The following is a 72,089-nucleotide window of genomic DNA, read 5'->3' as shown; positions in this document are numbered from 1 at the left end:
GATTACAATGGTTGGGCCATGTGCACAGAATAAATGATAACCGCACCCCAAAAAAGATCTATTATAACACTCCGGAGGGCAGACGAAGCAGAGGCAGGCCAAAATTAAGATGGCTAGATAATGTGTAAAGTGACATTAGAGCGATTGGCCTGACGAACTGGAAAAGAGCCGCAGGGTGCAGGGACGAATAGAGACAAATTTTGGAGGAGGCCAGGGCCCGCAACGGGCTGTGGCGCCACTGATAATGATGATGATTTGCGAGGCAGTGACAGAAAAACAATGTTTAAATACCTGTTCATCATAATTGTCCTGCACCGCATATCCTCCTGATATAAAACAGGAATGAAGTTGTGGTATCACGGATTATTTTGACACCTTATGGCACGAATGTTTTGTAATTTGATATAAATAAATCCAGTGCTCCGGGGAAATTGTAAATTCAAGAAAGTAATACTTGAAATGAAGGTACGTTGAAATTTTAGAGTCGCCTTCAACGAGGAAGACGGACGAGTTGAGAAAATTTGGATGTTTAAAGATAGGCAGAATGGTGGATTTTGCACAGAACGTAAAGTGGCCACTCAAACCACCTAATGTCGGGTCATAAGTCCCGTAAATGCCCAGACTTTCACACTCCCTACTCAAAAATGTTTTTCCTTTCTATTGCAATAAATTTCTCCAGCCTTGTCTATTGGAAATACTTAAAATATTAGATTATTCCCCGTGGAATTATATGTTTTTTTGGAATAAAAAGAGGCCTGATCGATTGCCGGCCCCCGGACTATCGCTATGCGAAAAATACAACTATTCTTTACTCTATGACGACGCGACGTTGCGTAATTATTCTGTTTTAATATTAATTTATTTTTCCACAAACAATTTTCCCGAGAGGGTGATATTTTTTTCTCTGATGAAAAGTAACATATCTTCTTCGTCATCTCTCCGGCTATTCCTGTTCAAGAAATCGCGTCAATCGGTCGCTTCGTTGCGACGTTACGGAGACACAAACGAACACACAAACACACTTTTGCATTATTGAAAATATTAGTGTTAGTATGGATTTTTACGTTTTAAAAAAAACCAATTTTAAGTGTTCATCGTCATCATTTGCGACACCTAATGGTTCATAGGGCATTGCATTAGTACACCAATCGCAGCTTATCTTGATCATTTTTGCTACATGAAGGTATTATGATCAGTCTTTCGCTGATACAATGAAATACTATAGTGTAAAAACACCTTTCAAAATAAATATTTCACTGCGTATCAATAAAAAATGTCGGCCTCATGGTGTAATGGTCGGCACGTTTGTCTTCCATGCAAGAGGGCTCGGGTTCGATTCCCGACATGGTTGATATGAAATATTTAAAAGGGTTATTACACTAGAACATTTCGTAGTTCCTGGACTGGTACCTGAAGCGTAAGAATGATCATCTTACCTTCACGTAACGAAAATGATCAAGATACGCTGAAATTGGTGTACCAATGCAGTTCCTTATTTATTTATTTTTTTTATTCATATGTTCTCCATTATAAACTATAATTAATAATAACAATAATGTGACCTCACTGGGGTTACCCGCGCCGAGGACACTTAACAATATACTTTTTTTGAAATGTTTTTACATTTGAGAATAAACAAAGAAGACTTAATAAACAGAGATAATTAACAAAATGTTCAGACAGTTTAAACACTACGTATTTATGTTTATAATTCATTTTTGTACATCTATATTATTTATATTACAAAAGCACAATGAAAGAACAAAAACATAACTTAAGCTGAACAATTTGTGAACTAATTTGTGGAGTAGTTGATTCAATATTGGTTTGGACGAATGAGACAATCCATTTTACTTCTACCTAGCTCCACTGTCCGTTTTTTATAGCCTTTTTGAACATTTTATCGTTACTAATCGTTACTAGGTTATAGATTTTAATTGAATAATACTCAAAATCCCTCTGTCCGAAAGTGGTATTAGTATGTATTTACGTAATAACTTATATTTACATATTAGTTATTAATTTTAAAAAATACTTGGTACACTTCCACTAATAAGTGGAAGTGTACGAAGTATTTTTTTAATTAATAACTTATATGTAAATATAAGTTATTACATCATTAGAATGGAATTCCATCAAGAATTGTCAATAAATAATTTAAATGAAAAAATAGTTTGTATATGTTTAAGTTGTCTTTGTGTTGAGGATCTAGTGATCTATGCTCCATTTGGTGCGGAAAGATAGCGATAATATTGAATAAAAATAAAAATAATACCAAATTAAAAAATATATATATAAATCGAGCTGACCACTATACCACGATACTGACATTTGAAGTGTCAGTTGCGATTTATAATTGTTATATTTTTTTATAAATTTGAGAACTCTTTACAACTCCTTGGTGCGAAGTAGACTCGAGAGTGGCTCGATGATTTGGGGGCCACATGAGCTGAAGTACTCTCTTATGATAGAGAAAATCCAAAAGAAGTTTCTGAGATATCTCTACATGAGAGAGTGCGGGTATTATCCTTGGCTCTACCCGACCCTGTTTTTCTAGGGTATGCTTGGCTACAACAGTTTAGAGACTAGAAGGAATGTGTATTTGACTACACATTTTTATCGATTGTTGCGGTATGATCGATAATTCTGAGATTATGATGAGCATTGATTTTTATGTTCTTGATAATTACCTAAGACAGCGTCAGCATAGATTGTTTCATATTTCGATATACAGGACCAACCTGCCGGTGGTTATGCCTGTTGGAAGGGCTACCGCTATGCTGAACAACATCGCTCTGGGTGTTGATCTGTTTCATGTATCTGAAGGGGTTTTCCGAAGCAGGATTCTCTTACTACTTTGACATGAGTCTTTTTCATGTATTTTTTTATTTTTTATGGTATGTACGTGTTGAATATATGTTTGTAATGTATAAGTTATATTTAAATAAATGAAATGAATTGAATTGAATAATGAAGCGATTATGCGCAGCTTACCGTTAGATTTGATTAACCATAATGATGTTTTACGGTAACTTAATTTACAGAAACAAATAAGTAATTACTTTTTCTTATAAATCATTGCCACCATTTGTATTTTTATCCAAATATAAAAAAAATATCAATAAAGCGCGCCCAGCGTCAGCGGTGAGCCAAAAAAAGTAAAAAGACAAAAAATATATAAAGAGACTCTTGTCAAAACAGTAGGAGAATCCTGCTCCGGAAAACCCCTTCAGATACATTTGTACGCATTATATTTTAGTTTGTAATGTATGTATTATTTTAAATAAATGAATTGAATTAAAATGAAATTGAATTGAATTGAAAAATCAAACTTCAAATAATGCCATTTTCGATTCGAAATAAGAACAGATTTCAGCGCGCGAAACAAAAAAACAAAAAAGGTGCGATCTTTTCATGATTTTTTCATTTGGCAACCTAAACAAAATGGCGGGGGTCGATTTTACGTCTCCTCCGAGCTTTGCGGAACGCATTCTGGTTTTACAACCTAGAACCGAAGCTTCGTAAGTGGCGCCTATTCCACCGGCCGATATTAATAATAAATATAATCCGTGGCGTTGAACGCGTCGTTAAAAAATATACCAGTTGTCTCGGGAGCCGTTAAATTCTACGCAATTTGGCTCCGCGCCAGGATCTTCAGCCGATACTGATTTGGGGAGTTGAAAAGTGACATTTAGTGACGTTCAACAGTTTTATTGCTTCCTAAAAGTCTTGCACAAGTGCAAACAATGTTTTTATGCACCGTTAAGGACTCGACTCTATAGGGCTGCCGTACGTCCCGATACACTGTGATCTGCGTTTCAGTGTTCCTATCTTAAGAATCATTTGAACTTTGTACCGGTAAAAAAAATGTTTTCCGATAATAGTACATACAAAATAACTAATATTGATACGCGTCCGCACATTAAACGTGTGTTCTCACTAATTGAAACTCAGTGGACACGTGAGCGCAAGAGGGCAATATATCATTATATTGGTATACATGCCCCAGAAGTATGCTAAAATTTTAAGCTGTATTTATTGATTACTTTTTCTGTGGCAGCCACTATGGTAAGACGTGATTTTATGAGCTCGGCGATTTTCGTTTGTTAAAAAAAACGGATCAAAGAATTCGTATCGAATTTTGTGTAAAAAATTTAACAAAGTGCATGAAATGTTAACAAGGGCCTATGGTGAGTCTGCAATGAGTAAAACAAGAGTTTACGAGTGGTATAAGCGTTTCCAAGATGGCCGTGAAGACCTTGAAGATGACGAACGGCCCGGACGCCCCAGCACATCAACAACCGAAGAAAACGTGGAAAAAGTTAATGAAATGGTTATGAACGATCGCCGAATCACAATCAATGAAGTCGCTGATGTTGGCACATCGATTGGCTCAAGCTATGAATTTTTTTAAATGATTTTTTGTATTGAGGAGCCGTGTTGTAAAACACGGCTCCTCAATACCTTAAGGAACTCTGCGTTCCGGAAGAGCTGGCAGATAAGCGCCTCACTCTCCGCTCAGCCTCCTGTTCTGCTGTGGGGTAAAAATACATTGTAAAATTAATTAGATTAAATTATAATGACTTGTGATGCAATGGAATAACAATCCAGAAAAACAAGGTATAAAGTAATAAATAATAAATAATTCCAAAGAATACAATGTAAAAAAGATAATCAGATATAAATATTAAATTATACAAATTTGTCCACAGGTACTCACATATGAGTGTATTTGTAGAAATAAAAATAGTTATTAACTTTAAAAAAGCTATTATGGTTAATTAAAAAAAGTTTAAACAATATTATGAACATTTTTTGTTATGAGGAAGTTCAGTGTTTTTTTATTTGTTAATAGACTATTAAACTAAACCAAAAAATATTTCTATATATCGTATTATCAGCGCTATGATTTTTTAATGTTTTGTATTTCTGAAATAACTCCACGTGTGACGTCAGAGTTTGTTCTCTGACAGTTCTTCCAATTGGTTCGTTTACGGTGACCGAACCGGATATCCTTCAAAGCTCTCACATCGTTGAATGGTTCATATGAACCAGTGATGTCATTCAAAGTAGTGCGTTTTTATTAAAATGTTTTACAATGTACATTTTTAGGAAACTTTGCCGTACAATTTAATGCTCCAATTTTTACCGTGCGCAAGAAAACACTTATTGTATCCAATTTCCCATAGGGCTGAAGTTCCGCACTGTGGCGCGGTCGGTCATGGCACAGTTACAAGAAAATAAATTATTACTGGTCTAAATGATTTAAAAAAATAAAAATATATAAGTAATTTGTTAATCTTAATGACTCCCTAGGGAATGAAATCCAGTTTTTTGTCTGCAAATATTTGGAAAAACTTAAAATATTGTAATAAATATATGTGATTTTCAGAAAATTTTCATGGAGTCAACGAAAGCCCGTCCCAAGCCAACTATTAAAACATGAAATATTTTTCACTATCAAAGAATTGGTCTTGGGCATTGGATTACAATATTTTTTTACAGAATGAAAATTGTTTATCATTCCCTTTCCGAACCTACTGGTGCATAGGGCACTGCATTGGTGCGAGGGTTTTCACGGTCACTGTAATCAATATGTTTTTTTTTTGGGTGATACCGTGTGTGTTGGATTTATTCCGGCGTTTCGGCTACCAATTGTAGGAGCCATCTTCAGGGTAAACTGAGTTTACCCTGACTCAGTTTACCCTAAAGATGGCTCCTGCAATGGTAGCCAAAACGCCGGAACAAATCCAACACACGGTATCACCCGAAAAAGAATATTGGCACTGCATTGGTTCACCAATCGCAGCGTATACTGTTTTTTTTTTTTGCTAAATGAAGGTAAAATAATCAGTCTTACGCTTCAGGTACCAGTCTAGGGGCTACGAAATATTCTAGTGAATACCGTATTAAATAAATGTTTCATATCAACCATGTCGGGAATCGAAACTGAGCCCTCTTGCATGGTAGATACACGAGTTGACCATTACACTACGAGGCTGACGAAAAAACTGATTTACTCCTTTAAAACTATTCGTGCTGTGACTTCTTAAACCAGTTAGTTTAATCAACAATATTTTAAGTATATCTAAATGTTTGCATACAGGCTGGTTATAAGGATAAATATAAAAATTGAAGAATCATTTTCAGGCGTTATTAGTAGGTGAAGTTGTTAAATCGGATGAATCTCACCCACATGATTAAGGTTTCAGTTCTTTTACTTCACTAAAGTCACCAGAAGGAAGATGTGATGATATGTGGATGTTTAACTAAAATCTCGCTTTATTTTTTTAAAAAATTAAATGAAATCTAATATTCGAGGGACCTGCTTTTATAATCATACAAACTGGATTTAAAAAAATGCGCTTATCGTCCAGCCTGCAGACTTTTGAAAACACGACATTGAGTCTCCTAAAGGGTCGTTTTCACTGCGAAGACCATCAGTCTTCAAGGATTTGATCTGATTTTACCCAAAAATATCATAAATAAAAGTATGTGCAAAGCACGGCTAATATAAATAAATATCGGGTCCCGGCGCGTTTTTTAATGGCAAGGAAACCTTTTTTTTTTTTTTACTTATTTGTCCAAAAATAAAAATTGATCGGAAAGTTCTTAAATAAATTACGCGTTTGTCTCTTGTGAGAATGATTCTAAATTAGCAACATATTGAATTAAATATATTTTTTCATACTAAAAAATATTTTTTAAATCGCAAATTATGTGAAAATTGCAAAAAATTGTACAATTTGTACAATTTGTTAAAAAAAATTGGGCAATTTTATTTTTAAATTTGTGAAAATTAAAAATTTTGTACAATTTGTGATTAAATTTAAAGAACGCTTAAAATGATGCCCGATTCAGGTCCAATAAAAAATAATTTTAATAAAAAAAATTACGGTTGTAATATATTTTTTGAATGTCCTCAAAACTGCAACTAAAATAGAAAATTAAATGTTAAAAAACCAAAAAGTATATGAAATTCAAAGCGAAAGTTAAATAAGGAAAAACTTATTTTTTTAAGTAAACAAACGGAAGATGAAAAAAATATTTCAATTACGATCACACAAAGATCATTCTTCAATATGGAAACTGTTTATCTTCTAACTACTTTCGCATTAAAAACATAATTTTATTTATATCAAGACAATATTATTTTTGGTATGTGTATATATATTTACATATTTATACACACACAATTCTGGGTTTTATCCCAAGGGGGAGTAGGTATATTAACCTCAATATCAAATACATAGATGGCACTCCAAACGCGCTAGCGAAAGCTTTCCTTGTTTCATACATATATACAATAACCAAAAAATGTCTCCGATATGGATATCCGCTAATAAGCGGAATGGGGAATGTTGTAGAATTCTACATAAAAGTGGCCACTTGAACCCAACCTATGACAGGTCATAAGCCCTGTAAACGCTCGAATATCCACAATCTTGAAACAAAAATTCTACCCATCTCTGTAGTGATATAAATAATAATATATCAAGACATGTTTTCAAATAATTTGGCGGCATATGAAATATTAAGGGTGAATGTTTCATTAAAATCAACGTCGATTTATGCGCATATGTTAACATATGTTTATACACGGTTTGTCAGGGCCAGTCATATGTTCGGAATAATGATAAATCACGGGAGTCACATTGAACGAAATGTTCATGAAACAAGATTTTGTGAATGTGCTATTTCCAAAACACCATAACTTTTGAACCAAATGAGATAATTTCAAACTATTAAGAACATTCAATGTCAAACAATGATTTAGTAACAATGGTTTAGAATAACAGCATATAAAAGAATAGAAATTACACCATCAATTGTAATAGAAAGTGAAAAACTTAATGAAGTCACTGAAATTGGATATTTGGGTGTAATGTTGGATTCGGAACTTGCATTTAGCCAAAGCGCTGGGATGGTGATAAGGAAGATTGCAAAAAAAATATCAATTTTGGGAAGGATCAGAAGATTTATTGATAAGGACTCCTGCAAAACTATTTACCAAGTAATTATTGTACCACACGTTAACTACTGTAGTAGCATTTTATTTTTTACAAACAAAGAAAACATAGATAAACTAACTGTATTACAAAATAAAGCCTTTAGAATCATTTTGAAAAAAACCAGATATACGAGGGTAAAGTCGATGGTAATTGAAATGAAATTATTAACATATAAACAAAGAATATTTTACAATACAATGATATTTGTTCATAAAATTATAAACTCTAATAAAAAAACAGAATTTTGGAAAAAAATTGTTTGGAACCAGCATGAACACGATCACAATACTAGAGAAAAGAACAAAATTAGACTTCCATTTAGGAAAAAGGCAAAGTCACAAAATTCAATTTTATTTAAAGCAATTAAAAAGTATTACGAAATGGAAAAAAATATTTATGAAGAAAAAAACATATCAAAATTTAAAATAATGGTCAAGACATATGTGATAAACAATTTATAAATTAAATATATTTGCAATGTTATTATTAGAACACACATAACAATATGTATGAAATGTGTGCCCTACTTTAAGATTTAAATATTAAAAAAAAATTTAAAAATAAAAAAAATAGTTTATCTGGAACTAATGATGTTTTTTGCATTAAAACAAAGTGGATTTGAGATTTTTATTTCAACTTAAAAAAAACATTTTCACGACGAAAGTGGACTTCGATGTTTTATCCTCTAAGGTAAAAATTAATATAATGCAATGTGCGCTGTCCATATTTATTTTTATCTTTGGTACGAATAGTTGTTTTCTAGAAAAATGATTAAAGGTCTAAAGAAAACTGTGACTCTCGAGACGTTCTTTGAAAACACATAACGATTGTGTAAATTTCACATTTTGTTGTAAATCGTTCAATCGTCTTGCGGCCGAAAATAAATCACCCATTTGATGAATAATTATACCTCAAAATTGGCCTCGGGAAGGCGAATATTTTCATTAAGTCGTTTAAGAGATTAAGTTAACCATAGAAGAACTTCGCTGTAACAGGGTATCGAATTAGGCGAGTACTTCGCAGGTAGACCTGGCCACAAAAACGGGTGATTGATGGTCTATTATTGATTTTTCTCTCATGGCAATAGGTAATTAATTAACTCGCCAACGGAGACCAATATTCGAGCATCAATCAATAGAATATATATTTATTTTGGGGTCGGAGATCTAATTGGATATACAGTTCGTTTTAATGGCCACGGATGAGGAAAGGAGTATGTCTTTTCATCGATAAGCTATTAATAAATAAGAATTGTCTAATGAGGTTTGGTAGTATTTTTAATTAAAAAAACAGCTCTAAATTTGTTGCAACAGAGAGTCTAGGTCATAAAATTAAGAATAGTCCAGAAACCGCATACGCACATCATACAGAAGGCGACTCAACTACTCATAAATGAGTAGGTTTACGTTTTGACCCATTAGTTTCTTTACAGACGTCGCTCAGTACGCAACTTCTGATTTGAATTCAACTATGCCGTGTTGTGTCCTTTTAAAGTTTAGAAATATTTATAGGATCTTATAGAAACAGGATGCAATCACATTTCATCTGTAATTTGCAAATGAATGTGTATATAACAAATGCATTACGTAAAAATTGAATTATTTTTCCATCTGTCAGATTGCCGAAGAAACAAAATGGAATTTCGTTAGTGGTTGCCAGGGTAGTAAATTTTTTTACCCTACTTTGCTCATCTAATGAAAGAATGAATGAAAATTAGACTTCAGATTAAACAACTCCGTGGGGGACATTCGAACGACATTATCTTTAAAACAACAAATATTATTTAACATGATATAAAAATATCCGTTTTCAAAGTTCATTAATTCAATTACTCTTATTAAATGACCCTTAACTTTTCTACTCTGTTGTGTCAATCAATGTTTCCGCCTGCACATTAAAATTTTAGAGAAATTGACAGATTACTTTTTTTTTTACCTTACATTTGTGTTATGATTTTTTTTCCCATCAAGCAACATTACCCGGCGACTTCACGAATGCACGCGGCGAAAGTAAGGCGGAGTGGGGGAATTATTGGGCACAGTCCGATGTATTCAAATATGATTCTACGCTCCTTCTGGACTATTCTTAATTCTACGGTTTAGGTATTTACAGAAATTAAGAAACGAATATCGTCGGACAACAGAATATATTTCTCCTTGCTGCCAGTGTTCATAGGGCATTGGTACATTGGTACACCAATCGTAGCGTCTCTTGATCATTTTTGTTACATGAAGGAAAGATGATCAGTCTCACGATTCGGGTACCAGTCCAGCGACTATGAAATATTTTAATGGAAAAACAGCCTTTTAAATAAATATTTCATATCAACCGAGGCTGACAGCAGGCTGAAATTAGGTATAACATATTTTCTTTAGTAGTTAAACCTCTTGCCATAAAGTTCTCTTCGTCATTTTAATAATAACTTTTAACTCAGGAAAAAAAATTGTCTTCTTCGTTCTTCAAATCTTCTTTTTTGCATTAAAAATAGTTGATTGATAAGATCATATAGAATTAAGATTAAATATAACGAAAACATACCTAATATAGAAACTTCACTGGTCCAATAGAATTAATTCTAACTGCATATACGGTAGTATCTTTATATATATAATTCCTCTGTACGTGTGATGTCGCCGTACTCCTCCTAAACGGCTTAACCGATTTACCTGCGGTTTTCAGATAAATATAGATCTTTGCGCTGTGCGTGTTCGTAGATATTAAAATCTTCAATCGAATATGTAAAAAAAAAGTTAAGAGCGTAAATGTTTTATTCGTCGATCTACCAGGGTTGCATTCGAGGAGAATGCATTTGCAAAAAAATGTAAGGATGTTGTTTTTTTCTGTATAAAAAAGTAGGAGAATGCATTTGCAAAAAAATCTAAAGATGTTGTTTTTTTGTGTATAAAAAAAATTGTTTTTTAATTTTTACAAACAGCATTTGTTTTTTGTGGATCTCAATCAGATTCTTGCCTTAAATTCCTCATAATTTCTACCCATTTTTTTCTTTTTATTAGATTTTTGGTAACACTAAAATAAAATTAAATTCAATACATTTTTAAAAATCGTATTCCTACATAAGTACACCACTTTGTTGATGAGACGACCGGAGTTTGACGTTTGCAAAAAGAATGCCATATTTGAAAAAATATTTATTTTATGTTTTGGAATTCAACCATAAACAAGTACCTACTTAAATTCAATATTTTTTTAATTTCAACAATTTTGAGTTTTGGAATTTAATCACAAACAAGTACCTAGATGAAAAGTATTTTTCCAAGATGATAGCAGGCAAGCCAACGTTCGGACAGGACAATGTCTGTCGGGTCCCCTAGTATACTATAAAACTATGTAATTGTACTGTATGTTTCCTAAATACAAGGAAAAAAATCCCTTTCCAATTTAAAAACACGCTATTATTTAAAAAAAATTTCACTTACGCACACACACACACGCACCCTCACACATTCTCTTCCCTCCTTTCAATATCTTTCACAGTCTTTCCGTCGCTCGTAAACATACTTCCCAGATACCGTTCCGTCACACTGATTTTTCATATTTAGTTATATTTTCATCCCTTTCAAAAACCATTACTTCAATTTATCAACATTCATTGGCACGCTTAAACGTCAACTAAACGTAGTTATGCAGAAAGCAGTCAGCCATAGCAAAATGAAACTGAGATAATAGCACCTTTGTGAAATGAGTGAATAAACAAATCTACACAACAGTTGGAATGTTTTTGACTTTAACAAATCATAAACAATGAATATATTAGTTTTTTTATACTACAAACAAGAATCTAATCGTATGTTTGACCAGTTTTAATATTTTTTTTAATTCGATTCGAAGATTTTTCTAGTCCTGTGAGTGTTTTCTGCAAATTGAGAAATGCCGTTTTTAAGATGGACACCATTTTCAAAAAGTGATTAAAACAATTTTTTGTATGAAAGCGGCCAGGCTGTTTTTAGCGCAACATAGATTTTTTTTTTTTAAAAGTTTTATTCATTTTAACAAATAAGTAACATACATAATTGTATTTTTGTTCCCGCAAAGCCGAAGCTTGTCTGCGGGTTACATTACATTTTTTTTTAACATTTATAAGTAAGTACATAATTTAATAATAATTGAAGAATAAAATATATTTATACACTTAAGTTTCACTTGCTGTTTAATAATTTTTTGACTATTTTTTAAAATGAAATTAGGTTTTTTTCTTCACGATTTTTAGCTGGTATTAAATTGTACAGTTTTGGTACTACACTCCCCATTGTTCTGTCACCATAGTAGTTTTTCTGTCGTGGTACCATCAGCTGCTGTGCCGATACTTGTCGGGTCATGATCTGGTGGTTTATTTTGGATTTAAAATTGCAATCGAGGAAATGATCTGTCAATATCTTATACTGACACTGTTTGTTAATTGGCAAAACGTTAACAAAATCAAATAATATTTTGTTGTTGTCTTTTGCCTCATTCTTTATTTTTACAGGTACGATAATTTTTAAAATTTGTACCTGTAAGTTCAAGACTCTATCCGTATAAGATTTGAAACTTAGTCCCCTTACTGCACCCGATAACATCAATATCTCATTTTTTCAAAATTGTGGACTGGCTGCTTTCAGCATAACTACGTTTAAATGATTTGGACATGTAGAGTGAATGAACAGCGAAAGAACGGCTAAAAATATTTACGATGCGAATGTTAATGAATGCAGAAATAGAGGATAACCAAGAAAGACATGGCATGACCAAATCCAACAAATATTTGAAGATGGACATGTCAAAAGTCGGAATAATCGGCGCGCGTGCATGAGAAGATGTATGAATGTAGAGAAAACGAGATCTGTATGCAAAGATAGAGTGATGTGGCGTTCTATCCTCTCTGCCTACCCTTACGGCGTGATGGTTTCTTGTTGTTGTTGTTGTTGCAATGTTTGATCTCACGTGTTCACATTTATTTGACGTTAAATCATCAATATAGCCAGATATAAAGCGAAGTGTAAACACACGCAAAATATCAAAATCCCCAAATTAATCACTCTGTAGGGGGTAGAAAAGATTTAAAATACCATTCTAGGTTTCTGGTTATATTTCACACACACATTCACAAACAGAACCTTTCATCCGCCCGAATACGGATAAATAAAAAAAAACTTTTTTTTTTTGCCGTGGTGCCGATGTTCCTGTGGAACTGTTTTATGAAAACTATTGCCGTGGGGCTAAATTGGGGTTGTGTGAATGAAAGGAAGTCAGTTCTATTTCACACACATAACTGTAGTCTTCATCCGCCCGGACGAAAATAAAATTAGTGATGTCGATAATAAACTAATTTTTAAAGATTTTTTTTAATGTTTGGAATAATTTGTAAAAATTGAAGCAATATAATATTGATGAATTTTATCGTCAGCGGTTCTCTTTGTCAATTCTTTTTCGCCAAAACCGAGGATGCTCTATTTTATCAAGTTTCATTAAAAAAATTGTTATTAGTTTTTCTGTAGTAAAAAACAACAAAAGAGGCGATTTTATAACTAGTCAGTAATTTTCCATAAGAAAATAAAATGAATATTTGTATCAAAAGTGACATCTGTTTAACATTATTAGAAGCTGAAAATCGAGCGTTTAGTTCAGTAAAATCCCAATAGATGCTACTATACACGTATTCCACAAAAATTTCAAATCTGATTTTCACAAAAATGTTTAGGAGAAACAAAAAACTTTGCAGATTTTAGTAGAAATGTCTGGGAAAATAGATTTTTTTAAGGGAATACTTAATTGTAGTCCTTTTATGAAAATTGGTACGTTTACATTTTAATTGTAACAACAAATCATCATGCTGTTTATCCGTAGGGGTACACACCATTATTCCTACTCTTTACATGTCCATCTTCAAGTATTTGCTGGATTTAAAAGTGGCCATGTCTTTTTCGGTCTTCCTCGATTTCTGTATCCATCAACATTCGCATCCTAGATCCTTTAAACCGTTCTTTTGCTGTCCATTCGCTCTACATGCCCGTATAAATCACACAACTCTGCTCCGGAATATCTAAGCGAACTATGCATTCTAGATGAACTAGCTGACAGGCATCTTACGCTTAGATCAGCTACGTAGCTACATCTACGGCGAGAGAAAAAGTTCTCCACAAACAGCACACTAAATTCAGTAAACGCGCATTTGCGGTCGCAGGCCCTATGGCATGGAATGCTCTCCCAGCAGAGGTGCGAGGCTGTGAAAAAGAAGTGATGTTTCGGAAAAAACTGAAAACCCACTTGTTCTCTAAATCATTTGAATAAATCCGTAGCATGTGCTAACAAAATGAGTTGTTTTAATTAAATAACAAATTTATAAGTTCAATTAAATTTATTTATCTATAGAATCACTACGTAAAGCGCCCTTGAGGTATTATATTGCGATAATGGCGCTATATAAGTTATCCATAATAATCATAATAATACCAACGCAGCACCCCTTTCTTGATTCTGTCTACAATGCTTGTCTCGGCCTTACATAATGCACGGATCTCGACATTTGTGCACTTATCATACATCGTTTTACCACATTTAAATATTTTCATTTGACATTTTTTGGCGCTTATTATTCAGTGACATTTAAGCTCTAAGCATAGAACAAAAGCGTTCTAAATTTTTGGGTTGGTTTTTAGTTTAACAACAAACGTGTATTCGACGGTTTCGGTTTGCGCTTGCAATTCTAGACCTGAGTACATACTACATAAGGCCCGTTGTATTGGTGTAAACTGTAGCTAACTTCGTGGTTGATAATCATATAATGGTTTATGTCCGTCTTGGCGACTTTATTAGCCGGTGGCTTATAATTACTCCAAGGTTATTACAATACTTCTGTGCCATAAGACTAGTTCTCAATATGAAATATTTTTGTTTTTTATTTGTTAATAGACTATTAAACTAAGCCAAAAATACATATTCAATTTTTTATGTATCATATTATCAGCCCTATGATTTTTTAAAGTTTCTTATTTCTTAAATTACTCCATGTCTGACGTCTCGAGTTCTCTTCCTCTTCTTCTCAGTCAGTTCTGCCGATTGGTCCGGTGATGGTAAGTTAACCTAAAATCTTCCACGACTCTGAACTAGTGACGTCGGTCAAAGTAGTTCGTTTTTATTAACCCTTCAATGCCCGATTTTTCTAATTCTAACTAAAAACACCCTTTTATATATGTTTTTTGATGCAAATACTGGGAAAAATAATGAAAAAAAAGATGCATTTTTCAGTTTTTATTTCATATTTTAGTTTATGTAGACAATATGCTACATTGGGCATTAAAAGGTTAAAAATTACAAGAATGTAATATGAAAACAAGAAATGACGATTCTCATGAACATCTTTTTATATAATAATGAAAGTTGCGGAAACAATTATGACTTTAAATAAAAACATAGAAAACACCCTTTGAACTTTAGCTAAATTATACTGTTGACAGAATTCGTGCAACTGACTTTTTTTCAAATTTTATCGAAAATTTTTACCCTGGTGGCGACTTTTTAAAATAAATTATAATGGCTAGTGTGTATACAATACAATAAACTAGTCGCCGAGTGATAAACATGTTTGAAATCACTTTTATACACCGATTATCGGTATGTAGCAGAATGTCTACATTGGGCATTGTAGGGTTAATATTCGATTAGGGGTTTGAACTGTCAGTAGGGTCGCAGTGAGTCACATCTTGCTGGAGGATGTGATTCTATAAAATGCTGCACACTCCCAGTTGCATTCCACTGGCAATAATACTACAGACTAGTCCAACTCGTTAGCGTCCACGTCGCGAACCTTGGGCAATAGGATCACACTCATAACGGTGTGATCACAGCAGATAACGAGAGGATGAAAGGAGAGTTTTTGGCGCCTTAAATCCAAAACCAACCAGCTAAGGGAAGGTAACCCCGACAGAAAATCCATCAGAAAAGGCAACGGGAAACCACTCTGATCATTTTTTCCCAGGAATCACTATGCCGAGTACATCAATAAGCAGTAGTCCTGTCTGTGAATGTAAAGTTAGCGCAGGACAGATACAAAAAAGCGACAACACCTTTTAGACCGATCTCCAATTTCAATCACAAGTTGTGATCTTACCCCTAGTTTAAATGTTAAATTACTGGGTGTTCATTTAGGTTCAGATCTTTCTCTTCATTCTCAGGTCAATAAAACGGTAAGGGCTGGTTTCTTCCATCTCCGACAGATCAAATCCGTGCGGAGAAGTATTCCTATAGATGCAACTAAAGCTCTTGTAAATGCTTATGTCATTTCGCGTCTAGATTACTGTAATGGAATATACGCAAATCTCCCAAAATATCAAACTAATAAACTTCAATCTGTTTTCAATGCAGCAGCGAGGCTTATTACGGGAGTAAAAAAATATTCTCACATCTCACAACATCTTCGAGATTTGCACTGGTTAAAAAGCCCAGAGAGAATAAAATACAAGCTTTGCTGGACAGTATTCAAATCCCTTCATAAAATGGCTCCAAAATACCTATCGGACCTTTGTATTAGGGAAAATACATATCAAAGAAAATCTACTCTTAGGTCAGCATTTGATTCAGGAAGAGGAAAACTTGTCAAAATCCGGCGCTCCCCAAACACTAGATTTGGAGATCGTGCTTTTGCCGCCGCCGGCCCCTCTGCCTGAAACCGATTGCCTTCAAACTTACGAATCATCGACAGTCCCAGTCAGTTTAGATCCCAACTAAAATCCCACTTCTTTAGACTATCATACCCTTAACTTTAAATCTGGACATATAATATATCACTTTAGTTAAGTTAGAATGTAAGTTTAGGTATACAATTGTGAAGCGCCCTAGAGGTGATTTTTTTATAAAAATGGCGCTATATAAATCAGCCAAATATTATTATTATATGCTTTCACTGTAGTGATCGCCAACGTCGGGGAAACCCGACAAGGCACTAGAAGAAGAAGAAGGGTTAATATATGTATTTTTTAATCTTTTTTTCATAATTTTTCAAGAAGCTTTGCAGAACAATGCTTTAATTATTACCGAGCGAAAGTTTTTTGTATCCAATTTCCCGTAGGGCTGAAGTTCCTCATTCTGGTGTAAAATATATGTACCACTTTATTTCTAGATGTCCTACGATGGGTTACAAATGTTAACAATGAAACACAATTTTTATTCGAAACATAATTAATTTTATTAAAAATGGAATGATAAAATTAAAAAATCAATTCATTTAGATGTCCACTTCCAGTCAATTACAATACTTAAAGAAAAATAAGTTAAAAATAATCATGCACATTACATACTTATCAAAATAATTTTAATCACCGACGTATAATTAAACAGACAAACCGTTCCCTTAAAAACTAAAGCAAATATTGCGGTGCCCTCGACAATTCAAAAGATATCATGAAAACAGTGTGAGAAAAAGATAAACAAATATTACAAATATCCTTAGCTTTAAATTTTACATAACTTGTTACCATAGATAATATTTATGAGCAGCGCTGGATCCAACAACATGTTATTCTCCCGTTTCTCTCGTTCTTTATGCCAATGAGGAAGTTTAGTGATTTTTTATATTTTAATTGTTCATTCAAACTAAGCCAAATATATATATCTATACATATATATTTATTATATTGTATTATTAGGGTCTGGTTACGCCACATTTGCTTTGTTGGATTTATTTGCTGCATGCTGGGCCCCGGTTAAAATGTTGCGTTTCTTACTGTGGGTAGGTACCACATTTTTGTCTCCGGGCCAACATATTCCATATTCAAATCTCCAAATGTAAAAAAAGAACAATTGTTAATATGGTCGAACTGTCAGGATTTATGTGCTCAGATAACTTTTCTTCTTCTCACCGCGATCGCGAACCAGTTACTTTATCCCCTGTGTCGTGAAATAATTATAATCAAGAAACCATCTCAAGTGCCCCCAGGATCTGATCTGATCCTGACTGCCGCAAGGCAAATTCCAAACAATAAGGTACCAGAACCCCAGTGCAAGGTAGGAATTGCATTCATTAAATAAGGTTTCAGTAGCAAAGCATAAAGATCACATCCCGCGAACCAGATAATTACGAGCGTTCATCTGCCAACACGCAAGTGGCGCGATCAAGGTCTATAGTTATATATATAAAAGCGTTTATTAAAGAAAATCTTGTACAATTCTGTTATTCAAAGTACTGTATATCGGAAGTTACAACATTTCCCCGTCTTTCTGGCAATTTGTGGATGCCATCCCAAAAAACTGGTCATATTTTGAATCTAAGAACGAATTAAGCCAATTTTTGATGCCTCGGACTGAAGTGAAGCGTATTCCGGAAAGTGCATTCTGCATCGACAGAAACAAACGGAAGTCAGAAGGCGCCGAGTCTGGACTGTGTGGCGGGCAGGAGCAGAACTTCCCATCCGCTTTTTTCATTCACAAGCATTGTCACGTTGGAAAATCAATGACTCATTTATGGTCTCCCATTCTGGCCGTTTTTCTTTCAATGCTCTCTTTAAACGAATCTGTTGTTGCCGGTACAGCTCTCCAGTGATGGTTTCACCCGGTTTTAGAAGCTCATAATACAGAACTCCCTTCTGGTCTTCACCCTTAAACTTTTTCAGCTGTCTGGACCGCTCTTTGTCTTTGATATCAAAATCGTCACTTTTAAAGCGTTGAAACCACTCGAAACACTATGATTTCGCAAGAGCATGTTCGCCACACAATTCTACGAACAACCGATGACGTTCGGCTGCAGTTTTCTTTGCAAAAAAGTGACTCAGCAAAACTTACGCAAATGCTGTTTTTTTTGCCAATTTTCGAAATTTCCATGACTGAAAAAAATATGATGATTTTCTATGACTTTCGACGTGGATTAAACCAACAACAATGTGCCGATCAACTTGCTGCGACTTTTGGTGATGAAGCCATCGAGTTGAAGACTCGTCAAGGATTCTGGTTCTATTTCACACACATAACTGTATTCTTCGGTGTAAAATGTTAAAGTCAAATGAATATAACCTAAAGATAAATATATTCGATAAAATCTTGCACATAACAAAAGCAAGGTACAAATAATTTGCAACTACAAAAAAACAAAAAAAAAACTGTATTCTTCATACGTCCGTACAAGCAACACGGTTGACTGATAGCTTATGAATAGAGCTTCAAAATGACATGTGTATCAATGATTTGCTACAGTGCACACACAAGTGTTGACACCTAGTGTCAATTTCCAGTTTTTAAGTTATAGACCTATTATCATTAAATTTAAAAAGATTACCCAGTACCCTCAAAACGCGCCAAAAATGGCTACCAGAAACCGGATATCTATCAAAACACATTGGCTCTTCTAAGCATGTGTTCACCAGAATCTGTGACGTACTTTTCTGATTTTTTTCATACATTTTGAAGAAACTTCGCCGCACAGGTTCTAATTTTTACCGCGAGTAATAAAACATTTTTTTAATCTCATTTCCTGTAGCGCTGAACGTCCTTATTTAACTTAAGGATAGGTAATTTGTTTTAATATACTTAAAAATATAAGTTTTATTAGGACTTTATTGTCCTTATCGGTTTTTAATTGTATCAACAAATTAAACGATATATATTATATGTTCCGTTATCTTCAGTTGCTGTCTAATTAAATAATTTTCTCATCACAGACAATGGCATTTTTCTACGTAGCGCAAAATCTAAATAGTTAGAATTTAAAGGTATGAAAGTCATCCACGAATCGAAATGCTGTGGATTTCTGCTCGTAATGAGTCTATTTAAGTATACGTCGCTGCTTTAAATTATCAAATTGCAATAATAAAAAAGACTTAAATTAATCATAATTGTTGATTCTTGTAAAAAGAGTCACATTTAAGTGTAAAATTAAAATAACATTTTTAAAATAACTGTTTGGAACACAAAAGCAACAATTAAACTCTCGAGTGCGGTTGACAGAAACAGACAGGGATGAAAATGTCTTATTTGTCTATTGGACGATAAAGATTATTCTACTTATAAAGGCGTTGTATCAATAAAATTAAATAAAAGCCCAACAAAAATGTCTAATCGCCAGCATATTTGCTAACAGTTCGAGAAGTCTCAGGATCAATTCCAAAAATGGTTTTCATGAAATATTTATTTAATGTATTCAGAGTACTTAATATTATTCAACAGTATATATTGAGAACGGTAGTGGTTTTACACACATAAATAGAGACAAATACCCAAGCGTCAACCACAACCGATTATTGTATTAACAAGATACTCCAATAGGGATCTGATACTAAGTGAAGGGGCCAACACTGTTTTGGCATCATTTAAGTGGCCACTTAAACCATTCTGCCCGTGTTTGAACATCTTTCCTTAGACTCTTTCATCTGTTGATGTTTGTGAAGTTAAAGAGCTGAAACCTTCATTTATGCGGGTGAGATTTGTGTAACTGAATTATAAAGGTGAATGTTACAGTGTGTAAAGTGCCACTTAAACCAGTCAATGACAGGTCATAAGCCCTGTAGATGCCCTAGCCTCCTATATTACCTTATCTAAAATGTTTTTCATCTCTGTAATGTGTTAATATAAACAGCTCCTCAAGGAGTTGAATCCAGTCCTTGTCTACAAAAATTTGGACAAACTCAAAATATTGTTTTATACATATATTCGTCCCAACTCCACACGGGATTTTGGTTCCACGGAGTTGGGACTTGTGTTAATAATGTTTAAATGAATATGTTGTGAATAAAATAAATAAATAATAATAATACCAACATTTAATTGTACAGAAAAACTTATTTAAAATATGAAAGGCACAGGACATCAATGTTTATGTGTTTTAAAACTAATGATGGCGTCTGACGGCAGTTCATATGATCTAGATTTATCTTTAATAAAATTTGACATAAAGGGTCTATACTTTCCAATTTATTATGGATAATGGATGGATGCCAGTAATACTGGACATAAAGCGATAATTTAATATTGATGAAAACCATTTTAGATTATATGAAACAGTAAAGGATATTTATACGAGTATTAAGCGAGATTTCGGTTCCATGGAGTTGGGATTTGTGTCTTAATTGAATGTAACATCAATGTATTAAAAATAAATATTTATAAGTTTATTCAAATGCCTGAGAGGTGTGAAAACGAATATTTTCTGAAATAGCACCCGAAGCTTGCAATCTTTTTAACATTGAATATTTAAACAACATGTTTTGACAATAAAATGAATGTTAATTTTTATATTATATTAATGCATTAAATATGTTTTATTGTACGTTACCTTGTGAACCAACAGGAGAATAATAATCATAATATACATATGTTAAACTTAAAACTAAAAATGTATTTTAACACTTCAAAAACCATTTAAAAAATGTTATTTTTGGACACACTAACATAATATTCAGACAGTATCTCTTACATTATTTAATAAATACACATTAAAACATTTTAATTTAATACATAAATGTATAAAAAGTTAGGTAAAATCGCATTATAAAAGTTTTTATATAAAAATGTGAAAAATTGCAGATTTTCAGTTCATTTTGGAATGATGTACTTAATTACGTGGAAAATATTGCAATGCAAAAAGGGAGAAATATTTTAAGTAATGTCCTTCAATTAATTATGTATTGTCTTTTTTGAGTGGTCTCAAGTATATTAGATTCGTTCCGACGTTTCGGCTACTGTTGCAGGAGCCATCTTCGGGGTAAATGTTGAAATTACTCCATCCGTGACATCACAAGTTCTAGTCGGTGAGATTTGCGAGTTGGGAACCGGAAATCTTTCAAAACACTCTATCACTGGTTGTTTAATTTTTTTTTAAGGAATAACCCGCTAAGCGGCTACTTAAGAGGCTTTTCATCAGGTGGGAAATAGGATGTGGAAGGAAGTTATGAAAAATACACCACAACACCCAGACCAATTGAGAAAAAAATCTTTCTTGGATTTGTTTCTTGCAACTGGCGGGAATCAAACCTGCGACGCTAGTTTCACAGTTAGCTAAGACAGCCAACCAACTGCGCCACGGCGCCTGCCTTCGTAAGAACTTGTTACGTAGTTCAAAGCAGTTCATTTTTTACCGCGCGTAAGAAAACATTTTTTACACCTAATTTCCCCTAGCACTGGACTTCCTCATTGGAGCACACGGTGTCCACAAAGAGCCTCCGGGCATCTCTGTCAGCTGCCAGCTTCTGGGCATCCTCCCAAGTCGGGTTCGCGTCGCGTAGTTCCGACACGAACCACCGACAAACTGTCAGCAGCGGATGTAGGGCGTCGAGAGCCTGATGCCTCGTAAAGTAGGCAAGCGTGGTTAAGGCTCTCCGGAGGCATCCGCAGTACATGGCCCGGCTAGCCGTATCGCCTCCGCAAAAGGACATACTGCTAGTTCGTAAACACATAATATTTTTACACAACGCATAGTTTACCCTGAAGATGGTTCCTGCAATGGTAGACAAAATGTAGGAACGAATACAAACTACACGGGATAACCCAAAAAAGACCACCTGTTCTTTTAATCGAGTTAAAATTCATCACACGGGCTGTACTCCAAGCCTGTACTTTGAATAAGTGGTGTTTTTATAAGTGAATATAATAAATAGACACTTGATAAATATGCAAATACCCTACCAACGTCACAACGGAAGATTTACATTGATGAAAAATCACTATAGTGTAATAAGAAAGTTATATTGTGTGTTCTTTTTTCTGTACTATTTGACTAAGGCATGTATTTTTTACAGGGTTTTTAAAATCTGACAAGTTTGGTATGCCAAATGGCGACTGCAATAGAAACTTATGACGTCAGTCTCTTGGATATGTTTACCTAACTTATATGCTAATAGAATGAAAAACACATCCATTTGACAAGCGTTCAATTAAATATTTCTGTTGTTACAATGCACAAAAAAAATCAAATAACTTCCTTATTCAAATCACATTTAATGTATATCGTGGGTGATACTGCAATAACGCGTAACTATCAATGGAATTTTTTGGCGGGGATCCTGAAAAGCGTTCTGTTAACATATTATGCTTATTCTTAAAGGTATGGGTCAGTGCTATACAAGCTCCTGACGCCACTGCGACCGGTGAAGATCTATCGTGACGGATCCCCGTGAATAGCTCTCGCCCTCCAAGCCCAGGGGTCTTTAAAGAGCTCGATCATTATGTGGAATGCGAGAGTTCTCATTTTGCTAAATCTCCCCATCCAAGCCCAGATCGGTGAGTATCGAGCTATTATGTAGGGGGCGAGCTCTTTGACATCCTCAGGATTAACCGGTAGTCCCCCGAGAATGAGGCTTCTTTTATGATGTAAAGCATCACATTCACATAGAATGTGTATAGGTGTTTCCTCGTCTGCTATTATATTACGATTTTAACCAACCAAAAATACTGCTGGATTATCAGAAAAACTATCACTATTTAGAGTAAAAATTGCAATAATTGAAAATTAATGGCTCTTATAAAACTTAATTAGTAAATAAAACAGGCTATACGATCACCGGCGATATGTAAAACTGGGTATGTTGACGGTCATAGGGGCATTGGAAGCAATAAATATGAATCCTAAAAATGCCAATCTTTGAGCACAAATTTGTATCTTTTAATAAGTCAGCTTTCCTTTCATTAAAATTGTGTTGCAAGTACGAATCTGGAAAAGGTCCAAAGAGAGTAAATAGTTCAACGTAACATAAGAACGTCAGTTAAAAAAAAGGTTTGGAAGTTGATCAATTCAATTTAAATTGATCGGCCGTATTTTGCACTGTGCGAATCTCTTACGTATTATTTTGTAAGGAACGGTAGAGGGCAGCTGTAAAGGACGACCCTGTCAGGAGTGCATTGAAAGGAGATAATATGAACAACAGATCATGCGGCCAGTTAAAGGACTATGCAGAATGGAGATGACAGGTGCTAGCTGCAAACCAATCCCGTCAAAAATATACAAGGAATAAATCCAGCCAGTCTGCAAGCATTTGGACATACTCAAACATTGTTGAATTAACTACCTGGTGAAAGAAGAAGTATAAAAATTGGAAAATTGTCTTCAGGCGTTGCCTAGTAGGTGATTTGGTTCATCCGGATGAATCTCACCCACATAATAAAGGTTTCAGCTCCTTTACTTCACAAAAGTCAACAGATGGAAGAGTTGAGGAAAAGTGGATGTTTAAACATGGGCAGAATGGTGAATGTTACACAGTGTGTAAAGTGGCCACTTAAACCAGCCAATGACAGGTCATAAGCCCTGTAGATGCCTAGACTCCCATATTCCCTTCTTGATAATGTTTTCCCTCTCTGTTGCAATTAGTTTAAATATATACAATGGTTTATAAAATATGTATCGGCTGTAAAAAGGTGTCGTAACTGATGAATGATGGGCCGGACATGTGCAGAGAATGCCATCATCGCGGGTACGAAAAAGAGTCTTAGATGGACACCCAGGAGGCAGAAGAAAGAGGCTGCAATGGGAAGACAACATAAAAAAGGATGCATCCCAACTATTGAGGAGTTGCAGCAGTTGACAGAAGGAATTGGAGGCAAAGGTTAATGGAGGCCGAGGTTCGGGCTGTAGTGCCACTGAAGAAGAAGCTTTAATAGTTTTACACAACACCCATCTTGCCTACATTGTTTTGGCATTGATGCAAATTTCACATTTATTCGCACTGGTCATTTTGTTTTTTTACCATCCATCCTTAAATGTCACATCAAATTTCAAAGTCAATATTTACTCCACACTGGCATTTTTAAGATTTATATTTTACGCTCATTGTTTTAACATGGCAATTCTTCTAAAAGAAAAGAATCAAAACAACCACTCTTGAAGGCAGTTTGAAGCCAACAGATAGTTGTTATACATAACAAATAAATAACATTTAATTGAGCCACTACGAAGTGAAGTGTGAACCAACTGACAAAATGGTTAGACCTTTGTATTCAAAATTTAAACTCTGTGAGCTTTTTGCCTATTCTTTAAAAGTAAATTTGATCAATTCAATTAACATGGATGTTTAGACAGAAACAGGAAAACAAGGTTTTTGAACTATACTGATTACAGAAATGTTAAATAAGCAATGAGTTTACTTGAACCTTTAAAATATCGGTTAGTTTACTTCACATGCCAAGGGCTCAATTTTGAGATTCAAAATGCTCCTTTTTTTATTTATCATGAACTAAGTCAAAAAGAGTTTGATCTGATCAGTGCTGAAATCATATATCTGCAGATAATTTGCATTAGAGCGTACAAAAATCTATTCAGACAGAATTCTTCAAAGACAGATTCTGTGAGATTCAAAAATGTTTCATTCAATCTTAAAACTAACTTAAAATGAAAAAAATACATAGACATGTGTGAGAAAATAATAAATGCGTAGAATATCGAATTAAATTAAGGAATTGATATTGTAAATCTCAAATGAATACATCATGTGACCAATTGATAGCAGATTATTTGAGTTACAGTAAGTTGAAAAAAAACAATTTAAACTTATGGATGAAAAATGAAAACTAAAACAATGAGATAGTATACTGTTGTTATAAGCAAAAGGCAGTTTTTTGTCAAAAATCAAATATGAGGTAATGTTCTACAAGAAATTTAAAACCATTTGATATAATTATAGCATTAAATAGTATTTTCTTTATTTCAGTATGAAAAATGATATAATGTTAAGTGTTTTAAGCAATAACACAATATCTAAGGATTTATAAGCAAAAAGTCAATGTATATATGACACACACAGGTTTTATGCTTAAAAAAAAAATCAGCATACTGTGTTTTTACAAAATGATTATATGCAGTATAATTTCAATAAAGTTAATAAATATTAGTATTGTGTCATATCTATAAATATGACTCCGGCAAATAACTACCTTTTTGCTTATGACGTCAGTAACTTGGTTAGAGTTTTTTTTACATTTTATTACAGTACTAAGCCAAATATTTTTTTAAAATTGTGTTGTTAAGTTAATCCAAGAATAAAGAGTGTACCGCTGTACCACTGCGTGAGTGCGGACGTCTATCATGTTGGGGATCCATTGGTCGGATCATATCTGGAAAAGCGAGGTTTTCAGTGGGGCGGTGAAACGAGGCGAAGCCTTAAAGGGATTGCTCAGCAAAGGGCAAACCGGATAGGCCGTAATATCAGGCACCCGGACCCCCTTATCACCATCGCAGAGGGAATGGCTGAGGGCAAAAACTGCAGAGGTCCCCCGAGAGACGCCTATATGGACCGAGTGATCGGGGACGTGCGCTGTAGCAGCTACACAAATATGAAAAGACAGACGAGGACAGGAATGAGTGAAGGGAATGAGAGAGGCTTGTTGCAGGCCGATCCCTAGGATTGTGGCCCAATAGACAGAAAGATTTTTGTCGTCGTGACCTCTAATGTCCAGATGTACCACAGTTACATTGAAAAAAGTTTCATCACTATTATTCCGTGTAATTGGAGCAGACCATGTTTACAAAGTGCTCCTGGAAGCACCCCCCCTGGGGGGGTGATTTCAATGGAAGGTTAACAGAGTTATATTTAATAGGGGCATTTCACAGATCAGGAATAACATTAAGAATATATTTAATATTTAGAGCGGATTTTTACTTTTTTTATTAGTATTTTAGAGAAATGCCGATTATTCAACTCTTGTATAATGCCAGTTCTCCTATATGGGTGTGAATCTTGGCACCTTACCAAAGCTCAAAACACCAAACTTCTGAGTTTTGAGAGTAAGTGCTTGAGAAGAATATTAGGTAGAAGGTGGTTCGATTTTATAACTAACATTGAAGTCCGAGAACGGACGCAGCAGCCTCCTATAATGAGCGTCTTGAGGATGCGGCGGTGGACCTGGCTTGGACACGTGCTGCGCATGCCTCAGGAGAACCTAAACCCTAGTTGCCTCTTCTTTAAACCTGCGGGATCACGCCGTCCTGGAAGGCCGTCAATGACGATCTTTAGACTTTATTCGGTGGAATTAAGGGTCGCTGGATTAACATGGGAAGAAGCGAGAGTGTTGGCTGGCGATAGGGTCTATACTGGAGGCAACTGGTGGTGTCCACATGCTCCACTTAGGAGCGGATGTGGAAAAGAAGAAGAGAGATTTTTAGAGTTAGAACCGTCAGTAGGGTCGCAGTGAGTCACATCTTGCCGGAGGGTGTGATTCTATAAAATGCTGCGAATGCCCAGTTGCATTCCACCGGCAACACTACTGACTAGTCCAACTCGTTAGCGTCCACATCGCGAACCCCGGGCAATGGGATTAGCAAGTTTCTGGCGCCTCCAAACCAGAACCGACCAGCAAAGGGAAGGTAACCCCGACGGAAAAATCCACCAGAGAAGGCAACGGGAAACCACTCTGGTCATCTTTTCCCAGGAATCACTACGGCGAGTACATCCAATAAGCAGTTGTCCTGGCTGCGGAGTAGCGCAGGACTGAGATGCTTTCCCTGCAGTGATCGACAGCGTCGGGGGCCCCTGATAAGGCACCAGAAGAAGAAAAATGATTATTTTTGGTTTTTAAAATAGCTGGCCATCGGCGTCACGTCACGTTAATGTCATCCGTCATCCCGCCGAGTGCGCTTCTTAGCAAACTTTACAAATACTTAACAAAAGTGTTGTATGGCGCAGGTAATGTCACATGGACGCAAAATTATACTACAAAATATACATATTTTAAATCCTCGTAGAATATTTATCCGATATTGCAGGAAAAAAAGAGTTAGTACCATTACTATCGTATTTATTACTTATTTTAAAAATACATGCAAGATTTTTTTTTAAAATTGAATAGACCCTTTTGACCATAAAGAATTTCACGCAAATTATAACTTTAGGGGGTCAGCTCCGGTATTTGTTCAGAGAGTTTCGTCATACTTTAAATTAGGTTAAACAGTACGGCTTAGAAAAAAAGTTGAATTTCTTCATTGGTAGAAAATTACGCTTTATTATAACAAGCAACAAGTTTTGTGCTCCAGTCATTAATATCATTAGTCATTAGTCTAGAGTAAAATCTTACAATTAGAATCTTTCCTTATTTTTTTATAGTCAAGATTTAATAGTTCCTTTTATAATCTACGAGAATGATATGATTTTAAATTACTTTCATTTCAACAGTAAAATAATCAGCGATTCAATATAGGTTGTTATAGTAATATGGAAAAATCAGGTTTTGTTTACAATATTATAAATCAATAAGGATTTATAAAATACTACGGAGAAAATTTTTTTTTTTCTTTAAATATTTAGTCAGACGCCACAATTCATTCATTGTCAAGGCCAAACATGTCGCATTTTCGTTGAGACATATTTTTTAACAAGTTTATTTTTAAAATTACAAATGAAAACATTTTTCCACAGTATCCATATTGATTTTGAAAATACAATTAATTTTTAAAATCCATTTTACATAATTTTATCGATATTCCATATGTGACATTCTAAATCTAATGGTCAAAAATAAATTAATGTGAGATGTATTCATTTTAATTAAAAACAGACAACAAACAAACAGAAAAAGTGTATATTTTAAGGCGGAGATAAATACTTATGGTTACTTATTTTTTTACCATTAGATTTTAAGAGGCGCCAACTATAGCACGCACCCTACGCCTTTTTAAATTTCTCTGATCATCGTCATCTTTTCTCTATTTGCACCCAGTGGTGTATAGGGCACTACAGGAGTACTCCAATTGAAGCGTATCTGGATCATTTTTGTTGCACGGATGGGAGGTAAGGTGCTAGTCGACGAGCAACGAAATATTGCAGTGTTGAAATTGGTTATAACGATCACGGAAATAGTGAGATCTCGGCTGTAACGAGGAAACATTAATTGACATTTTAGCTCATGGTTTTCTCCATACAATTATTCACTGTTATAACGAGTTACACTGTTCAACCGTCCATGCGCTCAGTAGCTGCAAGACTTGTTGTTATCTAACTTCCAATTTTATAAATTTGCTTTTTATTTTGTTTTTTAAAATATCACTTAAACTCTAAACTTCTTGGTCAAATAATTTTTTTTTAAATAAAAATGTAAATAGGGGCTAGATTTCTTATTGTCCATGCGCTCTGTAGCTGCAAGACGTTCTGTTATCTAGCTCATATATATCATAATTGGAGACGAGGAACTAGAATCCCAACCGTCCATGCGCTCTGTAGCTGCAAGACGTGTTGGGATATTTATTTATTGTACAGCGCCCTTGAGGTGATTTTCACAAAAATGGCGCTATATAAATTATCCAAACATTATTATTATTATTATTACTTCTCGGACATACCAAACAAAAATATTGTCAAAAATTATACAAAAAATCTTCAATTTTTAAAAACATCATTCTCGAAATAAGAATCTAAGTAATAAAATCTAAACAGTCGGCTAACGTAAAGGATAAATACCGCCGGGGGTTGGGATCGGATTATCTTTATGATAGCTATGTAAGTGTCTAAGTACCTAATTGGATTTTCGGCTGACAATATTGAAAAATGAACACACATGGTTTTAAAAAAATCCAAGCATAGTGAACTTAGTAAGTGCCGGTTCGGCACATTGTTACAAATTACAGCTGCTTTTGTAGTTTATGAATGACATGCTTGTTTCGGGGTTTTTACGGGGTTTTTTTCATTACACATTTTTCAATACACAATAAACATTACAAGTGGGTTATATCAAATGAGTTCTAGATAACATCAGTTGAAACTTAACCCCTGAATTATAAACATGTCTGCTAACAAGAGGAAGTGTCTCTCAATTCGTGAAAAAGTGGCAATTATTCGTGAAATCGAACGTGCCCTTCCCCCTTCCCCCTTTCACCCGACCCTATCAGTACCTAAGTATTAATCTGTGTATGTATTTTAGTTTAGTTTATATGGACACCTGAGGATGGGTAATACTGCTTACCCGAAACTAGTCGTGTTATAATGTATTAAACTCTTGTGTGGTAAATTTACAAAGTGTTTTATTGTAAATAAATTCAACGGAGGTCATATACTGGCTTCGACAACCGGTTTATTAAAATGGTTAACTTCGATTTGAAGACCCTAGTATCAAAGTCGGCCATTTTCCCCTCTGCTCCTCATCTCCGATCGAGATACGCTACATTTGGCGTATCAATGCAACGCCCAGATGATGAAAACAAAAATTGTAATCGCTAATTATTTTACAAATTATTTAGTAAAAAAGACAATTGACGAAGTCTTGACAATAATGATTTTAAAATACGTCCTTAAATTAATTATTCATTGTGCAAAATACGTCAGAAAATCACTTTAACTTAAATTTAAGAACACAGTGTGATTCAAATATCATCTATTCGTTAACCACTCGACAGTCTGTCTCAAAACCGCGCTTTCTCGCGGTCCAGCTCGTCTCATTCTCTTATCGGCAGATTCTCCTTGTCCAGCTTCTTGGAGAGCTCCGAGATGACGTCGGAGTAGATCATGTGGTCCATGTTCCTCCCGAGCATGTACAGGATCCACCAGTCGCCGACGTCGGTCTTCTTCGAGATGGTCTCCGCCATCTGCCGCGTGATGATCTTGTTGCGGGCGTGCAGCAAGCGGGGGCGCACTTCGGGAAGGAAGATGATCACGCAGCGGTAGATGATCAGCAGGCAGAGCACCACGGCGAGAATTATGTACCAGAACCACAGGAAAATGTACGTTTTCTCATTCACGATGTTCAGCGGCAGTATGCACAGGCTGTCGTGTTTTTGGATCGAGCCGGAAGCGCCGTATTTGTGGAAGATGCATTTGGTGACTCGCGGGAAGATGTAAATCATGGCGTCGATGCGTTCTTCTTGAGGCTCCTCCGTCAGATGCATGACGCGCAGACCGTAAGACATGAACTCTCCGTTGAAGAACGAGTCCATCATCCATAGCTGTACTATGATGTTTATGAGGCAAAGGAGCTCGCACGCCCAGTAGCGAAACGCGTACAGTTTATGGCACTGAAAAAAAAAAAATATATCATAAGTCTATTTCATCGCATAATTTTATTTACAGCAGGAAAAGGATTATTATGATATATTTTTTAAAAATGTAAAATGCTTATAAGTAATAATTTCTTGCAACAGAGAGCCCTGTAAGTGCCTAGACTTCCAATATTCCCTCATCTTATATATTGTCTATCCCTGTTGTAATATATTGATTTTAATAACTCCCTAGGGGGTTGAATCCTCAACGAAAAAAAATTGGATAACCTCAAAATATTCCCTGGGCCCCCGATTACAATAGGAAGTTAACATTTATCTTCAATTTTATCTACTACTACTACGCCATTTCTCTGTAGGGGTAGGCAGAGATAATGGACCACCACACACGTCTATCCTGGCATACATTCCTAGCTTCTTCCACATTCATACATGCCCTTCGGTTCTGTCTGCTTTTGACATGACCAGACTTAAGATTTTGGTTTATCTGATCATGCCACGTCTTCCTTGGTCGCGCTCGTCTCACGCTGCCGTTCATTTTCGCCATAAATACTTGTTTTACGATTCTTTCGTTGTCCATTCGTTCTACGTGACCAAACCATCTCAGAGACCCTTTCTTAATCTTATCAATTATACTTGACTCAGATTTACACTCTCGCCTGATTTCATCGTTCGTAACCCTGTCATACATTGATTTCCCGCACATTCGTCTAAGAGATCGCATTTCAACCGCTTTCACTCGGCTTTTATCCTTCCTCCGCCAGTTCCATGTTTCACTTACATACATAACTGTCAGGACTAAAACTCTGTTGTGCACTGCCAGTTTAGCTTCGATTGACATATTTTTAGTAGCAAGTACTGTGCTAAGTGCTCCGTTCATTTTGTTGCCCGCATTCACTCTCCCTTCAACATTTTTTTCTACTCATCCATCTCTTGAAAACATGCTTCCCAGATACACAAATTCTTCTACTTGTTCGAGACATTCGTTGTTCACATTTATTATGCAGTCAGTAACCTCACTTCTCCTTTCAAATACCACCACTTTTAACTTACAGTTGTTCATCGCCAGTTCGCTCTCCAGGTATACATCATACATTCTAGAGACTATTTGTTGCAAAACCTCGTTGCTGCTTGCTAACAGAACTGCATCATCAGCATACAACAAGCAACTTACTGAAAAATTATCAATTTTTGCTCCAATACCCATACATTCTATCTCTTTCATACAGTTGTCCTACAGTTGTCTTAAAAGTAAAATTAAGTTTTCTGTATGAAAAGCAGAATATGCATAAAATCTTTTTCTTCTAAAAATGTTCAATTATAGATTACCGACGAAGATACTTTAAATGTGCATGCAAATATACTAATTTTCGTATACAATGAGGAATTCCAGCCCAACCCGGGATTAAATTTTAAAAATGTTTTCGTGTACACGTGAATATTAAAAATTTTTGGTGTAGGATGAAATATCTCAATAACGCACGCAAAAATAAATAAAAAATGTTCAAAATAGTATTCATTTTAAAATCGTAAATAATGACGTCACTCCTTATATCTACGTGTGGTATTTCCGGTTTCCGCTTTAAAGCCCCCGCACCTTGTAAGGAACGTTTTGACCATAGAAAACATTTCAATTTGTTGACATTTCAACCAGAGATTATGTCAACTTTCTAGGTTTTTCTAAATCGAAACGTTCGTAAAATAACCATAACATAGAAATGAGCAAATTACGATCAACTAAAGTAATCAAAGCAATATTCCATAGATTCTTGTCAGTTTTGTTATTGGCTGGAGAAATACAACTTACAAAGATCAGTGAAAGTAAGAACGCCAACCGTTTCATGACGTCACTACTGAAAAGTGACACAGTGATTACAGTCATTTGGCGTGGTATTTGATAAATGTAACTTTAAAAAATCATATCTTTGTAAATAACGCACAAAAAAAAAAAAAAAATATATTTTTGCTTAGTTAAATAGTACGCTAATAGAAAAAAAAAATTAGAAAACAGTGGAATTCCTCATTATCGATTTTTCTTTATAGACAGTCGAAGATAACTCTGTTAACTTCCCATTGTAATCGGGGCCCTGGTAAAGTATTAAATCAATAAATAAACCAGCCAATGGCAGGTCATAATCCCTATAAATGCCTGACACCTACGTTCCTTTCTCTAAAATGTTGTCCATCTCTGATTGCAACGTGTTTATCAGTTATATTTATAAAAAGAAAATGACAAAATGAAAATTGGGGTCAGAAAGACACAATCAGAATTACTATTGAACTAAAGAATTTCAATTATATTTAACAATACCTTTACAACATACATATAAATTATTTCCTTATGATAATATTGTTAGCCTATCAAATGACAAGGTCTCATGGCTTTACAGAAGTAATTCATAAAATGAAATAAAAGTATAATGGCTTTAGGCCTTGGTTGACCACAGGTTCAATTATTACTGTTCTTTAAAGAAGTGTAAATTAATATTAAGGTCGACAGACTTTACGACAGAGTTGGAAAATTGACATATTTGAGTGTAAACAGCTATTGTTAATTTTTGCTGTAAACTTTAAAAATCATTTTTAGGTATTGATGTAATAACTTTTATTTACATATACATTACTAATTTACACTACATTTTATTTGCCAGTGAAGTTTAGAGTTTAAGTGATATTTTAAAAAACGAAATAAAAAGCAAATTTATAAAAATAGAAGTTAGACTTGCAGTCTTGCAGCTACTGAGCGCATAGACGGTTGAAATTCTAGACCCCATTTACTTAATTTAGATATTTGATAGTTGATAACATTTACATAATATGATAGCTAACATCACAAAAAGTCTTGTAGCTTCAAAACGCATTGACGAGTGGAATTTCAACAACATAAGAATGATTTTAAAAAGTTAACAATAAATAATAATAATTTTAAAAAAAAACACAATAATAATACCATGTCTCACTCAGAAATCTTCCTATGTGATGAGTCGCTTCAATAAAACTTCAGTTAAAAATAAAATCAAACTCAATAGTAAACTATGCAGTAATAGTTTGCAAATTTACAATTTCACAAGAAACCATTTTTTGTTTCATTTTCTCAAATCGAATTCCGGCAAGAATCAGCTGAATATAAATAAACGTCGAAAACAGCGACTCCATTCCTCCATTGTCAATGTGTTCGGTCGACCTCAGCACAAAAACATCGAAAGTCAGCAAAAAATAGGCTGAGTATTTCAAATCGACGAACCTTGACGGTTCTCCGCAGCATTTTTTTTATGCTGAGCTAGATTTTACCTTTCCGAGTCCAAGCGTGAGAAAACTCCGCGAGTTCCTGAGGGGGGACCAGGGCCCCGATTACTATTTATTTATTTATTTTAAAGAAACAAACAGTCGACAATGATATAAAAACATTTTAAAAAAATACAGTTTAAAGACAGACCAGCAAAGTTTCTAAATAAGAATCATACATATTATTAAATTGTGTTACAACAAAAGGATGTGTTTATGTGTATTTGTATGAGAGTAAATGTAGATGTGTGTTTATGTGTATTAGTGTGGGAGTAAGTGTTCAGGAGTGTGCATCATTAAATAGTAAGTGGGATCGTATCGCAGCCAGAAATAATAGGTCCTAATTTATTTTTAAATAAATTAAGGGGCATGTAAAATATATCAATGGATGAAAAAAAAATATTATAGTTTTTTTATTTTTTTATTTATTTATTTATTTAGTTCTATGTATTTACATAGTCTAATATATATTTACAACACAATATTTACATCTATACTTATTCTAACATTATTTATCACTATTATACACTTAAAATCCTAATTTATAATATTCACTGTTTCATATGTACATTTTCATTAATTATATTCACTATTTACACTATTTACTACCTAATATTTTTCACATATATACTTTTTACATTTAATTTTAAATATATTTACATTAATTTCATTTTTTATGCTTTCTGGCATTTCTTCAAACAGTTTTATTCCCTTGTACATAAGGCAGTTCTGGGACATTGCTTTTGATTTTTTTTCCAGTCTTATATTTTTAGATCCTCTTGTTGCATAGTTATGAAAGAACTCATTATTTTTTAGTTTATCTTGAAAATATCTCGGAACTATTCCTTTAATAATTTTGTTTATTTCATTGGCAACATTGAATTTGATTCTTTGATCAATTGTCATGATATCTAGAAGTTGAATCATTTTCTTAACATTTGTTCGTCTCCCACATCTTAATATTATCCTCATCGCTTTGTTTTGTATTATTTGGAGTCTTTTTAGATCTCCTTCATTACTTAAATATAAAATACTGGAGCAATAATCAATGTGGGGAACGATAATACTTTTAAATATCAGCAGAGAGGTTTTAATGTCTAATTTATTCCTTATCCTTCCTAACAGGGATACCTTCTTTGCGATTTTCTTACTCGTATAGTCTGCATTTTTTGAAAAAGATAATTTAGAGTCAATCCAAACTCCTAGATATTTTATGCTTTCAACATTCTCAAGAACTTCTCCATCTAATTCAACACTGTGATCACTGTTAAAACAGCGTTTCTTACCCATTATCATACATTTTGTTTTTCCTACATTTAGTTTTAGCTTATTTGCTTTAAGCCATTTGGAGACTGTTTTTAATTCTGCATTTATTTTCCTTATTGCTGAATCATATTCGTTATCAGCTACATAAATTAAGGTATCATCTGCAAAAAGTCGAACTTGGCAATCAGACAATGTTAAAGTCATATCATTTATGTACAAAATAAACAATAGTGGTCCCAGAACAGATCCTTGTGGAACTCCCAAATCATTTTTTTGTTGATCTGACGTTTCATTATTAACCTTTGTCATTTGCATGCGATTGTTGAGGTAATTTTCAAACCATTTTATTTCCGTGTTTTTAATACCAATATTTTTTAATTTTTTAATGATTATATTTCGGTCAATAGTTTCGAACGCTCTTTTAAAATCTAAAAACACTGCAACTACATATTTATTTTTATCGATGTTCTCTTTCCAGTCATCTATAACAATATTAAGGGCCATTTCACATGAATTTTTAAACCTAAATCCCGATTGTTGATCACATAAAATATTATTTACATCTAAAATTTTTGTAAGCTGCATCTTTACTACTTTTTCCAGAACTTGTTCATATTTTGGTAGAGTATTTATAGGTCTAAAATCATCACATTTTTTTGGTTGTTTTATTTTTGGTATGGGAACTACTGTAGATATCTTCCACTTCTCCGGAAAAACTCCTGTTTTAAGTGATTCATTAATTATTTCTACAAAAGTTTTTCCAATTACAGCAAAAGCATCACACATCAAATTTATGGTTATTCCATCGGGACTTGCCTTGGATGTCATAGATTTTAGAATAGCGAGTAATTTTTGTTCACATATTTCTTCAAAAGCAAAGTCATTATATAAATGCACATTATTATTTTGTTCTGCTTCTTCCACCGGAATACTCTCATTTATTTCAATTATGCTTTTTATATAGTAGGTGTTAAAACGATTTGCCAAGCTTCTGTCGTCTCCCAAGTCCTTTGGAAATTCTATATTTTCATCAATATTGGTAATTGGTTCACTTTTGATCATACCTTTAATATTTTTCCACAATCCTTTTGAGTTATTTTTGCTTTTTTCGATTTTACAAACATAATAATTATTTTTGTTTTCTTTTAGTGCTTTGACATATTTGTTTCTACTTTTTTAATAGTTTTCCCAGTCTATGTGGCTTCCCGTGAGCTTTGTTAATTTATAGTACTTATCTCTTTCCATTCGCATTATTTTTAAGTCTTTAGAGTACCATTTGTTGTACGGTTTGTTTATTATTTTCATTTCTGGTATAACTGTATTGACAGTTTTTTCAATGAACTGTATCATTTTATCAACTTTTTCTTCGAATGAAAGTTCGCTCAAGTTTGACCATTGATTTTCTTCTAATTTTTTCAGAAAAGATACTTTATCATAACATTTGAAGTTTTTTATGTATTTACATCCATGAATATTATCTTGTTTAAAGCCTTCTAATCCTATTTCAATTGTATTGTGGTCCGTGATCTTATAAGTTAGAGCAAGAACGATAGAGGAAAGAGTGTTGAGCATAGTTAGTGCTACAGACTGGCAGATGGAATAAATACTTATTTCTTGTCAAGCGAAAGGGGGGGACATTCAGATTAATTTTGGAGAGTAGGTTAAAAGAGTCTACTTTATTATTTAATAATTTATGTAAATAGAATAATTCAGATACAGCGCGTCTATTTTCAAGGGTAAAAAATCCATTTTGTTTGGCAGATTGGCTGTAAGTACAAAGCGTTTTATGGTTTTTATAATCTAGGTATTTTAAAATTTTTCATTGAACATTTTCAACCCTTTCTATGTTTGTTATGCGTTGTGGGAAGTTTGTATTACAATGGGAAGTTTGCAGACATAGAATTAAGAATAGTCCAGAAGGAGCGTAAAATCATATTTGAATACATCGGACTGCGTCCAATAATTCTCCCACTGTGCCTCACTTTCGCCGCGCGCATTCGTGATGCCGCCGTGTAATGTTGCACGTTGAGAAAAAATATAATTACAACACAAATGTAAAGTAAAAAAAAAAGCAATCTGTTAATTTATCTAAAATTTTATTGTGCACGCGGAAATATTGATTGACACAACAGAGTAGATAAGTAAAGGGTCATTTAATGAACTTTAAACTTAAAATATAAAACAAATTTTATTTTACATAAAACTAATATTTTTATATCATGTTAAATAATATTTGATGTTTTAAAGATAATGTCGGTCAAATGTCCACAATATAGTTGTTTAATCCGAGATCCAATTTTCATTAGTTCTCTCATTAGATGAACAAAGTAGGGTAAAAAAATTACTACCCTGGCAACACTAACGCAATGTTAATTTTGTTTCTTCGACAATCTGACAAATGGAAAAATAATTCAATTTTTAAGTAATGCATTTCCTACTTAAACATTTGTTTGCTAATTACACATGAAATGTGATACCATATTGTAAAAGATCCTAGCAGTATTTCTACACTTTAAAAGGACAAAACTCAGAATAATCTGTACCTACCATATATATTTTTAATAATGAAAATGAAATAGGATAATTTATACTTACTCTGACATGGCGCAGAAGATAGTCAATAAGCACAGACTTTTTTTCTTCTTTTTCTTTCTCTTCACACAGCCCCATGTTGAGCCCCATCACAAGGGTTCTCATGAGCCCTCCCTCGAAACAGTCCCATAGAAACTTCGGCGTGTAGCACATTATAGCCTGGAAAAAAATCATAGATATTAAATTATATAAATATTCGTGTCCGGGCGAATAAAGAATACAGTTCTTGGTTTTTGTGCAATTGAACAATAATCCTGAACAAGAGTTTTTGCCTCGGTGGCCCTTTAAGTTGTGTGAAGAAAAACAAAACAGTGAAGGTTATATTCTAAATAAAAAGAGGTGCTTAAGAACTCGAGTACTTTGGGCATGTGATGAGAGGCGAAAAATTTTACATTTTACAAGTCATTCTACGGGAAAAGATTGAAGGGAGACGCAGTGCAGGTAGATGGCGCATCTCTTGGCTTAAGAACTTGCGTGACTGGTTCCATTGAAGCGCTCAGTCCTTGTTCAGGGCAGCTGCCAACAAAGTGAGAATTGCTACGACGATATCCAACCTTCATCCGGGAGAGGAACGATAAGAAGAAGAAGAAGAATAATGTAATGCATAAAAACAAAAAAAAATGCTTAGTTTTATAGTCTATTAATTTTTTATTTTTTTTAATCCACCGAACTTCCTAATTTGTTAAAAGTGCAACATGATAGAGACACGCGAATGGTAAATATCTTAAGTGTGTAAAAAAATCACTTCTCTAACGCCATAATCCAGGGCCGGGAAGATAAAGACGTCATACCTTCACCTTGACGGTATAGTTTAAGATAAATTCTCTCTAGCGATTACAAAGATATACTATCGACCCCAAAGCAAATATAAACTCCAATAAATTCCAATTCAAGCAAAAAAAGCTTGCCTAAACATGTTTTTGAAATTACTTTTAACCATTGCCAAAACGATATGCTTAGCGATCGTCTGCAAGGCCGACTCTCGATATGTTCTCTCAAAAAGATAGTAAAACAGATGGAAAAAATACAATAAATAAATTTATTTTTTACAGTGGTAACTTTCTAACGCCTATATACTCTTATGTGTTAATAGGACAGAACCTAGCGACATTATTTTTTGCATCTAGGCGTTCGTTTTATTTAACTGACAGTTGTCGGAATTTAAATCGACTTCAAAATTTACTTATTTCTCTCTCATATTTTTAATTGGCTTTTATGAAAAAAAGTGCTAACCTCAAAACGATATTTTTTTTTAATAAATCATAATTAAAGGAAAAATTGCTCAGTGGAACAAAATTTTTGACACTTTTAATGCGTAGATAAACGTATCGAGGAGTTCTAGACCCGTCGGTATAAACCGACGTACTTACATCAACACTTGGTGGTGGGGGGATCGGTATTATATCTTTGCAGTCGGTCGGGAGAATTTTATCTTCAACTATGACGTCATACCTTCCCCTTGTTTCATATCGATGTACCTACCCAAAACTTGAAGGTGGGGGGTCGGTAGTATATCTTTATAATCGCTAGAGGTAATTTATCTTCGACTATACCGTCAAGATGAAAGTATGACGTCTTTATCTTCCTATCATAATCGAGTCCCAGATAGTATAGAAGTAAAGTATACCGTCTCGATACATACCGATGAAGATAGCGTTCATAATTGAGGCACAGGGGGAAATATGGAACTAGGTTTGTATGAAGAAAATTCATATCCCTCAACCTCGGCTGCAATAATTGTTTCATGTTGGTATTTCAAGGACAAAGACCAATAATAATGCCATGGCAATATTTTTTCTGAAATCGATATACAGGGTGTTCTTTAAACCCTGTCACATCCGAAACCACGATGATCAGTATGGGCAAGAAGACATATTAGCATATTAAAAAAAATATTTAGAACAAAGAAAAAATTTAGAAAATATATGGTTGCTTACTTCTGCAGGGGAGAAGTGAGGGGAGCGCGGCGCAGTATCAGACTCCCCCCTCCTCCCACCTCGTTTCTCCCCTGTAGATGTAAGCAACTATTTGATTTTTTTTTTTTTTTTAATTTTATTTGTTCTAAAAAAATATTTTAATGTGCCAATATGTCTTCTTGCTCATACTGATCATCGAGGTTTCGGATGTGACGGGGTTTAAAGAACACCCTGTATATGATATTTCCACACTCTAAACAATCATAAAGGAAATGCCAGAACCATAATTGCAAATAATAATTATAATTTAATCTAACTGTACCTACTTAAAAATGTTTTACATGCTTAATTTTTTGCTATATTTTATTATTGAAATATTATATTTTTTTACAAGTGCAACTTTACGGAGTGGCCTTTTTATATAAAACTTTAATTGACCTATAATTATTGGTTTATTTATTATTATTTTTTCTCTTACAAACTTTAATTAATAATAAAAATAATGTGACCTCACTGGTATAAAATATTTTTTTTAAATATGTTTACATTTGAGAATATTAACAAAATGTTCAAACAGTTTTAAACACTACATATTTATGTTTATAATTAATTTATGTACATCTATATTATTTATATTACAAAACGTACAATGAAAGAACAAAAACCTAACATAAGCCATACACTTGTGGAGCAGTTGATTTGATATTGGTTTGGGCGAATTGTCTCATCCATTTTACTTCTACCTAGCTCCACTATCCATTTTTTATAGCCTTTTTGAACATTTTTTCGGTTTTTTATTTGTATATATTGTATTTTTTGTGACATACAATGGCTATTGTTTTCTTTGATTAAATAAAATAAAAACAAAGACCGCGTTTCTTCTTGATATTTCAAAAATCGAAAAAATGCAATGAGCCTGTTTTTGCAGAGTGCGTTTCATTTTCCATATCCAATTTCCCGTAGAACAGAACTTAATTTATTGACGGGTACCATTAGGTAGTTATTACATTATGTGGACTGTACATTCTAGTATTACGTAGCATGAAGTGCGTCTGTATGACAAAGGACGACCGCGCATGTGTGGGTGTGTGGATGTGTGGTTGTGTGGTTGTGTGGATGTGTGGCTGTGTGGTTGACACATCGTAATACAGCGAATTCACAAAATGGAACATCCGCCGGGCTCGTCTTCAAATAGGCGACATTTTGTCATCAACAATATTTTCAGTAATGACCGCAAGCTACTGGTTAGAAGCTGATTCGCATCGTAATTTTGACATTTCGAATTTATTAAGCAGATTCAGCGCGCGCGTACAAACAAGGTCTGGGCCGCGATTACAATCGGAAGTTAAGAACGTCACGACGTCATAGTTGAAGATAAATTTAACGTAGTTATGCAGAAAACAGCCAGCCATAGAAGGGTGAAACTGAGATAACAGAACTTTTGTGAAAAGACTGAACACAACAGTTGTTATGTCTTTTGCTTTGACAAATTATAAAAAATGCATACATTCGTTTTTTTTTTTTTTTTTAAATGTAGTGATGTATTCGACCAGTTTTAATGATTTTTAAAACCAGGCTTACCACACAACCTAAGATGTGCATTTTGCAGAAAACAGTCAGCCCTAGTAAAACACTAAAGTATATTATGTCTTTATGTATTAAACATATTAATTTATATTTATGTTAGTGTTAAAAATTGCAAAGAATCACTCAATTAATTTGCTATGAAAACAGAGATGAGAACATATTTTAGAGAAGGGAATGTAGGAGTCTAGGCAGCCACAGGGCTTATGACCTGTCATTGGCTGGTTTAAGTGGCTACTTTACACACTATGTAACATTCACCATTCTGCCTATATTTAAACATCTACATTCCTTCGAGTCATCAATCTGTTGACGTTTGTGAAGTTAAAGAGCTGAAACCTTTATTGTTGCGGGTGAGATTCATGTGATTGAATTATTTCACCCACATATATACAGGGTGTTCTTTAAACCCTCTCACATCCAAAACCACGATAATCTGTACGAGCAAGAAGGCATATTTAGATCTCTTAAATCTTAAAAAATAAAATATAGAAAAAAAACAAATGGTTGCTTACTTCTGCTGGGGAGAAACGAGAAGGGGGGAGGGGGGAGGGGGGAGTCTGATACACCGTCAACCGCACGGCCACGCCCCCTCACTTCTCCCCTGCAGAAGTAAGCAACCATTTGGTTTTTTTAAACATTTTAATTTTTCAAAAATTTTCGTTTTAAATATTTTTTTTCATTCATTTCATTTGGCTAACAACTTTCATTCTGATCAAGGTATATTTTAAGGACTATAGGTACTTGTTTATGGTTGAATTCCAAAACAAATTATAATAATAATCAAAAATAATTCATTTTCAAATATAGAATTCTTTTTGCAAATGTCAAACTTTGTTCTCCATATCAACAGGGGTACACTTGATTCATTAACTCTTGTGTGGCTGTGATGTCGCACTAGTCTACATATGACACAAGACTTGATATATCTCTCTTATTTTTTTAAATGATGAATTCGTATTTTTTGTAATCTTCAAATGGACGTTTTCACACCCGATTTGGAAAAATTTTTTGTTTAACTATGCCAAATGTTAATACAAAAAATATTTATCCTTGCTACGCGAAAAATGAATGTCCGCTAATTCAGCAACACATCTTTACAGATACTTTATACAAGAGAGAGCACGAAGATAGAAATCATTACAAGACAGACACGCTGTTCTGCGGCGGGTGTTGTCTAAAACAGATTCAGTCTTCAGTCGGTTAATGACAGTGACGGGGAACGCACGCGCGTAACATGAGCGGTGTATTTGTGATTTTATTTTATTTTCCATAACAGGGTTATATTATATGTTTTTTCGCATAAATTATGGAAAAGGAATTAATAAACAGTATGTCCATTTGTTTTTTTTTCAAATGTCTGAACTTTAGAATATTCCGTCTTTTACTAGTGGTAACACGATGTTACATCACCGCGCGTAAAGGGATTATTTACCACAGTCTTTTAAGAGTTAACGCGATTTTAGCATAGTCTTATAAAATTACATTCTTTCAACCCTTGTGTCTGCCCGGTACGATATTTCAGGTCTGCGGTGCCGGCGTCGGTCGGGAAACCGGTATGGATTATACGCGAGCGAGTGGGTACCGGTCGGTTAGGAAGAGCTGGCGCGGACAATACAGTCACACATTGCGCCTGTGTAGTATCTGCGAATGAGCGCATGATATCGAGCCATAATCGGCAGAACCACGTAAGCGACAAATAGTGAATTCTGAAGATTTTTAAAAAATTTTGTTGTTAAAAAATCATGGACTTAATAACATTGGGACTCAGGGGGTGTGAAATAAAGGTGCAAAGCACAAAAGGCATATATTACTGTTACTACAAAATAAACAAAAATATAAGAATTTAAAAAAAATTATACACATACGTATAAATACAAAAATAAAAAAAACTTAATTATTTTCGTGGTGTAATGGTCAGCGCGTTTGCCTGCCATGCAAAAGGTCTCGGGTTCGAATCCTAAAAGGGGTTGATGTGAAATATTTATTTGAATGGGTGTTTTCACCCTAGAATATTTCATAGTCCCTGGACTGGTACCTGAAGCGCAAGCCTGATCATCTTACCTTCATGTAACAAAAATGATCAACATACGCTGCGATTGGTGTACCAATGCAGTGCCCTATGCACCATTAGGTGCGGAAAGGGAACGATAATGAATTGTAGTTTTTTTTTTTTTAATTATAAAATAATTAAGAAAACAATCGTAATAAAACACAAATGTCAACAACAACAACATAAAAAATAATATTGTTTTGTAAAAAAAATACCTTTAGCTTGGTTAAGAAAATAAATCATTTGAATAAATCCGTAGCATGTGATAACAAAATAAATTGTTTTAATCAAAGAATTATACTGAAAAAAAGCAAATATAATAGTGTTGAAAAAATGAGAAAACAATTGACCTGGATAGGAATAAAGAAAAGACTATTGTATAATGTATTTGTATTTATATATAAAGTGTTTAATAATCTCATGCCAAAGTATTTTATAAGTGAAATTATATTAAATAGAAATGTACATAAATATAGGACAAGAAATAGAAATAGGATAAGACTACCACTTAAGAAAAAAACAAAATCACAAAATAGCTTAATGTATAAAGGGTTAAAACTGTATGATGAGATGCCTGAAAGTATGAAGAATGAAAGAAAACTTACGGATTTAAAAAAAAAATGTTATGTTTATTGTAATAATGTAGTTATGTAAGAAATATTTAATAAGTATTTGTTATAATTGTAAATATATTTGTTAATATACAATGTAATATTAACTAACTTAAGTAAATAAATAATATAAAATAAATTACAATCAAATTTAAAAGATTCTATTAAATTTATTTATCTATAGAATCACTATGTTACGCGTCCTTGAGGTATTATATTACGAAAATGGCGACATTTGAGTTATCCATAAAAATAATAATAATAATAACGAGAAATTATTATTTTTCTTCGTGTACCTAAGGAATGACGCTGGTACTGGGGGATAAATACGTTTGTGTGAGTTTTGTGAACGCGCCAGCTCTCATTAATCGATCTGCACTGCGAGGTATGCACGTTGCACTCCCGCAAGGTCGGAGAAGCCGGGGATCTTCTGGAATCCTCTGGAATCCGACCACGGAAGGTTGTTCGCCGCTACGCGCAGCGGCGCCCAAAACCGACGCATTTTGAACATTTAGTCACGGATCATGGTTTTCTGGGTAAAAATACACTTCTGCGGGTCAGCCACAATGTTCACATAAATAGGGAATTATTTAGCAATAATTTAAATCGGATTAGTAATAGATCCTATAGTGAACTGTCAGTTCCAGTTAAGAGACAAGCTTCATAGGCTTGGACTTGCCCCTGTCTCGAGCTGTGCTTGCAGAGATAACCATCAATCGGCCGAACACATCCTGTGGCACTGTGTGCTATTAGATGATGCCAGATATAAGATGCTGAATGGTATGACAGGGGTCATGCGACCAGCGTGGAATGTGGATCTGATGAATGTGGATTTTGCACTCGTCTGTCCTCAGATGCGCGGACGCCTAGGCTGGTAAAATATGGTGGGACAGGCAACTTTTCCTGTAGGATGCTCATTCAGTTGGGACTGTGCTTCTTTCCGAGCGGAACGCACACGTTATTTTGTTTTGTCCTCCCCTTACGGGGGTGGTATTCGGATCCTCTGCCTCTGACGACCCAGGGAGTCCTTCTTTATTCAAAGCCGTTCTCTCATTGTAAATATCCGTGTTTTTACTTATGTTTGTTGTGTTACTATAGTTTTAAGAAATTGTTTTTTGTATATTTGGATACGTTTATTTATGTAAATACATATTTTTTAAATAAAAAAAAACAGACGTATAGAGGGGATCCTGAGGGGTGGGGACGACGTGTTGGTCTCTGTCCATACATTCTCTTTGAACCGGGTTGTGGTCCCGTGGCTAGTGTCGAGGACTTATAGATCAGAGGTCCAAGGTTCGCATTCCGCTCTGCCACAACTTGGTTCCAATTTTTTAGCAGTGAGTTATTTACAACTCGTTGAAAATGGCCAAATTCAACAAATACTTGAAGATGGACTTGTCAATAGTCGAAATAATCGGCGCGCGTGCATGAGAATATATATGAATGTAGAGGAAGCGAAATCTGTATGCAAAGATAGAGTGTTGTGGCGTTCTATACTCTCTGCGTGAAACTTACGGGGAAACCGCGTGATGGTTTGTTGTTTATCGTTGTTGTTGTTGAAAATGGCCCCAAAATTTAAATATTTGGCTACATTATAAGAACGCAAATATTTCTTTTCCATTAAAAAAATTAAATAAAAATAATAATAAATAAGTATCCACCCGCCCTTAATTGAACGTGCTGTGTGGATTGGGACGATGCATGTGAAATGGGCGAATAGGTGTTACGCCAATCCTCGCTCCTGATTTAAAACACATCCCTTGGGGGTGTTGTGCCCGAAAGGGTTGAGAAGCTGTGTGCTAGGGGGTCTGGGCTTTTAGTTCGAGAATAGGATCCGATGCCTTACGAATTTTTCTTTTTTTTGTGTGAGGAGAATACTGACGTCGGTCGGCGACCTCGGCCGAGCGAATGGGCCCCATAACTGAGGTCCGGTCTTTGAAACCGAAAATAAAATTATTTAATCATTTCGGCTGGTAAGTATAAAGGTCTACTTAATTATTCCATCTGCTTCAGTGCAGTGGTCGTTTATTTATTACGTACGCGCAATGTGTGAGGTCCAGAATACTTCCGCCATGAGAAAGAAGGACGCATTTAACATTTTTTTCGAAAGTGAGTTAAATATATATTCGGAATCAGGAAAAAAATACGCATCTACTAAAAATGCATATATCTTCCTAAAATAACCACATTCCCTTCTCAAAAGCGTTTTCCCTCTCTGTTGAAATAAATTTTAATATGAACAACTCCCTAGGGAGAGAATCCAGCCAGTCTGCAAGCATTTGGACATACTCAAACATTGTTGAATTACTACCTGGTAAAAGAAAAAGTATAAAAATTGGAAAATTGTTTTCAGGCGTTGCCTAGTAGGTGATTTGGTTCAGCCGGATGAATCTCACCAACATCATAAAGGTTTCAGCTCCTTTACTTCACAAACGTCAACAGATGGAAGAGTTGAGGAAATGTGGATGTTCAAACATGGGCAGAATGGTGAATGTTACACAGTGTGTAAAGTGGCCACTTAAACCAGCCAATGACAGGTCATAAGCCCTGTAAATGCCTAGACTTCCATATTCCCTTCTCAAAAGCGTTTTCCCTCTCTGTTGAAATAAATTTTATTATGAACAACTCCCTAGGGAGAGAATCCAGCCAGTCTGCAAGCATTTGGACATACTCAAACATTGTTAACCACAACCTTATTATTTTCACTAATAAATGAGACTAAACTGCATAAAGTCTTAAATATTACTAAATATAAAAGGCTGTTCTGACTTATATAATTATTAAAGACTGATTAAAATACTCTTTTTTTTTCTATTCTGTTTTTAAAAACATCTGAAATGAATGCACCTACTCTTTTTCAATTAAATTTAAGATCTGCTAGTAATTTCGAAGTTAATTGATTAGGTCGGCGTTACTAGCTTGAAAAACAGTAAATGGCCAGTAACGTCTATTTTATTTAGTTGAGTAGAATCAATTGGCATATTAACACTAAAGAAGAAAGACGTTTACTTAATTACTAAATAAAAAGGGCGTTTCTAGCTAGAAACGTCTTTTCATTGAAGTATAACATATTTTCTTGTATTTTTTTACTAAAAAGAAGATGAAAATGTTAATTTTTAAATATATAACATATTTTTTTTAAAAATAAATATGGTCAAATACATAGGGTCAAAGCACCAGTAAATGACCATTGGTTAATAAAACACAACAGTATAAACAAACACAATAGTGCTTTTATAAGGAAAGATGTGGTAAGTGTTTTATTTGATGCTATATCTTATGCAATTCTTTGAATGTATCCATATTCTAATGTGTTAGGGTGTTTTATAATGTTATAATGTAACTAAATCTGAGTATTATTTTTACTGGTAGTGGTCATTAACTGGTGATTCTGCTATTTTTTTAGAGTAATATTAATTATAATTGTAATACTCGTATTTCAATAAAAAAAGTCAAAGTACTTAGAAACATTAATGTGTTTTTTATTATTTTCTTTTATTTTGTACGCTTAAATAATGAAATTAATACCTTTAATGTGGGTTTTACTACAAGCTGAACCTTAAACGGCCATTCATTGGTGCTTTTACCCTACTGTCGCATAATATACGTAATTTTTAAAGTATTTTTCACGCGATGGATTTTGAATCTCCGAGTTACGAAATATTTATTTTCTCCGTTTTTTGTTTTATATAGAAACGACCTTCTTTCTTGTGACGGCAGAATACCTTTTCATTAGTATTTTTTTTACTCCAGAAAGGAATGTGGAACGGTAGGAATGTATGTTTTAAGGGCCAGTAGCACCACAAAAGATTTTTTTTTTAAATACAACATAAGATACAACAGATAAAATTAAATATCTTGGTGTATATAGACCAAAACTTAAAATGGAAAGACTATATTAGTGAACTATAGTCCTTAAAATATTGCTTGATTTAAATTAACAGGTGCCAAGCTAATGTGATGGGAAATTATTGATCACTGATCATGCACTGATCAAATCGATATTATCAGTTTTTTTAGGCGAACATAAAACTCTGTTTCCGAAAATTAATATAAAAACGTAAAAACAAGCCTATTATAGTGTGTTTAAGACAATTATTCACAAAAAAATATGACATTTATATTTTTTTCATGAACCACATCAAATTAATAATTTTTTTATTCGATCGATTTACATTGATCAATTTGTCTCAGCTTTAACGTTTTAGCAAAATGATGTAACCTTGTAGGAACGTCGTCAATAATTAGGTTTATTTTTATATGTTGATTTATATGTCAAGCATTGTATTGAAAAAATAAATTAACATGCCAGATACGAATGATTTTTCGTGTGTCAATATAAACCACTCCTTAGACATTACGACAAAGTGATGTCGTCTCTTTTGCTGACAACTGTCATACTAATCAAGCTATATTTTAAGGACTATAGTTAAACGTATTGGAATATGTTTTAGTGCACAACGGAATTTTAGTCCCAACACTTATGTATGTAAGTGAAACATGGAGCTGACAGAGGAAGGATGAAAGCAGAGTGAACGCGGTCGAAATCGATCTCTTAGACGAATGTGTAGGAAATCAATATATGACAGGGTTACAAATGATGAAGTAAGGCGAGAGTGTAAATCTGAGTCAGGTATAATTGATAAGATTAAGTAAGGGTCTCTGAGATGGTTTGGTCATGTAGAACGAATGGATGACGAAAAAATGGTTAAACAGGTGAGAACGAACGGTAACGTGGAACAGGGGCGACCGAGGAAGACGTAGCATGATCAGAAAAAAAACTAAATTTTAAGTCTGGTCTTAACAAAAGCAGGCAGAACCGAAGGGCAGGTATGACAAGATGTATGAATGTGGGAGAAGCTAGAAAAGTATGCCAGGATAGACGTGTGTGGTGGTCCATTCTCTCTGCCTACCCCTACAGGGAAATTAAGTGATGGTAGTAGTTGGATTATATCCATATTTATTAGATTAAGGAATATTTTAAGAATCAATAATTTCAAAATCGCTTATTACTCAATTGTACAATCTCATTACACTATGGTATTGTTGGATGGGGTGGTGCATATGCCAATATATTAAGCCCTCAACATGCAATACGGAAAACCTATGTAAATTATTTAAAGTTCATATAGTAGACGCTATTTCCAAAATAAATTTTATAGTACAAATTTACAAAGAAGAAAAAATAAACTAGTTTGAGGTGAATATGTCACTCGGATACCAAAATAATATTAAAATTCCTAAATTCCACAATAGTCATGGTCAAAATAGTTTTGTTTTCACAGGAATAAAAAAATATGATAATCTCCTCAAAAAATTAAGAACTATTAAACTCATACATATATCAGTAAATAAATTCAAAGTATATTTAAAGAAATTTTTTGAATCCGAGTAAAAACAGCATTCTATTTTAATTTGTATTACTGTATTATTATTTTCTGTTTTTTTTTTAAATCTTGTACATTTTTTCCTGTGTATATTCGAAATTATAGTATAACTTCAAATTACTAAATAAATATAACAGTATAAGTCACTCTCCAAGCACAATAGCTAGTCTCTTTTTGGAATGTTACGGTTATAAGATTAACTAAATATATAAAAGTAGATTGTAAAAGAAAAAAATACATCTATCAATGATGTAATTATAAAACAATAAAAAAAACAATGAAAAAAAACTCTATTTTTGCATTTTCATACGTCTTTTCATGCACGCGCTTATTTGTTGGATTTGGTCATGCCATGTCTTTTCCGGTCTTCCTCGGTCTTTCGCGTTTTCTGCATCCATCAACATTCGCATCTTAAATGTTTTTAGCCATTCGCTCTACGTGGCCAAACCGACGCAGAACTCCTTTCTTGATGTTTGACAAATGTTATTTTATCTCAGCCTTAGATAACGCGCGAATTTGACCACACAGAGATCATGGCATTCAGCTTTGTTTTTCATTGTTTTTCCGATCCCATACTTCGTATCCATACATGAAAATTGGCACCAGGACCCCATTGCGAACGGCTAATTTCGCCCCCTGCGACAAACATTGAGTGTAATTTATTAGATAAACATACCTGAAAGAAGAGGACGAAGCAGACCCACTGATAGTAAGTGTAATACTTCTTGGCATCCTCGTCATTGAAGTCATTGCTGATTCCTGGCTGAACCACGTGGACTCCGGAACATGCTGAGGGAGGAAAAAAATGAATTATTATTTATTTATTTATTAATGAAATCATACAGTCTTTATATAAAACAAGGTACAAAAAAAACAATTTAAAAACGTAAGACCAATAACAGATTTCACGCAAATGAATGCAGGAGGAGAGGGGAAAAATAATTTTATTCTAAAAAAGTAAAAATAAAAATATTACATAAAAAGTTCATAAAAAGGAGAAGACATTGTAAAGCTACTCTACTTTCCTCCCTCTCTCTCTGCTTCCATGAACATTTCAATTTAATTGTAAAAAATCACAACCAACAATAAATTATTCGATGCAGGTAGTAGATGTAAGTAAGTATAAATTAAGAGTTGAAATCAAATGTTTAAAATTAAAAGTAAAGGTTAAAATTAAAATGAAAAGTTTTCACTATCGACAAATTAAGAAAGGTCTTTTGCGATGGTTCGGTCATGTGGAGCGAATGAATGATGAAAGAACGGCTAAAAAGATTTATGATGCGAATGTGTCTGGTTGTAGAAGTCGATAAAGGCCGAGAAAGACATGGCATGATCAAGTACAACAAATTCTTGAAAGTGGTCATGTGGAAAGTCGGAATAATCGACGTGCGTGCATGAGAAGATGTATGAATGTGAAGGAAGCAAAGGAAGTGTGCCAGGACAGAGTGGTGTGGCGTTCTATCCTCTCTGCCTACCCCTCCGGGGAAATGGCGTGATGGTTAGTTAGTTAGTTAGTTAAGTTAAAAGTTTGAATTAAAAGTTAAAATTAAGAATTAAAATTAAAAAGTTAAAATTGAAAGATAAAATTAAAAATCAAATTAAAAGTTAAAAGTCAAGTCAATTATTATTATCATTTTAAAAAGCAGGTCCTGCCTTAACACAGGAATGTCATAGCTAGTCGGGACCGGAAAAATAGAACCTCGGTACATTTTAAAACTGTGAAATAAATCAATTACAAAAGCCACGAACGATAATAAGATTTCAAACTACTTTTTTACAGGATTATGGATCGTGACGCGTGACTAGAGATGCAAGGCGGTAAAATTACCCCGGTATTTTACGGTAATTTAGACCAGATTTTGGTAAAATACGGTAATTTTTAAAGGGAAGTAACTATACGCAAAAAACTGAATTTTTCAAAATGACGGCATGAGCGGTGGTCGTTCAAGGTCACAAACTTAAGGGTTTACTAGGGGCCCTGCGGCCACTGATCCTGTTGAGTTTCAAAACATTATTACCATTTTTATAAAAAAAGGTGAAAAAAGAACAAACTGAATGACCTTGAACGTCCCATACTTACAATAAATCTCGACACCACCCGCTGGATCTTAACCTGGTGTTTACCGTCTGTTTTTTATATCTTCGAAAAATACGGAACCCACGAAACTATGCTGAACAATTTAATGCTCTAATTTTTACCGCGCGCAAAAAAACATTTTTTTAATCCAATTTCCCGTACGGATGAAGTTCATCATTATATATCTGTGTTTGATAAGTATGTCTTATTTATGAGTTGAATAAATTAATAAATTTAAACAAAACTAAGATTTAATCTAGGTATAATTTCAGTCGGCCTCGTGGGGTAATGGTCAGCGCGCTAGCCTGCCTGTTCGATTCCCGACATGGTTGATAAGAAATATTTATTCAAAAGGGTGTTTTCACACTAGAATATTTCATAGTCCCTGGACTGGTACCGTAAGCGTAAGACTGATCATCTTACCTTCATGGAACAAAAATGATCAAGATACACTGCGATTGGTGTACCAATGCAGTGCCCTATGCACCATTAGGTGCGGAAATGGAATGATGATGATGTGACGTCAGAGGTTCTTCTCTGACAGTTCTTCCGATTGATTCGTTTACGGTAAGCGACCGGATATCCTTCACAGCTTTCATTTCATTGGTTGGCTCACTAGTGACGTCGTCCAAAAATTTTTTTCGTGCCGAACAATTTGAAGCTCTAATTTTTACCGCGCGCAAGAAAACATTTTTTGAAACCAATTTCCCATAGGGCTGAAGTTCCTCATTATATGGCTGTGTATTTCTTAAGTATTTCCTATGTATAAGTTGAATAAATTAATAAATTCAAACAAAACCAAGATGCAATCTAGGTATAATTTTCATGAATATTTACTGTGAATATTATATCAAAACCAATGTGCTGTTTTGCGTGTGAGAATTTTTGTTATCCGTTTGATATGCAAAAAGTAGTTTTTGGTAACCATTGCTAAGCGAGCAAATATATAAATAAAAACATATTTTAAAAATCGCTTTAAAAACCCATATAAAATTAACATATTACAACAGAGATGAAGAACATTTAAGAGAAGGAAGTCTTGGCATCTACAGGGCTTATGACCTGTCAATGGCTGGTTTAATTAGCAACTTTACACACTGTGGAACATTCACCATTCTGCCCATATTTGAACATCTATATTCCTTCAATTCTTTCATCTATTGATGTTTGTGAAGTTAAAGAGCTGAAACCTTTATTTATGCGGGTGAGATTCGTCTAATTGAATTATTTCACCTACATACTAGGTACTACTAGTTTTTTTGTCCTATGACAGTGTAAGTCACTCTCCAAGCACAAGAGTTAGTCTCTTTTTTGGAGAGTTACAGTTATAACATTTACTAGATGCATAAAAGTAGATTTATATATAGAATTAAAAAAACATGTATCATTTATAAAATATATTGATTAATCAAAAGAGTTCATAAATGAAATATATAAAGCAATGTTCGTATGTGTAATAATAGTATACAATATATTAAAAAAACGAAAGACCAAAACTTTGAGCTAAACCATGCCAATCCAACTTCATCCCACACTGTTTAGGCGCGAAGAGATCTACGAAAAGCCGGAAGATCTATCCCAAAAAATTCCAAGTCGTGTGATGAATTGACTAATCTACACATTCTGGACATTGGGGCATAAAAACCAAAGTTGCTCTTAGAAGATTTTATAAATAGCAGATTTTGACTTCTGGTGACACGGTTAGGAACATGAAAAGAAATTGAATGCAACAGAGATGGGACATCACTTAAAGCATTTAGTATTTTGAAAATGCATATAAGGTCCATCTCAGTTCTACGTCTCTCCAATGAAGACAGATTAAGAGATTGCTCTATTTCAAAATAAGAATAATTACCCTTTGTAATCCGAGCAACCATGCCACTTTTCTTAAAAAACGGAGTTGGAGAGACTCGATATGGTCAATATGAGTCCTGTAGAATGGAGACCAAATAGGAGAAGCGTATTCTAAATGGGGTCGAACTAGTGAGCAATAAAGAGTTTTGATGGTATTAATATTTTTGAAGTCCGCCGTATTGATAAAACCGAGAAGTTTGAGAGATTTGCTTACAATATTATCATCACGATAGGAGAGTTTACTATCTAAAGTAATTCCAAGATCCTTTATTGACGAAACCATTGAAAAGGAAGTATTTTTTAGTTTGTAGTTTGTTTATATTGTTTAGAAATTTTATAAATTAGTTAATATTAGGACATTCATTTATTATGTTTGTACTATTTTAGGACAAAAAAATATAAAAAATTATATATTTTTTTTTTTAAATAACCCAAACGGTTTTTTAAAATAAAAATTAAATAAAAGGTTGCCCACCAATGATAATTTGCAACATCAAATGCTTAATTATGACCATGACGATTGTTCCGGTGTGTAATTAATTTCATAAATTTAGGAATTTGTGTTCAAAATGAAGGTCGATGTACAATAATAGGCATATTCGCTTACCTTTAATTATTTCGTAAATGTACTCGCATACTGTCCCGTGGTTAAGTGGTTAGCGCGTTTAGCTACTACCGTACATTCACGGAGACTGGACCGCTGTGCACGTGCAAACCGCGAGCCCACTGCGTAATATCGCATGATTGGCCCATTTCACACCGCGGCATGATAAAATACAATACTGTGACAACAACAACAACACAACAAACAACAAACCATCACGCCGTTTCCCCGTAGGGGTAGGCAGAGAGGATAGAACGCCATAACACTCTATCTTGGCATACAGACCTCGCTTCCTCTACATTCATACATCTTCTTATGCACGCACGCCGATTATTCCTACTTTTGACATGTCCATGTCCATCTTCAAGTATTTGATGGACTTGATCGTGCCATGTCTTTCTCGGTCTTCCTCGGTCATTGATATTTATTGTAAATTTTTATATTTGAAGCACTAACTTTGTAGTTATTCATTATAAGAATCCCCAGTATGCCATATATATAAAAAGAATAGAAAATATTTAAAGCAAATTATTACTATTTTAGGAAAAATAATTGATTTATTTACATGATAAAAATAAAATAGGAAAGAATTCATTAGTTACGTAAATCTTGAAGAAAAAGCTTGTTTGCTTTATTTATTTATTCATTCAAAATTACAGTTTAAATGTTGATATTAATTCTAATGTCCTTATTGTATAAATCTATAAATAGTTAATCCATTGGAACTTTATTATGGTCCAAGCTGGTTTCTCAGCATGCGTCTCTATCTGAATATAGAAATAAATTGGAGCATGTTTATAATTTATTTATTTATCAAAATTAAATATTTATGAACTTATTAAGGCTTTCTAGGCTATGCCCGTGTCGAGCCACAATAAATAACAATAAAAATACATGGTAAAATTAATTAGATTAAATTATAATGCAATAGAATAACAATGATATAAGTTTATGCATTCAAAACTCAATTTTTTTGCTATACGCTGATGACAATAAAGTATTTAAAATTGTGTCTTCAATAAATAATTGCGAAGTTCTTCAAGCTGACTTAGATAGAATCTATTGCTATTGCAAGGACAATCAGTTATTATTGAATTCTGATAAATGTCTTGTCATGTCATTTACTCGAAAGAAAAAAATTATACTATTTGACTACAAACTATCTGGGAAAATTGTCAATCGTTCAATGAAAGCGAGAGATTTGGGTGTACTAATAAATAAGCTTTTTATTTAGAGATCACATAAATACAATAGTAGATAAGGCGTACAGACTTCTAGGGTTTATCTTACGAATCTCCAAGCCATTCTCATCACCAAATACATTCAAACTTCTTTACTATACTTATGTGCGAAGTCAACTCGAATTCGCTTCATTAGTATGGTCCCCTCAATATAATGTATATATTAATCAAATTGAAAACATTCAAAAGAAATTTATAAGGAGCCTGGAATATCGTGTTGGCAACATTGAAAATGATTACGGCGCATCTTTGATCAATTTTAATACAGAATCACTATAAAAAAGGCGCCTTGGCATGGCCGATAATCCTGATATTATGATGAGCATTGGTTTGTATGTTCCTGATAATTACCTAAGACAGCATCAGCATGGATTGTTTCACATTCCGATATACAGGAGCACCCTACCGTTGGAAGGGCTACCGCTACGCTGAACAACATCGCTCCGGATGTTGATCTGTTCCATGTATCCGAAGGGGTTTTCCGGAGCAGAATTCGTCTCAGTTATGTATTTTTTTTCTCGTTTTAATATGTACGCATTAAATTTTAGCTTGTTATGTACGTGTTCTTTTTTTAAATAAATGAAAATGAAATAAAACTGGCGCTATATAAGTATAATAATAATAATTTAAATTGAAGGGCATGACGTATTGAATGAATATGTCAGGATAGATAGATGCATATGGCGTTCCATCCTCTCTGTGATGGTTGCATTAGAATATCATAAAAGGTGTTTAAATTAACAATTATTATTCATGCTTCCCTTCCGGCTGTGTGATGTTATTATAAATAGCAAAAATAATAATCAATTGATTGCATTTTTGTTGAATCACTCCGATAGCGAATCGTTATTCATAATTTATGTAAATAAACAACTTACACCTTTAAACAAAATAACTTCAAGTATAAAACAATAATCCACGTCGTACTAATATAAGAATTCAATAAAGCTAGGGTTTCCTAGGACAGCGGTGCCCGTAGTTTAACGGCCGTAGTGAACGGTGATGCAGTGGACAGCCGTCGTAACGGTGACTAGAGTGTGGTTTCCTAGGAAAACGGTATTATCAACACCATTTAACACCGTTTACCTCGGAAACCACTGTCTAGTCGACGTTACGACGGCTGTCCACTGCATCACCGTTCACTACGGCCGTTAAAATACGGGCACCGCTGTCCTAGGAAACCCTAGCTTTTCATTATTAATAAGTTAACGTTATTACAATATTTATTTATATTTTATCTATATCTATATATATAAAAGGCAATGTTTGAATAGTTCTCCTCGATGGACTCGATAACTACCGGACCGATTTACGTGAGGTTTTCAGATAAATGTACATCTTTGCCGCGAGAAGGTTTAAAGCTCATAAAATCTTCAATTTATTAAGTACAAAAAAGTTATGAGCGTATTTTTTTTTTATTCATCACCAGGGTTGCATTCGCCGAGAATGCGCGTGCAAAAAAATGAATGGATGTTATTTTATTCTGAATAAAATAAGTTTGTTTTTTAATGTTTACAGACAGCATTCGTTTTTTTATGGATCCCAATCAGATTATTTCATTGAATTCCTTATAATTTTTTCCTTTTCAATCAAAACTATTCCTCAATGGGAAAAAGGAAAAAAGAGGAAAGAGGAAAAAGGAAAGGAGGAGAGATTAAGGAAGAGAAAGGAGATGTTTCTTCAGACGTGATTTAAACAGAGATAATGTAGTAACATCTTTGATGGTGGATGGGAGATGATTCCACAGTCGAGCCGCATGGACACTGTATGAGTTAGAGAAGAAAGAGGAATTGTGTATGGGTATTAAGAGAGTGCCTTGAGAATGAGAACGAAGAGGTAAACCATGAACTGATAAGCGTTGAAATTTTTCACACAGGTGTATAGGAGCGTTAGGACTATGAAGTACATTGAACAGAAATATAAAGATACTTTATACTTTATTTTCTGGATTCTTATTCTATTGTGATATATAAAATAATTTTCCTGTGTATTTTTAATTGATAATTATTATGGCTTAACACGGGCACAGCCTAAATAGCCTTAATATACTCATGAATTTGTAAATGAGTGTAATTTTGAATTAATAAATAAATATTATTTAACTTTTTACTTAACTTTTTGCGGCTTATATGTTTCTTATGAAATGGGCTCTGTAATCAATAAATGAATTTTAAAAATTTGAAAATATATATACACGAACCATTTTAAAGCCAGTCACGTCTGCGTGTTCCAATTTAGTATGCAAATTAGCATGATTGCTCTGGGTGACCGGCGTCTGAGAGGTCGCTTAGCAAGATTGGCTCAATGAGCTGACGCAAATAATATCACGATCGAACTTATCGAAGATGTTGCACAGTGCGTAAAGTGGCCACTTAACCCGAAGCCAACGACGGGTCATAAGTCCTGTAAATGCATAGACTTCCATATCATCGCCGTTCAGTAGCCCAATCACAAATAACTATCGACGTGATAATAATTTCTCACCATGGTTGTTTATCGTATTCGCGATCACAATGGAACATCCGTTAACACCTCATAATAATTACGTTTCGTGACGTATAATTCTGCTGCCCAATCACATATTTGAATTTCACCGGTGAAAATTATTCCAAAACTGCTATTTTTTTATTTGAAAATTTATTTTATTTTCATTTTACAAAAATAAACATTTTTTATTCATACTCAAAATAATATTTTTTACATCTTTTGAAAAGTTTGTTTGAGTCTTTTGATTAGTTTTGTCTGGTAGTTTATTGTATAATTTTAGTCCCTGATTAATTAGTCTCGTTTGTCCTTGTCTTGTTTCATTATTCCATGTCCGCTCCCTAGTTGGAGCATATGGTGTCCACAAAGATCCTCCGAGCATCTCTGTCGGCTGCCAGCTCTTGTGCATCCTGCCAAGTCAGGTTCGCGTCCCATAGTTCTGACATGAACTGCCGACCAACAGTCAGCAGTGGACGTCCAGGACGTCGAGAACCTGATGCCTTGAAAAGTAGGCAAGCGTGGTTAAGGCTCTCAGGAGGCGTCCGCAGCACACTCTCTTATAACTTCATTCCTCAAAGTCAGACCACCGCACACCCAATATTCTTCCGAGACACCTATTCTCAAAACTCAGAATTTCGCTGCTTTGGACCCGAGTGAGGTGCCACGATTCGCATCTGTAGAGGAGAACAGGTGTTATGCAGGCGTTATATAGGCGGCATTTCGTTTTCACTGATTAAATATCCGATCTCCAGACAGCCTTCATACTATTAAAAGTGGCACCTGCTATTCCTAGCCGCACTCCCAGTTCTTTTTGAAAGCTGCCATTTTCCGTAACGTATACTCCCAGATATTTGAAATTCTCGACCCTTTCGATGACTTTGACAGGCAGGGGATTTAGGGCATCAACGCATGAAATGTTACACAATGTGGGTTTTTGCAATATTGATTTTTGCCCCAAGCACGCGGAGTACCTTTAGGCTATCTACAGTGGCCTGAAGACCCGCGACTGAATCGTCAATTATAACCGCATCATCGGCATACTCTAGGTCGCAGAGTTTTCGGGAGGAGGAGATGGCTATTCCTCGATCTATTTTTATTTATTATTTATCATGCTATTTATTGCATTTAGCCGGCAGTTGGCAAGCCAAATGTCAAGAAAAGCGGTCGCCATAGTAATTGTAATTTAATTTTAACTTTTTTGTATTAGATACTCCTTACCATTTTGCAAATGCAATATATTGTATTATTTTTTATAGTAAACGCCGATTTTTCGCCAGTGAACTGTATTTATTTACGAGGAAAACAAGAAACAAACCCGACACGAGCGTTGACTTAGAGATTACACATACACACGCGTTGATTTATGACTGAGATAACTTAAGCATGTTCATTAGAGTGGGCCGATGATGTATGAAGTGTTTTTATTTTTTTGGACATCAAAATGAAAGGGGTCTAAAAAGTTGCATTTTGGATCACATTGAACATAAAAATTATTTAAAAAAATATTCCATACCACTTTTGGCCCTCAACCGAGGTTTGAAGTTTATCACTGTCTGAACATTTTGTTCTTTATCTATATTGATAAAATTATTTTGTGTTAGTAAAGAAATAACTTAATCACATTACAAATTCGAACGCGCTTTAAAACTTCCGAAATGGAAAAAGTTTACACTCCGCGGAACTAATTCCGTCAAGCGCCTGGCTAATATTGACGAAAACAATGGCCTATTAAAACAATGCTACCCATTTATTACAAAACAAAGTGCAACTCACGCCCTTAGATGCTTATTTAATAAGGTTTAATGCACATTATAACATTTAATTAGACTGATTTTCTTACGTAAATACGAAATGACAGCCGGTTTACTCAAAAAAATCGACTTTTTCGAAAACTTCAAGCTCTGGTTGAGGGCTAAAAGTAGTATCGAATATTTTTTTAAATATTTTTTACATTCTGAGTAATCCAAAAGGCAACCTTTTAGACCCCTTTTATTTCAAAGTTCGGAAAAAAAATCTCGGCCCACCCTAATGTCATTATTGTTCATTGTGATCGCTCAAATGTTTAGCATGTTTTTAAGCACGTCGATAGTTATTTTTGATTGAGCTACAGGAGATTCAGGCAATAGTCAGTAAAAAAAAACCACAATTTTGAGAAATCCCAATTTGAAAGTTTGAAGACAAAATCTTTGTTTTTGCTTTGGAAGTATCATGTATACAACAACAAAAAAATTTACGCCTTTTTACAAAATTCTATTGGTAACTTTTTTTTCAGGTTTTTAACTAAGCAAGGTGGATAAAATTTGGTTCAGCGACTATCGCTTGTTTATAATCAGGACGATGAAAACCAAAAGAGTTTTGGAAATTTGGATAATTATATTTCATTACAAATGTCATTCATGACCAGTGGCGGTATTTCCATAGAAGCCCATAAGCCGGGCTTGCCTATTAATTTTATTTCAAAATTACCAAATCTGGACCAAACGCTTAAAAATAATTCATTTCGTTGTTTAAATTTCGCGCCGCATGAGAATTAGAGATCTGTTCGACGTTGGTACTGTTCGCATCCCGAGATCCGAACCGCATGAAATCTGTGTGCGCGAACGACACTATGTCCTCTTATCTTGCTCACGCACGTGGGCTTCTTATGGGGCTTATTTCACGGCGCAACTCGCATGTGATGCAAACAGTAAACTCATCAAATGTTTGTATGTATATGTTGAGTTTTATATGGGAATCTGAAGCCAGCTTCTTTAAGGTAAAGTTAGCAGAGAGCGCCTCTCGTATTTCGTATCGAACAAACTTTACGATTGTTTATTATGCTCTTTTTTACGGAATTTGATAATTTTAAACGGTTTTTTTTTATCTTAATTGTATAAAGACCCGTACTGGTTAAAATTTACGATAATTTACTTCATTTTGTGCAAACGTCATATATAAAATGAATTTGGAGATGGCCGACGTTTCTTTTTTATTTGCCTATCTACTTTCCTTTTCCTACATCTTATATCAATTATAATTTATATTTATGTATCTATGGGTTCCGATGACTATTATTCAACTCTACGTACGCTATATTATATTGATGTTACTTATTGGTAATGTTGATATTTGAGGAATTCCTTTATTTAAAAGTATATTGTGTTTTCTTTATTTCGTTTATTATATTGATGTTACTTATTGGTAATGTTGATATTTGAGGAATTCCTTTATATAAAATTATATTGTGTTTTCTTTATTTCGTTTATTTGAACAACCTCAAAAAGATTATCCTATGCATATTAAAAAAAATATTGTTATTCGTCATAATATGCCTTTTGGATGCTTTGTAGACTGTACAACTGTAGTGAAGAAAGCTCACATCATGTTTTCACACAAATGAATTTATCATCATTCCTTTTCCGCGCCTAATGGTGCATAGAGTACTGCAATCGCAGTGTGTCTTGATCATTTTTGCTACATAAAGGTAAGATGATCAGTCTTACGCTTCAAGTACCAGTCCAGGGACTATGACACATTCTAGTGTAAAAACACCTTTTTAAATAAATATTTCATATCAACCATGTCGGGAATCGAACCGAGACCTTTTACATGGTAGGTAAATGCGCTGGCCACTATACTATGAGGCTGTCAGAGAATTACACCACATGTGAATTAAAAAAATATATATATGGGCTTGCCTTACTCGTAAACCCTAGGCACGCTACTGTTCATGACTAGCAACGCTATTTTAAAAAAATATTAATGATGATAAAAAATGCTTAATAATTATGCGTTTTGTACTCTCGAAGAAAAAAATCTACGAAGTATTGCCCATTCATTTCACACCATGGTAAAAATCCACTCGACAATATAAAATGATATAGGGTGGATTGATGTTTATTGAATTGTAATTATTTTTTTAACCACTAGGTTCACCATGAGACAGGCTAACCTAAGAGAGTAGTTGCTGAATTCATTTGAAATAAATACATAATAATATAATTAATGTCAATCCATCCCTGCGAATGTTGATGGATGCAGAAAACGAGGAAGACCGAAAGAGACAAAGCACGATCAAATCCAACAGATCTCCATATTAGAGAAAATATTGTACATGTCAAAGAAAATCTACTCTTCGGTCAGCATTTGATTCAGGCAGAAGAAAAACATGTCGAAATCCGGCGCTGTCTAAACACTAGGTTCGAAGATCGGACCCGGAAAGAAGATGGACATGTAAATGTCGGAATAATCGGCGTGCGTGGTCAATAAAAAGCATGAATGCAGAGTAAACGAGGTCCGTGTGCAAAGGAAGAGTGATATGGGGTTCTGTCCTCTCCACCTACCCCTAAGGGAAATAACGTTAGGTTCGCTTTGTTTTTGTTGATGAAAATTCTTGGAGGAAGTTCATTATTTTTTATAGAAAAAGAAGACGAGTGATACTTAGATCCACAAATATGGAATAACTATCGCTAATTGAAAAAAATATTTTGCATAATAGAAAAAAGGTAAATTGTTTAAAATTAAAAACTCACCTGTCTGTTGAAAGCGTCCGGCATCGTAAAGGTGGAGGTGATCCAGCAGAAGGTATTGACGACGTGTGTCGGCAGTCCATTAACGATGCACTGGATGGGCCTTCCAACATATTGGGTAGCCGTGATGATGATGGAACATGTCAGAAGCAGCACCGTGGTGAACACATTATGCAATCTGAACACAGCGTTATCCGTCTGGATATCCTGCCACTTGAAGTACGCCTGCAATCCTCCCAGTAACTTATACATCTTGGTATAATTTTAGCCACTCCAGGCGCGCCGCAAGGATCAAGTTTTGGCCCCCTATATATATTTTTTTAGACAATTTTTTTTATGAAATGTCAACACATTTACAAACAGTAAATGAATTATTTCTTGATTTCGTTTCGTCCGATTCGCTATCGTGGTGGCATGTAAAATTCTAACAATTTTCTATCAAAACTGATAGTTATTTTACAATTAAACGTTGTAAAACCTTGTAAAAACAGCGATACAAAAACTGGAAACTACAAAATCAGACTTTTCGGTTGCGTCAATTACAAGTTCATGAATTTCTTACTTTAAAATTATTGACAATAGCACAGATTTGATACGGTACACAGTATAATTAAGCGAGAAAAATATGGCGAATCGTGTGAAAATTGGACGGAGTATATCTAGAATTGATTGTCTCTTTAAAAACTTGCTCGAGTTTCTTTCGAATGAGATTCAAATGCATAAAAAACTGGATCAAAATATCTTTTGACAGATCGTTGGTAGAACTTTCTAGTCTGTCAATGTTCAGTCTTGCTTTTGTTTTCCGGAAGTTTCTTTAACTTCCTATTGTGCTGTTCCGGGTGTTAGTTGTCGATAAAATGATCACGAGTTAAATGATCCACGTGGTGAAGTCCTTTGATTCTGAAACAATGGATAGTGAAAAAACGAATTAATAAAACACTTATTAATGATGTGGAGTGATTGGTGATTCAAATGAAGTAATAAGCGATACACTAACACGAATCACTTTACAAACAATGGCTAATGTATGGAATAACAGTCGTAACAGTTCACTGTCATAATTAGTGACAAATCATTCTTTAGACGGGTAAAACCAAATCACAAAATGAAAATACACCTTCCAAGAATTTATGTCATCATCTTTAGGAAAGATGTTAGGTAAATTTTATTTATTACGAGCTGAACCCGGCAACGCTTTGCTATTGCTAGATTTGAGTACATACTCGTATATAGATCAAATGAATACAATCGAAAGTTTGCTATAACAATTATTGTATTCAGTTCAAATTAGATATGTACATAAACATTATTATTTTTGTGTTTCTGTTGAATTTTAATAAATATGTGTTTTTCTGTCACGGCCTTGCAGATGCCTCCTTGATATTGTGCGAAAGAGACAACTGCATGTGTCGGACCTTTCATGCCTAACTAAAATAGACAAATGCCGTGCGCCCGAACACAGCGGATAAAACTGGGCATTTTTACGGGTTTTTGTATGGTTCTAGTTCCTATAGTAAACAATTTATCAATAAATAAAAACAAGCAATAAGAACTTATACATTTTGTTAGTGAATATAATTTGAACTTTCCCCTTATTGATCCATTTGATTGTAAAAAAATAACATTTAAAATGCGCGTCTTAAAACATACTTTTTTGTCTTATACTTAGTTTCAATAATAAAGTCTTATTTTATCTTATCTTATTTTATTTTATTATATTTTATCTCTAATTCTTAATATTTCAAATATATTTGTATTTTCGACACTTGACACTTGTGCAATATTTACACACATGTCCACTCTCATTCCAATATAACACCCACTCACCCACCCCCTCACTCACTTACACTTACACAAACACACTAGTATGTATTGTACGCGTATTTAATGTATTTCTGTGGATATCTGCCATTTATTTATTTCTTTTATTTTATTTATTTATTTACATTATTTATCAAAATACAATTTTACGTTCACTTTGCCCAGCTAACAAGGGTACATACCCCGTTCCAAGCTAGGCAATTACATTCCAATATATGATAATAGTTAACAAATTAATAGAGAGCACAGACTAATAAAATATAAACCTTTTCGTTTACACACTAGTATGTATTGTATGTGTATTTAATGTATTTCTGTGGATATCTGTCATTGGTTTTATTCTCTGCATATTTTATTTGTTGTATTTTTGTTACATATATTACTGTTGATATCCCCAATAAATAATAAAAAAAAACACGTTAATGGTAAATACCTGTAGCGTGTACAAAATCACTGCACAAGTACCATAATCCATCGAGAAAATACGGTAATACGTTTCTATGAAGAAAAGTCAGACCACGTTTCCTCTTATATAAGTATACTTACAAAACTTTACTTTATAATGCTTTTCCGTAACCATAGAAACAGGTTCGGTTTTCTTAAATAAAAACACTGACACATAGATGCACCTTGAGCCCCCTAAAATTATGACACTTAACTCATGCCCAAACGATCAGTCATGCTCAACGCGTATTTAACCGCCAGCCGAGTTTTGACGTGAGCTATAAATTTGATTGAAACCAAAATGCCTTATTGTCTCTTGAAAGCGTGTAAAAACCGTTCAAATAAACGTAAAAAAGATTACGTAACTTTTCATTGGTAAGTAGGTACTTAAGTCCTTGTTTATGATTGAATTCTCAAACTTAAAATAATTCATTTTCAAATACAGAATCCTTTTCTGCAAATGTCAAACTCTGAATACGATTTTCAAAAATGTATCAAATGTTGTTTAATATTATTCTGGCATCACCAAAAATCCAATTAAAAGAAATAAATGAGTAGACATTATAAAGAATTTAAGAAAATAATTTGATTGGGAGCCATAAAAAACGAATAAAAAAAAATAACATCCTTCCAATTTTTATTACATGCATTCTCGTCGAATGCTGCCCTGCTTAGCGATGAATAAAATATTTAGGCTCTTAACTTTTTTTTCTACTTAACAAATTGAAGATTTTAAGAGCTATAAACATGCCCGGGCCAAAGCTCGTCATTTCCCAAAAAACAGCACGTAAATCAGCCATCCTATATTTATAAATCGAGGACACACATACTAACAAAGCCTTTTACTTATACGTGTATAGATTTAAATAATCATATAAACGCAACTTTTTAAATTTGATTGTTTTTTTACTTTGATGTTACGGGTACTTCTTTTATTATTTTAAAAAAACCCTTTACGGTTAAATAAGAAATATTATAAGGTCTAGTCATATTGCCTCGCTTGGTTAGTACAGTCACCATGTGCTTTTTCAGGTTGATTTCAAATTTGTCCCAGTGTAATTTTTCAAGTGTAAAGGTAAGTCATTGAAGTGTTCAAAGCACATTGGGCCTTACTTATTAGATTTCCTTATACCAGGTTTATATTAAGAAATAACTATACCCGGTTTAACTATTTATAACTGATATAAAAAAAAGCTTACTTATAAAAATATTTATTACCTAGATTAACAATTCACAGGTTATTTTATACTAATTTTTTTTAAACAGGTAACACTGATATGTGCGCGTGCGCAATAACTTTTATAACAACACAAACAAACGTCAAATTCAAATCGAGACTACTGTCAGTGTAAGCGAGAACATGGAGAAAACCGTTAGTAAAATAAATCAAAATTAGGAAGAAGTTACAATATTTCAATATCATTGATGTCTAAATCTGTAAATAAAATATCTGTTAGGGCTCTACTTTGGTACAAATTAATTTGTCAGCATGCGTCGCACTCCGAGTATAAACACAAGTTGGTACATGATTACAACACCAGGTTTACTAGTATGGCTGTACTAGAGCTAGCTGTTCCTAGATATTGCAATAAATATGGCAAAAGGACACTGCAATACAGTATACCTAAAATATTTAACATGTTGCCAAACAATATTAAAAATACTGAGTTAAATACAGGAGTGAGACGTTTGCTCAAATTATGGTTATTGGAAAAAAGTTTTTTGTATTAGTGATAGTTTTTAATTTTTCATACTAATTAAAATTTAATGTTGTTCACGAGTTCAAAAAATTTCTTTAGATTAACTTTAAATTTATTTATTGATATTTTATTTTAAATAGTTTTTAGTTCATAAGGATCTGACTGACTTATGCTAAAACACGCAGTCATAAGTCAACGCGTGAGTAATCTCTAAGTCAACGCTCGTGACAGTTCGTTTTTTGTTTTCCTCGTAAATAAATACAGTTCATTGGCGAAAAATCGGCGTTTACTATAGAAAATAATACAATATATTGCATTTGCAAAATAGTAAGGAGTATCTCATACAAAAAAATTAAAATTAAATTACAATTACTATGGCGACTGCTTTTTTTTCCTGACATTTGGCTTGCCAACCGCTGGCTAAATGCAATAAATAAATGAACATGACAGTTTTGGAATATTTTCCATATTTACACTGGTGAAATTCAAATATGTGATTGCGCAGCAGGATTACACGTCGCGAAACATAAATATTTTGACATTTAATATTAGGTGTTCCATTGTGATCGCGAATACGATAAACAACCGTAGTGAGAAATTGTTAGCACGTCGATAGTTATTTGTGATTGAGCTACTGAAAGGGTAAAAAGCGTCTAGTTTTATCTGCTGTCTTCAGACATACGGAATACAAATTTAATAAATATTTTTTAACAAAGCAAATCGTGCTGATACAGAAAATTTCTTTCTGGTATTATTTAAAAAAAAAAAAAACATAATCGGTTCATTCGTAGGGTGCGGAAAACGGGAATACGAGTCCTCGATTTTATTGATCAGTACGACAAGGCGTCTGCGAGAGAGTGTCAGAAAAACTATATTCAAATACGTACTGTATCCGCATAACGTATTTTCTCAAAATATTTCTCAATTCGCCGTCTATTTCTTTAGGTTGTTGACCAGCAGTTTGGCAAGGGCTTTGTCCTTAGCTAATCGACCAACAGTACTTGTTCTTGCTGCAACTCTGCAAAAACCGAATTCCAGATACAATCACGTTTATCTTTTTTGCCAAGCTCTTCACACTCCAGTGGACACGAGAGATCACTAAACTCAGCGCGACAATCATCGGTCGAAGATCTGTATAATATATATTCTATAAATAAGAGCCAGAACCTTACGCTAGTATTTTCTACTCGATGGCTACTCTCCACTAAAAATCGTGAAATAAAAAATTGAGACAGATCCAGAGCCGGCAAGGAAGCTTTGAAAAGAAATATTTTAATAAATATTAGTAAATATTAGTATATAACGACGAACCCGTCACTTCATCAGGACTCTCACTACACCAACATGCGAATACTAAAATACGCCTTCACCTTTACCATCACCTTAGTAAACATATCATTTACATAAAATATATAAATTACACACAGAGTTAAAGGGGATGCGAACACCACCATGTCCGAACATGCAATAAAATTGGGTAATTAATATTAAGATATATGTTGCAGAATGTGTGGTAATTAATATTAAGCTATATATTGCAGAATGTTTGGGGGTGGGGTTTAGGAAAGATAGGGTTATAGTTGTAGTATTATTTTTTTTTAAAACAAATCTATGAGTTTTCTAAAAAATACCGAGTGAGGGATTTGCTGGCTGGATTTCCTCCCCGGGGAGTTAGCAGATGGAAGAGTTGAAGAAGTGTGGATGTTTGAACATAGGCAGACGGTGAATGTTACACAGTGTGTAAAGTGGCCACTTAAACCAGCCAATGACATGTCATAGGCCCTGTAAATGCCTAGACTTCCATATTCCCCTCTGTGTTTCCCTCTCTGTTGCAACAAATTTAGATCTAAATAACTCCCCTGGGAGGAAATCTAGGCAGTCTGCAAACATTTGGATATAGTCAAAACATTGTTGACATAAAAACTAAATGGGGAAGTTTACATTTATCTTCAATTTTATTTACAAAGTAAAATTAATTTTTCAGTATGAAAAACAGAATATGAATACATGTTTTTCTTCTAAACATGTTTAATTACAGGTTACCGACGAAGATACTTTAAATGTTCATGCAAATATACTCATTTTCGTACACAAATATCGGTTTTTCTTTATAGACAGTCAAAGATATATATATATATATATATACATATATAGTTGGATAATTTTTATAGCGCCATTTTTGTGAAAATCACCTCAAGGGCGCTGTACAATTAATAAATATCCTAGTCTTGCAGCTACAGAGCGCATGGACGGTTGGGATTCTAGTTCCTCGTTTTCAATTAAGATCAATAAAAAATTATAACAGATAGGAGCTAGATTACAGGACGTCTTTCAGCTACAGAGCGCATGGACAGTTAGAAATTTAGCTCCGATTTACACATTTTTAAAATTGACAAATAAATTTAGAGTATTAATGATACTTAAAAAAAAAATATGAATAATAAAAAGGAGTAAGATTACAACACGTCTTGCAGCTACTAAGCGTAAAGACGATTGTAATTCTAGACCCCATTTACAAAATTTAGGTATTTTAAAGTTGATATATGAAAGCTAGATAACCAATCATCGTGCAGCTACAAAGCGCATGGACGAGTGAAATTCTAGCAAAGTTAAAATGATATCAATAAATTTACAAAAAATAGAGCAAAGTAGTAAGTTTGTCAAGTGTTCATGCTAAGAAGTAAGCAATAAAAAACTAAATAATTAAAACACTGTTCCAACTCCATGGTTAACAAAGGGAGATAGATGTCCGACGAGAAGCTTTCGTAGACAGTGGGTAAATACCGTCGCCATGTGGCCCACTGGCTGCTTGATAATTTCTGGAAATGCACGTGTATAGTAACTGGGGGATTATGCCTATTGTTCCAACGACGCGCATATGAGACGCAACATTCCTGTTCAATTCACTTTTTTACGTGAATATTAAACAAACGCGTGTACGAGCGTCCTAGATAGTGTCAAAACTGTTAAAAGTATTGCTCTTTTAGTACAAAAATACAATTCTAAAAGCTTTTAAGGGTTTTATAATTTATCATTAGTAGACAATATTTCACAAGTCACATTCCTTAGCTATTTTAACGCTTATCTCTAATGGTGCAAAAAATATTGCATATTTGTTCAACTTAGTAGATTTTTAGGGCATTTACTGTACTGGTAACGAAAGTGTGTATATCAGTTTGCAATTTGTGTCAGGTCAAAATGAGAGAAATAAATTAAAATATTTTTTTTAAAGTACCTACCGACTGAAAAGGTTCTTTTTTTATTTTTACTATTATTATTATTTTTATTTTTTAAATTACTATTTAAATTATACTGTACTGTTGTCAAAAGACAAAAGGCAGCTTTTTAACCCTCCCTCCCCGGTGGTGTGTAGCTAGTACACATTGCGTCTAATAACTATGATATCTTTATAAATATAATAAATATTGGGTTTAGATTTTATCTTTGCTTCCAATGCCCTCAATGAGGAAGTTCAGTGTCTTTTTTAGTTTTTTATTTGTTAATACACTTTAACTAAGCCAAAAAAATAATTTTTTTTTACATATCGCATTATCGGCGCTATGATTTTTTAAAGTTTCGTATTTTTGAAAAAACTCCGCGAGTGACATCAGAGGTTGTTTATTATTATTTTTTTTTTTTTTTAACTTTTTGTACATAATGTTATTTGTTTCTTGTGCAATTTCTTCCAACCAACCAGTAAAATAAAAGTTTTATTTTTATAATTCAAGTTACAGAACATCTTTAATAGAAAAAAAAGATTAAAAAGCTCAAGATATATAAAAATAGAAAAAAACGTATTTGTTTATAAATTACCTTAAATCAAAACGATTACTCAATGGGAAAAGGGAAAAAAGAGGAAAGAGGAAAAAGGAAAGGAGGAGAGATTAAGGAAGAGAAAGGAGATGTTTCTTCAGACGTGATTTTAGTTTAATGTTAGTTCTTCCCATTGGTCCGTTTACGGTAAGCTAACCGGATATCCTTCACAGCTGTCACATCATTGGTTAGTTCATATGAACCAGTGACGTCAATCAAAGTAGTGCGTTTTTATTAAAATAGTTTTTTTTCGTACATTTTCAAGAAACTTTGCCGTACCATTTATTGCTCTAATTTTTAATGCGCGCAAGAAAACATTTTTTGTATCCAATTTCCCGTAGGGCTGAAGTTCCGCATTGTCGTAGTTGACTAACAAGTATTGAATGACAGTTCTTTACAGTGTTGCTATTTTATCCATTTCAGCCAAAGTTACAAAACTTTATTTTCTCTACAATCTAAATACATAAAAATTTAGGTACCATATGATTTTTTAAATCTCGGAAAGTAATTAATGGATTGATTTATTTTTTTTACAGATCATTGCGTTACCTTATATTCTACAGCGTAGTCACAGTAAATTAAGCAATGTATTTTTTCAGTAAATGTATAGTTGCTACACTATTTATATTTACTCCCCTAATAATTAAAATCAGACAAAGCCACAGCAAAGCGTGGCCGGGTTCAGCAAGTACGTAATAAAATAAATAAAAGACGAGTGATATTTTAGCCCACAAATTTGGAAAAAAACCAGTGACCGGTTTCCCCGCATTCGCGACATCTTTAAGACTGGCCAACCAACAGGCTTTTCCAAATTTGTGGTTGTAAGTATCACTCGTCTTTAATTTATTTAATGCATTACAATGACCTTAAAAATGTTCTCTTACAAAGTTGAATGTTTTTTATAAATACAAAAAAAAAACTATTTTTATATTGTTTGACTGTAACATTGATGTAAATATTTCGATTCTTCACAATTTATAAAACATATTATATTTAATTACTGTATTATCAATTCATTGACGTGATTACAATTTGAGATCTGAAGATGGGGTCAAGAACGATATCCGGCGGACCGTAAACACTGTAGAAGCGTCATTACAAGCGACTACAATCATAATCATAATTAAAATTACTCGTTCATGATTACGCAGTACTTTATAATGTACGCCTAATTTCGCTTTCGTCTATATTTAGCGTTATTTTAAGCATAACCAAATGTTTGTAGACAAGTACTTGGTGCAGAAAACCTTTTTAGTTGTTCTAAGGTTTTTATTTTTATTTATTTATTGGGGCTATCAACAGTAATCCATGTAAAAAAAAAAGTATATAACAAATAAAATATGCAGAGAATAAAACCTATGACAGATATACACAGAAATACATTAAATACACATACAATACATACTAGTGTGTTTGTGTAAGTGTAAGTGTGTGAGAGGGTGGGTGAGTGGGTGTTATATTGGAATTAGGGTGGCCATGTGTGTAGATATTATTGCACAAGTGTCGAAAATATAAATATATATAAAAAATTAAGAATATGAGATAAAATAAAATAAGACTTTATTATTAAAACTAAGTATAAGACAAAAAAGTATGTTTTAAGACGCGCATTTTAAATGTTATTTTTTTACAATCAAATGGATCAATAATCGGAAAGTTCAAATTATATTCACGAGCAAAACGTATAAGTGGAGAGTTCTGGGCATGGTTCGTACGAACTGCTGGCATATGAAATAGAGAGCTCGACGTGTGACGGGTGCGGTAGCCGGGGACATTTAATGATAACTCCGACATCAGAGCCGGACTATCAAGGCGTCCACTGAGTATGTCATGAAGCACCCCCATGTCTAATAGTAGACGGCGATCTTCTAAAGTAGGCAAGTGGTGCTTTTTGCAGGAAGACATATAATTGAGATCGGTATACCTGCATCTCCAGTTGAGATGTCTAAGAA

The 72,089-nt window shown here is 33.9% G+C and overlaps 1 protein-coding gene across 2 annotated transcripts; it reads right to left on the bottom strand.

Moving 5' to 3' along the window:
• Window positions 1-28,681: 28,681 nt before the first annotated feature.
• LOC148283842 (innexin inx1-like) lies at window positions 28,682-63,261 on the bottom strand. Of its 2 annotated transcripts, none has more exons than XM_088243126.1 (4): window positions 62,363-63,261; window positions 50,268-50,380; window positions 38,044-38,199; window positions 28,682-30,915 (listed from the first exon to the last, which is right to left on the bottom strand). In XM_088243126.1, the coding sequence occupies exons 3-4, from the start codon at window positions 38,191-38,193 to the stop codon at window positions 30,340-30,342; spliced, it is 726 nt and encodes a 241-aa protein (XP_088099252.1). In that variant the 5' UTR covers window positions 38,194-38,199; window positions 50,268-50,380; window positions 62,363-63,261; the 3' UTR covers window positions 28,682-30,339. The 2 variants fall into 2 exon arrangements, with proteins under 2 accessions (XP_088099252.1, XP_088099253.1); XM_088243127.1 differs by having other exon boundaries at window positions 62,359-62,750.
• Window positions 63,262-72,089: the final 8,828 nt, after the last annotated feature.

This window comes from Micrasema longulum, unplaced genomic scaffold, assembly GCF_059751315.1.
Source record: "Micrasema longulum isolate JH-2025_06_02 unplaced genomic scaffold, ASM5975131v1 h1tg000190l, whole genome shotgun sequence".
Lineage (NCBI taxonomy): Eukaryota > Metazoa > Arthropoda > Insecta > Trichoptera > Brachycentridae > Micrasema > Micrasema longulum.
Note: the sequence above shows the minus strand (reverse complement) of the source record. Positions and strands in the feature narration are given on the sequence as shown.

Bases quoted from the DNA above. Each gene is read 5' to 3' on its own strand.
- LOC148283842 (XM_088243127.1), bottom strand. From the start codon at position 62,611: ATGTATAAGTTACTGGGAGGATTGCAGGCGTACTTCAAGTGGCAGGAT. The intron at 50,381-62,358 runs GTTTTTAATTTT...TTCCTCCCTCAG, and splicing joins CGCTTTCAACAGACAGGTGA to CATGTTCCGGAGTCCACGTG. The intron at 30,916-38,043 runs GTAAGTATAAAT...TTTTTTTTTCAG, and splicing joins ATCTTCTGCGCCATGTCAGA to TGCCATAAACTGTACGCGTT.